The sequence below is a fragment of the Alexandromys fortis genome, unplaced genomic scaffold (genome assembly GCF_014885135.2).
Source record: "Alexandromys fortis isolate MF-2015 unplaced genomic scaffold, M_Fortis_MF-2015_v1.1 scaffold_412, whole genome shotgun sequence".
In the NCBI taxonomy this organism is placed as follows: Eukaryota; Metazoa; Chordata; class Mammalia; order Rodentia; family Cricetidae; genus Alexandromys; species Alexandromys fortis.
Genome location: NW_026068285.1, coordinates 101,719 through 171,165, shown reverse-complemented (window position 1 = coordinate 171,165; position 69,447 = coordinate 101,719). Strand labels below are relative to the sequence as shown.

The following is a 69,447-nucleotide window of genomic DNA, read 5'->3' as shown; positions in this document are numbered from 1 at the left end:
TTCTGCTTCAGTACCTATGCACATCCTTGTGTAGTGTTTGCAGATACTCATATGGCTTACTCCTTTTACAGTACTGCATTAGATTATGATCTACCATTTTCTTCCTCGTTTTTCCTGGCCATTTTATCTAAAATACTGTCCACACTCAATCATTTCCACATCACTTTTTGTAGTATCTTCATTACACATATTTGCAAACTATTGATCAACTAGTAAGTGGGAGTTGAGAATAATAGATACAATTAAAGTTGCCTAGAGCAGTTGTTTTCCATGTTAGCTGTATACAAAAGCTAGAAATTTTTGAAAATAAAGATGTCTAGGCTCTACTCCAAACATACCTGAATGAAGCCTGGGCGTTTTTAAAAGCACCCAAAGTAATTAGTTTGGGGAAGACAGATTTTAGGACAACTCAGACATTTAAAAGATGAGTAGAAGAGGATCCTGAAACTAAGAAATAACTTGTGGCCAATGCAATCTAAGGGAAGAAGGATTTTTTTTTCTCACATCTTGTGGTCTCTAGTTTCATAACCTATACCAATACTCCCACTTACATACAGTAAGCACCTTGTGAACTAGTGCTTTCATGTGAGAAAGAACATGATTTTTGTCCATCTGAGTTAATATAATACTGGGAAGAGTTAATTTCAAGAAGTGAAAGCTGCTGTGTGTGGCAATACATTTAATCCTAGCACTTGGGAGGCTGAAGCAGGAGGATCTTAAGTTCAGAGCCAACCAGGGCTACATAAAATAAAAGATCCTGTCAAAAGATGATAGATGATAGTTCAGCCATGAAGATCACTTGCTGCTTTTTCAGAGAACCCAAGTTCAGTTCCTACTAACCACCTCACATGGCTTACAACTACCTCTTTACTCCAGCTTCAAGGGATCTGATGCCCTTTTCTGTTCTCCGCAGATATCCCTACACACTGGTATTCACTTACACAAAATAAAAAATAGGAGCTGGAGAGATGGCTCAGAGGTTAAGAGCACTGAGTGCTCTTCCAGAGGTCCTGTGTTCAGTTCCCAGCAACCACCTGATGGTTTACAACCATGTGTAATGAGATCTGGTGCCCTCTTCTGGCCTGCAGGCATATATGCAGGCAGAATGCTGTATACATAATAAATCTTTGTTATTTTAAAGTAAGTAAATTAACACTCTAGGTTATATGCTCTCTCCACCCATTGTTTTTTAGACAGGGTCTTTGCTATGTAGCTCAAGTTAGCCTGAACTCTTCTCTTTTCCTTAGCCTTCTAAGTGCTGGGTTTATAGGCATATATCTCAACACATTAGGGCTTCTTTTTTTCTGAGAACAGTCTTTCTGTGTAACTTCAGTGATTTGGAACTTAGAGATCCTCCTGCCTCTGCCTACTGAGTGCTGGGTTTAAAGGTGTGTGCCACTGTGCGCTGGTGGATATTTTTTTTTATAGTTGTCCTGTGCATCCCTGATACCTTCTCACTGGAAGCTAATAATAGCCCTTCTGCATACCAATTCTTGTCTACTAAATGTGTGCAGACACTGTTAGGAACTACTGCCTCAGTAAAAGTTTTGGAAGAGAATTGAATTCTGAGTACAAAGTAAAATAATTATAGAGAGTATGGTTTCTCTCTTCTGGAAATAGAAGCACTTCCTAGTCTCTCTCCTGCCAAAGACAGGAAAGATTCTTTCCTTGGCCATTCTTGGGGTTTTGGATGAATAAGATTGTAATTCTTATTTCCCTGGGTTTCAACAGCCTACAGACAAAAACATTGCATTATTCACGGTATTGTGGTTTGTTTTGGGGGGGGGGGGGTAGGTTTTGAGACAGGGTTTCTCTGTAGCTTTTGGTGCCGGTCCTGGAACTAGCTCTTGTAGAACAGGCTGGCCTCGAACTCACAGAGATCTGCCTGCCTCTGCCTCCCGAGTGCTGGGATTAAAGGCGTGCACCACCACCGCCGGCTATTCACGATATTGTTTAAGCTTTCAACTTGTGTAAAACCCTGCCCAGATCCCTAACCGCCCCTCTTTTTTCCATATTTATGGTGCCTGAGGAGACATGTTTTATTACTCAACCAAATAACCAGTCTCTACATGGTAATATCTCATTCCTAATTTCACTAATCCTCAGCAGAAGACTTGATAGCACTGAGCAAAAATGACTTCACACAGCACCTACCATCTATCTGGGTCTGTCACCAGTGTCACAACCTCCCATTACCTCCTCTCAGAGTCCCAAGATGCCCACTCAACCATCAGATTCTATTAGAACTGATTCTAGGACAACTTCCAAATGTAACACACCCCTCTAACAAATCTTGGAAATGGGATCTCTGCATGCCCCCTAACAGTAAATAAAGGGTATCTACAAGCCCCACTTCTTCAAACATTCTCATCTCTACTTATCTGAAATGTTTTGATTTAGCACTTGCCAGAGCTCTCAGATGTTGATCATTTATTCTTTATATTGTCACCACTGTAGTGCACTTTAGGAAAAAAAAAATCAGTGTTTCTCTGCTGAGCTGTGGTGATACTCGCCTTTCATCCTAGCATTCAGCAGGTAGAGCAGGCACTTCTCTGAGTTTGAGGCCAACCTGGCCTGCAGAGTGAGTTCCAGGACAGCTAAGGCTACACAGAGAAACCCTGTCTCCAAAACCAAAACAAAACAAGTGTTTCTCCAAAGGTCCCACACTCCACACTACCTTCAACTTCCTCATTTCTTCTCTCCCTTCTTCCCTTTCACCATTTTTTTTCTGGCTGTATATAGCTCAGACTAGCATTAAACTCACTATATAAGGCTATAGACAAAGCTCAATGGTTAAAAGCCTTGTTGCCCTTGCAGAGGACTTGGGTTTGGTTAAATCTTAAAACAACTTACTGTGTAGAACAGGCTGACCTCAAACTTCAAATTCTTTTGCTAGCCTCCCAAATGCTGGGATTATGGATTTGTACTACCACACCTTGCAACCTTTTAATAATGGTTGTAGTTTGTTGAGATTGTTGGAGTAGGTTTGGTTAACAAAGGGAAATCCAAATGTCAGTAGAAATAAGAGGAAAAAAAAAAACTAAGGCAATTTTACAAAGTTAATGGGGTCTTTTAAAGAGAATGACTACGAGGTAGGCAGCCGAGAGTTGGATTGGCTCTGACTAAAGCTGAACAGCAGTACTAAGTCTGGGTGGGATACATAGCTAGATGTCTCTCTCTCTCTCTCTCTCTCTCTCTCTCTCTCTCTCTCTCTCTCTCTCTCTCTCTCTCTCTTTTTAAGGCTCAGCATCTAAGGGTACTTTTTGTCAAGGCTGACAAATTGAGTTGGATGCCTGGGACCCACAAGGTATATGGAGAAAACTGACCTTTCCAGTTATGCTGTGGTGTATGGATTCATATACATACATATATAGGTACTCATGAGTGAATGAATAAATGAAATTTAAAAGTTAAAATTCTCACCATTTTAGATTTAGATTGGGGCAAAGTTAGTAAGAAAATGAAGCAAACTTCCCAGTATTTTCTCCGTATTTTCTTTGGCAGCTCACTAGTTTTGTTGCCAGATTCTGGGCACTAACAAGGGACTTGATTTAGGGAAGTGTCCTACTTTTTCCTTGTTTGTTTTTTATTTTTTGTCAGCTTGATACAATCTTAGTCTCCTGGAAAGAGAAAACTTCACTTAAGGCATTACAGATCTGATTGGCCTGTGGGCCTGTCTGTGGGAGGATTGTATTCCAGATTGATACAGGAGAGCCAGTTCCACTGTGAGTGGGGTCATCCCATGGAGGTAGAAGAAAGCTAGCTAAGCATAAACCTGCAGGTAGTGTTCATGCCTTCAAGCTCCTGCCTTTAAATTCCTGCTCTGACTTCCCTCAGTGGTGGACTGTGATCTGGAATAATAAGCCAAATAAATCCTTTCTTCCTGAGTTGTTTCTGGTAATGGTAGTTGCCACCGCAGCAGAATGAAGCTAGAACAAGAGGAAAACTAGCCACAGAGAAAGAACTTTTGGCTCTGTCCTTCCTCCTTTGCTCGGATGAAATGAAATATGGCTGCCTAGAAAAAACACCCAGCCATGGGAAGGAGGATGTTCCAGGGCAGTCTGCGGAGTGAACAGCCATAGTATTTCCAAAGCTAGCCAAAGTGACAAGTATTTATTCATGAAAGAGAAAACAAGAGTTATCAGGAAACCATCCTGAAGAGACTAGGAATTAGGCCCAAAAAGCAAACCTATTTTGAGGCCTCACCAAGTTCCGGAGTTGTTCCCTGATTTTTGGCTCCCAAGGCCCTGTGGGCTGTGGCCTTTGCTTTCTTGGTTTGGAGAAATAGAATGAGAAAGCAGGCGCCTCTTGCTTTTCACCTTCTTTGTTGCAGGACTTTGCTATGAACAAGGGGCTCAACTTAGCACGTCGAAAGTCTTTGATACACAAGTCATCTATGGCCTCGGGCTCCTTCCGGAACCTTGTAGGCTCTATCTTCCCAGTTTTAGGTACATCATACACGAAGAAAACCTTGTTCTGCAGCTTTTTTTGGATCCAGGGGTTGCTTGCGGCCCAAACAAGTAATGTCTCTTGTATCTGCATGGAAATAAAGACCTTGAGGCTGGCTCACTTTGGGCTGGGACTGGGAAAGGAGGTAGAACCTGAGAGGAGATTCTAGATATGGTTACTGTGACCCCAAGGAATCAAATCAAGCAACAGTGTCTGAGGACTTTTGCCCAATTCCCATCATTGACTGTGAGGAATGTCTTACACTCTTCTTCACAGACTGGGTCTCTTCTGCATCCAGCATATCCAGCAGCAAGTGGAACACCTGTGGGTTACGGGTCCCCAGGGCACCCTGGGCAGAGAAAATGAATCTGCCTAAGTAGCCAGCTCCAGGAAAGTAAGATGCCTCGTCCTCTTTCCCATTTTACTCACTTTGAGTTGACACTATGGCCTACAGAGAGATTTGGTTTCCCTTGCCTTGGCCTTTGGGGATTTGTTCCCACTTATCAAGACCTTTTCTCTAATACCTAATCGCATCCTTCATATCCATCTATCATTTACCCTACTGATTCCAAGGCTTGAATCTTCAATAGAACTAGAATTCCAAAGTAAATAACCTTCCCGAACCACACAGTTCTTTCTTATCTTCACTAACTGCAAAGTCATTTACTCCCTCACCATCATCAAGACGCCTCAAAAATGGATTCAGGAAAAAAAAAATAGCACTGCTTACCAAAGAGATGATTGCCTCCTGGCGGTCACTGGTATCTGGGCTCATCAGTTGCCTGTGTAGAAGGGAGTATGTTGTTCAGTTACAAGAAAGGGAGAGGGAGGCTGCTTATGGCTCAGGCCCAGAGGGAGAGGGCATGGTGGTGAGTGCTGCTAACTTTATTCCCCTCTCGCTTCTCAAATCAGAGAAGCTGGGAGACAGATACTATAGTTCACCAGGAAACACTAAAATGATTAAGGTTTGATCCTCACCACAACTCTTGGCCTTCTGAAAAGTTCCTTGGGGTTATAATATAGTTTAATTGCAACCCTGTGTGGTATTACTAGCCTTTTTTTTTTAATTTTTTTTAAATAACAGATAGAAGTCTAGAGTCAGAATGACTTGCCCAGAAGTAAGATTTTCAGCCAACCCCCGCTGTTGCCTTCTGGCCCTATCTAGTCCAACTCACGCCTCCATCAGTTTCATTATTAAAGGCTTCATCTTGAGAACTTCTGCTGTTTCAGACACAGCCTGCCTCATTGCCTGCAGAGTGGGACAACAGAAAGAGGGAAGGCACGGATGTACCATCATATACCTTTACTACACACTTAGTTTTTGTTACAAAAACTGTCTTGAGCAACTGAATAGGTGAAGAACAAGCAGACAGGCAGTTACAGTCCTCTGAAAGGTGCACACATACATAGGATTTCCTTATTCAGTCTTGGGTTCTGGGGTGTTTTCCGGCAGGAAGTGATACCTCAGCTTGTTGAAGAATGGCGGGTGGTGGGGAGACAGTTGAGTTGCTGAGGTGGTCAGACCAGGGCTTTTCAGAATTGCACTCAGAATTACACTGGTAGAGGAGGGCCAGTCAGGATCTAGCCACCCTAAGCACAGCCCGCATGTGGCCCGAGAAGTAAAGCTGGAGAGGCTCCGAGTAGGGTGGTGCACACTGTAATCTCAGCACTTGCGAGGCAGAGGGAGGAGGAGTGTGAGTTTCAGGCCAGCTACAATGGGTCTTCAAAGAATCAAAGCCTGAGACACAGCTCAGTAGCAGAGCACTTGCCTACTGTACACAGGGGCCTGGGTTTGGTCCTTCGCACTGTAGAGGGAGGAAACTAAAGAGCTAAGTAAGTAGGGCTTAAGATGGTACCCAAAGTAAGCCATCCTGAGGGTACTGGAAGCCACGGGGAAGTTTTATGAAGAGTCAAGACAATCTACATTTTATTTATTTATTTTTGGTTTTTCGAGACAGGGTTTCTCTGTGGCTTTGGACAATCTACATTTTAGAACGATGTGGACATGCTTCAGTTCTGTAGAGTTAAATGCAATGGAAGTGAGAAAGGCAAGATTGAGTCTGGTGGTTTGGTAAAGCTCCCCTAGGAGGTGCTGTTTGGACCATCCTTGCTTATCACGTTGCATGTTGCCCACAGGGTCTCCAGGCTTGCTCTGTGGCTGAGACTGACTGCCTTTGAATTCCTGACTGCTTCTACTTTCCAAGTGCTAGGATTATAAGCATGTACTACTACACTGGGCTTAGAATAGTCTGGAAGGAGCAATAGCATTTTCATAGGAAGAAAGAAGAAATGAATAGCAGGAAGCAGTTTGGGTAGCATTTTTGTGCTGAGGAACTTCTTGACCAGAAATGGTTGATTAAGAACATGGACTACATGAGAGGCATAGGGTAAAACCAGTGTGATACGAGAGTCTGGAGTTGGTCGGGAAATCAGCATCTCAAGAGAATAAAGAGGAGAGATTTAGGCCTGAGAACTGTGGTCTTACTAGGAAGGGTTCATTGTGTATCTTCCTCTTGAGCAGGTCAAATGTGAGCTCCTCCAGTCCCTGTGCCTGGATCCTTTCCAGTCCAATGGTCTTGAGCATCTGGGTAGCTTCAAAGCGGTCCTAAGGAAAGGGACAGGGAGGTGTGAAGGAAAGTTGGTGCCTTCTCCAACCCTCTTCTGTAAGTGCTAAGGCAAGTAGCCTAGAGCTTACGTCAATGACGTCAGAGTGTAGCTGTTCCAGAATGGCCCTGGTGACTGCAGCTGAGTGAACTTTCATCATCTTGACCAGCATCCTAAGTGCCTGTGAAGGATGGGATGGGGCAGGGTATATGGTGTACCCAGAGGTGTGCTGATAGCCAAGCAGACTTTAGGGCTAGCCTAAAACTCAATGGGGAATAGGGAGAGGGTGCTTCTTTCTGCCTTTCGGCCTTTTGAATAAGAGTACAAGTGGATGTGTGCACATATAGATAAATGAACATTCATACCAAATATATGTATGTACACTTATTTGTCCATATATCCCCACAGTCATGTATTTACATATTCATAAACACACAGGGAACTGTGCTGTGTGCCCAGATGAAACTTGTTTTCTTTGGGATGTGATGGTAGGACCATACTGCACCCAAGTCAACACTGGCCACTGTTTGCCAAGCACTTCCCAGGGATCCTGGCTTCCTGCCTCTCATACCTTCATCCTCTGAGGCATGGGCCCTTGGCACAGACACAGCAGCAAGAACTCTCGGACCATGCTGTTTCTGGGCCTCAGGAAACCCAAGCACAGGGCTGCCTCTAAGGACACTTCGTTCAGCGACTTGTCTATCAGCTCCTGCAGCACAGACACCAGCTCTTCCTCATTTTCAACTTTAGGTCTCTTAAAGGGAAACAATATGTAAAATGAGCAGCAGGAGGCGCCATGACTTCAGCAGGCAGTCACCTTTTAATGTAATTTTTTTTTTCCTTTTTTGAGCTAAGAACTCATTTTATAGATGACCCCAAATCCAGGGCCTTGTTGCCTCAGTCTCACAGGAGCTAAGATGTCAGGCACATGCTGCCATCCCTGGCTCAGGCTTCATGTTTTCTAAAATGTTGCTTTCGACCATTTTTCTCTAAACTAAGCCTCAGGCCATCACATGATTTTTGTGCTCTTTCCCTTACTTTTTGCTGTCTATTCTTTCCTTAGTCATATATTTTTTCCCCTTCGAGACAGGGTTTCTCCATTTTGCCCTGGACTCACACTGTAGACCAGGCTGGCCTCAAACTCCTGTTAGAGTGAACATTTTGAAATGAAAACTACATTTTGGTGAAGACCTCTGAAAGTTCCTTATACAGAGTAAGAGCCCGGGTACTTAAGCCCACGAAGCCACATACATTCTAGTCTGTGAACTTCTTGAACTAGACCTTCATTTCCTGTTGCTTTCTCTTTCCTGATTCCACTCTAACAGCATTGCCTTTTCTGGCTGATCCTTGACCATGCCCGTCATGGTCCCCACCTTTGCCCTGGGTAGTCTTTCTGCTGGAACACCCTCTCTTAGGTGTCTGGAAAGCATCTTCGTGTCTTGCTCAATTGGACCTTCTATGTCTACCATGTCTAAATTACAGTCCATCCTCATCCTTACTTGGCAATCTTGGTGCTACTTACCTCCTCCCACCACATTTGTACCACTAACAAAAATATATACTTCTGCATATTAAATTATTTAATTATTTAATTTTTGTGTGAGTCCCACAACCAAGGCAGGATGCTTTGCCTTTTTGGTTTTTTGATAACCCTAAGGGACCAACAGTGCCTGGCACATGGTAACTGTTTAATATGTATTTGCTGAATAAATGGATGAGTAATGGATTCTTTTTTACACGAAGCACTGTTTGAAGTAGAGGATGAAGGCTCTAAAGAGACCTCCAATAAGTGAGAGCCGTATCAGTGGACTCCCTTAGTGTCTTTGTCTTTTTGACTGAGATTTTGCTTCAATGGGTTGCTTTAGAGGTGATGATAACGATTGTGCCCATTTAAAGAGCACAGACATGCTGGTTTCTTATAGAATCTCACTTACTCTTTTCAGCTTTACAGAGCTTGTCTAACTGTGAGTTTATCAGCCTATACTTCTGTTCAACTTTAGAGGGAACTCCACAACGACAGTGTCTTCTATTAAATCTAAGAGTCAGGCTGCCTTCTTTCAGACTCAAGTCCGAGCTGAAATCACCAATTGCCTTGACCTTCTTTGCCCCAGTTACAGATTCTCTTCCCAGTCACCTTGCTGTTTGGCACAGCAGCCCAGGAGTTCAGAGCTACGCGTAGCCCCATCAGGGTCTCTCTCCTTTGTCCCTCATTTTGTCCCTTCAACTGTTTGATGAGAGCCTGGATCACAACTTTATTCAAGCAACCTGGATAGGGAGGGTGCTCAGGTCAGGTCAGGGCCTCAAGGATTGTTCTTCTCTGTAAGGACCCATTTAACTCCACTTTACTTTGAAGACAGGAGGTCCAAGTACTGGTTTCCAGGGGGTTGCCCATTCTCCCACTGTATCAGAGAGCTGGCGAAGCATGAACACAACTTGTAGAGCCTTCCCTGTCCTCTCTGCCCAACAGTACCTAGGGTAGTTCCCAGCCCCTGCAGAACACTAGGTCATACCCCCTTCCCTTTCACCCACACCCACAGAAGGAAGTGGCTGCACTTTTATACCTCCCACAAAGGGTGAGAACATACCTAGGATGGCCAGGGCTCTATAGGCCTCATCCTTCACTTTTGCTGAACCAGTTTGAGCCTGATTTAAGGAGGAAATAGTGAAAGCATACCATAAAGTGATGGATTGTCAAAGCTTTAAGGATTGTTTCAGTGTGACTTCTACAGAATAGAAACCAGAGAACTAGAGCAGCTTGTTCATGCTCACACAGAATACACTGACAGGATGGTGCCAGGAAGCAGCACCAAGCCAGGGAGATGGCTTCTGTGCACATTCTCTATGCTACCGGTATCTCATAGTCACTTGGCTTAGGCAAGCACTTGGATTCTCAGAGCTTCTATTTGTGAGATACTATTAACTCTTCTGAGAGCTCAGTAAGATTGTAGATGTGAGAGTGACTAGGCTCAGGCTGGGTGTGGTGACTCATGCCTGTAATTCCAACAGTTGGGGTCAGGAGGCAGGAGGATTGCCCATGGGTTCAAAACGTGGGCAACATAGTAAAAATCTATCTCAAAATAAACTAACAACAACAACAAAACCCCCAGCAAAACACACACACACACACACACACACACACACACACACACACATGACCTCTATCAATAATCATAGCAGGATGCTTAGCATAACACATGTAAGCCTGGAGTGATGTTTTAAGTCAGAGGATGAACTCAGTCCCAGTGTGGTGATAGAACTCAAAGGCCTGGTATATGCTAGGCAAGGCTTTATTACTGATCTACCTCCTCAGTCCTTAGTGTTTCAAGACGGTCTTGCTATGCAACCCAGTCTGGTCTTGAACTCATGTAGCTCAAGCTCGTGGAACTTGCAGTTCTTCTGCCTCCACCTCCTGAGTGCTAGGACTACAGGCATGAGCTACTAAGCTCCAGCTCCAGTTCTTTTCTGGCTTTTTCAGTCCAAATTATTTTCATAAACAAGGAGGATCTTCAGATTCCCACTGTCCTCAAGCTAAAGTCTAAAGAGTCCAAAGGCACAAATGGGGACTTTGCACAATGGTGAACCTGACCTTTCCTGGTACTCTGGAAAGCCTTGTGTGCCCATGCTCCCACCCTCTACATACCCCTGGACTCCATGCAGCCCCAGAACTCACCACCTGCCACAGCGCTTCTATGACAAACTTGTTATTGATGCCCAGATGGCCTAAAGCCTGTAGGAAAGGAAAAAGACCTTGGGCACCAGCTCAAGAGTTATTGTCTTCTGGACACAGCTGAAATTTATACCTGGGGTGTCCCCGCCCCCTACCATCCACCTTTAGCTGGTTTTCCCTTTCTATCTCAGTTACCACCCCCGGAAGCTGCCCTCCCACCCCCTTGCTGCTTCTCACATAGGCTGCATAGCACTGTTCATCTTCTCTTGGAGATTTCAGGCTGTTTGTGAGTTCCTGCTCATCCAAGGAGGGCCCAGTTTGATGGAAGAAAAAAAGCAGAACTCCAAATTGAAAGCAGTCCAGCCAACCCCATCCCCATTCTCCCTTCCCTCCGTTTGGCAAAGGAGGACTCAGGGCTGAAGGGTAGTCTGAACCCAAGGTAAAAGTATCCACAGAAAAGGAGTGTCCACAGTCCTCATCCTACCACGGTCCTGACCTTTAATCTTTGGCACTTCAGGGGGTCCTTGGTGGGATCTAACGATCCAGTTCCCAACTTAGGTTTTAAAATCAACTTGCTGATGGAGACATGAAGGTTTTGTATTTGGGCACTGTCTTTGAAGTACCTGTGTGAGAAATTGCACAGAGAGCCATGGTCCCCTTCTTCCTCCCCTCCTATGTGTACCACGACCCCAGCTGTGCCACATAGCCTCAAGAGAAGAGACCAGAGAAGGACTCAATGATACTCACTTGATGGAGCTGCACTTCTAGAACCCCAAGATCCTTTCTATCTAGGACCTGATTTGTCCCACTCTTGGCCCACCCCATCCTGATTCTTCCTCTCTTTCCCTGGAGGAGCTGTATGGTGTGAAGAATATGGACTGGGAAAAGCACACCTTGGGAGCTTTCTCCTTCTCCAAAACACCTTCTGTGACTCCCGCTCCTTGCGTCGATCATCCAGGGTGGGCCAGTGTATGAAGAGCTCATTCTTCTTATTATGCAAGGCGGGAGTTGAGTCTGGCCTGCTCGCATGCACCCTCCAGCACTCCGGACTTGGGGGAAATGCCTCCTTTGGCAACTGGCAGGGAGAGAAAGTGGCAGAGCAGTCAGAGGCCATTACTAGGCCATTACTGGAGTGCTGGGGCCAGAGAAAGGGGATGGAAGGGAGGAAAAGGAAACATGAGACAAAGTCTGTAAGGCCTGGGCTATGCACACTTTAAGTCTAGGCTGGAGCCACAGTTAACATCTCCCCTGTTTATATGACTTGGAAAAGCTATTTTACTATCCCAAGACCTCAGTCTTCTCGGTAAAACAAGTCTAATTCCTTGTTCTGCTCCTCTCCCAAGATAGCTGTGAAGCCCAGAAGCACCCTAGATCTTGAAGCGATCTGTAACTTGATCTGGGTTCATGGTTTGGTTACTCGAGAATCTCAAAGCCTTTGAAAGGTCATGTGGGCAGGGAGGAGGCCTGGGGGAGGTATAAAGCTAGGGACAGGAGGTCACTGCTTATTCAGACAAGAGCACCTACCGTATGTTACATAGTTATCCACCTCCATGAATCTCATTGGTTCCTCGAGAAAACAGGCTTCCTTCAAGTACTGTCTTTACTGTGGGACAGCTTGGCTATGTGTGTTGCTGAGACTACATGTAGGGCCTTGTGCATGGAAGATCCCAAGCCCTTAACTGCGTGGTACAGTTCTGAATGTAGCAGAGGGGTTTGTGTAGGTCTGTGGTTTTCTGAGGATCTGGCCAAGATTCGGGCATCTCTCAAACTTTTCTATCTTTACAATGGATCTCTCTACACAACAGGGAACAATGGGTTTCAGCCAGGAGCTCTCAATTTAGTGACTGATAGTATTTTAAGTGTTTTCCAGTGATTGTCATGACTTCAAATCTTGGAATGTTGACTTCTATATTTAGAAAGCATAAATAAGGAACTTCAAAAGGATGACAGCTTAAATTTGGATTTCAGGTAATGAATAAAATATTTAGGACATTTATATGCTTTTAAAAATCGCATGCATTGCTTATGGATATTTAAAGTTGATTGTGCAGTCTGTTTTTTTTTTTTTTCTGGCAAACCCAAGTAAGGCTTGCTACATTAGCAAAATGATTCCTTTTAGCGAGCAGTCTGCATAGCCCAGGCCTTACAGACTTGGTCTCATTAGAAACTCTGTACAAGGGGCAGGCACTGTTGATGTATTAACGAGGAGACTCTGAAGGCTCACTCCGAGAAGGTCATTAACTGTTCCAAGATCACACAGCCTTAACGGCAGACCCCCCAGGTGAACGCCAGTAGTTCTGTGAGCTGGCTTGTACTGGGAGGGAGTTTGGTGCCCTTGGACACCGCTCCTAAGGTAACGAAAGTTACTTACCTTGTAACAGGACAAGGGCAGATGAACAGGAGCCATGGCCCTTCTGAATTCTGGCAAGAGCAGAAAGGAGATATGCGTGGTTCAGACGAGACAGGAGTTAAAAATGTGGGGTCAAGCTCTTTGTGGAGGTCCTCATTTGTTTACAGTTAGTAAATACTAGCACTAGGTATTTCCCCAAGACCCAGGGTGGCGCTTCCCTGTCAGCGCTATGCCTGCGAGCCTTCCAGAAAGGCTGCCAGGAGCTTCATTTCAACCAGACCCCGGAGCCTCCCATGTCATTGACATTTAAGGAACACAGCACTAGCAAGAGTGTCCTCAACCCTGGCTGCATATCAGAATTATTGGAATGATAGTTGAACACACCTAGGCCCTGTATCAGGCTGCTCTGCGTCTTATCTGTGGTAATAGAGCCTGGGCATTCTGGGCCAGCTCGCCTGAAGATCCTGTAGTCAGTTAAAGGTGAGGACTATTGCTCTCACTCACTCTCTCACTTGTGGAACCAGCGTTAAACTCGCCTGGAAGGCATGTGAAAGTCCAGAGTTCTGGCACTCCTTCCCCTAGTAGCTGATTCTCCAGGCTTTGATCTGATCATTCTGGGACATTTTGGGAAGAACTGGTCTAGCATTTGAGGCAAAACTCCTGGTGTGTTGTGATTTACAAAGGGAAACTCATATGGAAATACACACAGGCAGTATGGCTGCGAGGCACCCTGGGGGCTGGGGAGCAGATATTTCCTAGAGGAGATGATACAGACCAAGTCTTGCATGTAAGCAAGAGTTGGCCGGGTGGTGGTGGCGCACACCTTTAATCCCAGCACTCGGGAGCCAGAGACAGGCAAATTCCGGAGGCTGAGGCCAACCTGGTCTACAGAGCGAGTTCTAGGACAGCCAGGACTACACAGAGAAACCCTGTCTCAAAAATTAAAAACTAAAAAAAAAGTTAACCAGAAAAGTCGGGGGTAAGAACAGCGGACTTAGGGAAGACTTTATGCAAAGAACTGGCTGGGGTGTAAGAGTTGGTGCAGGGAGCAAGGCTCAGGATGGGAGAAGCTGGGGACACACAGCTGTCGCCACTTGAATAATCCAGTAAATCTGAGGAAACAGAGATTTACAGGAGTCACATGTTCAGAGGCCTGCCCTGGCCTTTCCTAAAGATTCGCTAAACCCAGCGTCTGAGATTGGGTCTAGATAGCTAGTTTTACTTTATCAGGCCCCGCCCCTGGCTCCATTCCTTCCTTTCCGGTCCTCACTTTTGTTCCGGTTTCGATATTCCAGCCATGGGTAGTTGAACATTGACTTGGGGATTTGGGCGAAATTGGACTGGTTTTCGTGGCCCATCCTCTTTGGTGTAGGGCAGAGGTGAACCAGGACAGCCAAAAAATTCAAGGGCGTGAAGCAAAGTGGGGCGCTGCTTGACGAGGCCCTTCCTTCCGCTGGCAAAGAGAAACCAGGGAGACACTGGACTTCTGGAGAGGGAAGCTTCCGAGAGCCGAGCAACCATGTTGCCTATGGAAACAGAACCCGGTTCCGTTGTTGAGCCCCACTTCTGGCCCCTGTTGGCCTGCTGACTGAACTGCTCGCCGAACTCCATTTCCCTCAGCAGGAAAGCGGCAAAGTCACATAAGTCTGCTCAGTGGCTTTGATGGGGCCCGGCGTGTGTTTGTGAACCACCAAGCCATGTGAGGGGCAGGAGTTGTTCACAGACTGACTTCAGGAAAATGATAGGGATAGAAAAACCTCATTTATTCGTACATCCCTCCTTGCTGGTAGAAGGCTGTGTGGTAAGGAGCTGCCGTTCGTGTCTCTTCTGTTTGCTTGTGTTGTTCGTTCTATCTACCTCGCGGCCTTTCCCCTCCCTTGCTACCTGACCCAGACCTTTGGAATCCGTGTCGGTGCTATGCCATTTCTGAAGGCTTTCCTCCCCAAGCTTCCTTCCCCACCTGACTCCACCCCGGTACCTAACAGTGCTGGCGTGCAGTAGGTCAACACACAGCAGGAAGCCTACTGTGTGTCTTCTTTTCTGTTGCTGTGGTTAAAATGCCCTGACAGAGGCAACTTACGGATGAAAGGGTTTGTTTTATTTCATGGTTCAGGGGGCAATCCATTATGGCAGCAGGCTGTCAGTCACAGTGAGAACAACTGTGCTTTTCATATTCTCTTCGTTCAGCCCGGGGCCTAGCCCTGTGGTGCTGCCCCCATTAAAGTAGATCTTCCTACTACTAATAAGCTGATTAAGAGGCTGGAGAGGTAGCTCATCAGCTAAGATCATTAGTGAAGACCTGGGTTTGGTTCCCAGCACCTACATGGCCACTTACGATGGTTTATAAGAACACACAAGGTGCACAGACATGCAGGTAAACACTCATACACATAAAATAAATATAATTTTTAAATTTATGCTCTAAAAAGAAAAAGGGAAATTCCTTCCAGGTATGCCAGTGGCTTGATTCCATACTCATTCAGGGTTTCTCTGTGTAACAGCTCCGGCTTTCCTAGAACTTGCTTTGTAGACCAGATTGGCCTGGAATTCATAGAGATCCACCTGCCTCTGCCTNTGTGGTTGCTGGGAATTGAACTCAGGACCTTTGGAAGAACAGGCAATGCTCTTAACCTCTGAGCCATCTCTCCAGCCCCCGAGACAAGGTTTCTTTATGAAGCCTTGACTGTCCTGGATCTCCCTCTGTAGACCAGGCTGGCCTCAAACTCATAGATCTGCCTGTCTCTGCCTTCCTAGCGCTGGGATCAAAGGTGTGCACCACTACTTTCTGGCCTGAATCAGAGTCTTACTTAAAAAAAATGCTGAAGAGGGCTTTACTGAGACAGTGGGAAGGTGTGATGATGTATATTTGATGACTATGTTTTAGAAAACAGTGTCAGTGTTAGTTTCCTGTGTTTTCACTCTGTGGTTGTATGAAATGTTCTTGTCACTAGTAGATGATACTGAAACCCTTCGCAGTGTAGTGGTTTTGCATATGCAGCTTTGAATGGCTCAGAAAAAAAATGTGTATACCAGAGAAGAGGGGAGAATTTTTAAAATTTATTTGTAAATTTTTGTGTTTAAAATTTTGTAAATTGAGCATGGGCAAACATAAAGGCCTTTGTATCAGATCTAGTGGGTTTAGAAACTTTTTAGCTTTGTTTTCCTTTTGTTTGTGGAGCTTTGGGCAGATTCTATGTTCCCATGAGTTTTACTGAGTGTTGAGGTGATGAGATGGCTCAGGGGTTAAAGATGTTGCCTGCACAAGCCTGTTTACCTGAGTTGACCCCGGGGCCCTCACGAGAAGATAAAAGGAGAAGGTGAAACCCACTCACATGTCCATTCCCCAATCCTCTGTGTGCGTGTGTGTGTGTGTGTGTGTGTGTGTGTGTGTGTGTCTGCCTGCCTGTCTGTCTGTTTTCCTATCTCTCACACAATTTAAAAATGAAAACATGGGCGGTGGTGGCACACGACTTTAATTCCAGCACCTAGGAGGCAGAGACATGAGAATCTCTGTAAGTTCGAGGCCAGCCTGGTCTACAGAGCTAGTTACAGGACAGGATCCAAAGCTACAGAGAAACCCTGTCTTGAAAAACCAAACCAAACCAAACCAAACAAACAAACAAAGGACTGGAGAGATGGCTCAGTGATTAAGGGCACTGGTCTCTCTTCTGGAGGACCCAGGTTCAATCCCCAGAACCCACATGGCAGCTCACAACTAACTGTCCTTAACTCCAGCTCCAGGGAATCTGCTGCTCTGTCCTGGCCTCCTTGGGCACCTCATATAGATCACACATACACACAAATAAAAATAAGATAAATCTTTATTACTCTTAAAAAAAATTTACGGGCTGGAGAGATGGCTCAGAGGTTAAGAGCATTGACTGTTCCTCCAGAGGTCCTGAGTTTAATCCCCAGCAACCACATGGTGGCTCACAACCATCTATAATGAGATCTGTCTGGTGCCCTCTTCTGGTACAAAGTCATACATGCAGGTAGAGCACTCATACATAAAATAAATAATTCAATAAATCTTTAAAAAATGAACACAGTTTTGTACTGTAAATGGATCTAATATTAGTGCCCTGTCTGTCTGTCTGTCTGTCTGTCTGTCTCACACACATAATTTAATAATGAAAACAGTTTTGACCTGTAAACAGATCTACTATTAGTGCCTACCCCTAAGGTTATAAAACGAAAGAGGGTGATGGATGTGAGGGGCCGAGCCAATGCTTGGCACATAGTGCTCAACTAATGTTATCTAAACTATGACTGCATCTGTTCCTATATGTGTTCACCTGAAGGGACACATGGGTGGGAAAGGTAAACTACCCCTACCCCCCATCCAGTGCTGGTACAGTTGGCACAGTTATCAAAAACCTTATCTAAAATAATGTAGGCCTCAAGTCATCTTCTAGGGACAATGATAGTGTTAGAGGAGCCCACTGGAGATAAGGCATGGGTCAGGCATCAAAGCCTGAGGAAGCAGGGAGGTGTAATGGCCGGGGTCCAGATAAACCCTTGGAGACTTATAGGTAGTACGTCATGATACTTAGATTCCAACCCTAGTAGGTAAGTCACTGGCTACTTTACCAGCTTTGCCTATTTATGCTTAATTTCCAGAGGGTGTTGGCTCCCAGCCTTGCTAACTGCACAGATCATACGTTTGATGATGTTATCAGGTGTGTGCCTCGATCTCTGCATGCTTAATACTTGTAGGGAAGAGGCTTCCTTAGGAAAAAAGAAAACCAGAAACCAGCCGTGGTCCTTGTATCAGAAATTTTAATGAAATGCTGATTTCTTGGGTTTGCTGCGCAGAGCCTGTGAGGGCCCGAGACATGAACATTTGTGTATGGGGTCTCCATTTTCCTTCTTTGCTTGAGAGATCCACAGGCTTCTTTCCTGGTCCCCAAACCAAGCTGAGAAGCCTTCAGCTCAAAGTCTGGAGACTTGCTGTTGTCATGGGCAGGGCCTCAGTAGACCTCCCAGGCTCTAGGGGAGGATACTGCTATAATCTCTAGATATGGAAGCATCTCTGCCCTCCCAGGAATGAGTGGGAGTATGGGGCTGATGAGTACCATCCCCAAGCTGGTCAGGACTACAGCAAGCAAGGACAGGTAAGATATACAGGATCAGGCTCTAGAAACCCTCTATTCTACTTCATCTCCAAATAGTTGATGTATTCTTGAACCCACTTCTTCTTTGGATTGGCGCACACTTGACGGTTCTTACGGGTGACAAAGCTGTAGGAGAGAGGAAGAGGTTAACAGCGGGGCAGCTTTTTGTGTACGGAGACTGAAAAGCATATAGGGAAATGGTTGTGGGAGGTGGGTAGGGCTTTGTTGTAGCTCAGGGCGGTTTTCTTCCTTTTAGGAGACATTTCTTCTTCTGTTGGAACTAAAGGCTTCCAGCTACAGCCAGAGTTTCAATCACGTTAATTCCCTACAAACACACAAATCTAGAACTCAGCATGGAGTAGACCAAGCATTGGCCTTTTCTTGGCCCTTTCCCTTGCTCTAGGCCTTATGCTGAGTGCTGAGTTTAAAGAAGTTGGGTATTGATTGTACTTAAATCAGAACCCGAGTTGAGGAAGAGGGAGCCCTAGGACTTGCTAGTGGCTCTTCTTGTCACTCTCAGCCTGTAGCTGGGGAGTCAGAGGACCAGGATAACAACGCCGCAGTCAGACTTTCTTGGGCTTCCATTTCCTCCTCCTCCTTTATGTGGTATGTGATACCAAAGAGCAAGTCATCTTGGGTAAGTCTTCCTTTCCTTCCCTCCTCCATTTTTGGGGCCCTTTGCTCATCTGATTTCCCTTTCTACCTTCCTCATAAGAGCAGGTGTCGTCAAGGACACTGCCCCCTTGAGTTCTCTTCCCTCCAGCTCTGGCCCCAGGCCTGGCATATAGTTGATGCTTGATGTACATTTATTAAATGAGTGAGTGGATGGATGATTGCATTCATTTCTAACACACACCCACCAGACCATTTAGATAACGACAATAGCAGGTTGATCATTCTCTATACCCATTTTGTGCCAGGGGATGGTCTAAGGACCCTGCCTCTTTCCTCAGAGGATTAGCTGAGCTGGATTGGGTGTGAACTATGGAAACTTTGGGGTCTTAACTGGAGAAGGATGGTGGAGTGGATCTTCTCCAGGATGTTTCAGCTTGTGCTCACACCAAAGTTTGCATCCTAGGAACTGTGTCTGTCAGGGTAGGCAGGATCCTCTAAGGCACTGGTTCTCAACCTCCCTAATTCTGCAACCCTTTAATACAGTTCCTCATGCTGTAGTGACCCCAACCGTAAGATTATTTCCATTGCTACTTCAGAACTGCAATGCTGCTACTGTTATGAGTCATAATGTAAATATTTTTGACATAGAGGTTTGGCAGAGGGGTCGCAACGGGCAGATTGAGAAGCAGTGCCGGAAGGATACTGTGTCCAGTTCTTTTTATGTTACAGCTGGGGACTGAGCTGGAGGTGAGAAGCCATGGATCCCTGAGGAGCCTAGAGGGTGGGTGGGGATGATAAGGGGCACTCTCTGAGAAAGGTCGTGACAGGGCTATAGTCAGAGCACGGCAGGCAGGAGTGGGGTGGGGTGGTCAGGGCTTCTGTACCCCAAAGGGGAACCCATAGGGCTGAGACTCACACGACTGCGGAGTTGGAGCACTTGCTGCTGGTGTAGAAATACTCCTTGACATGGGCACGAGGCAGCGTGAGGGAGAGGTAGGAGAAGCAGCAGGGAGTGGTGTCCGCGCCATCTGGGGGAAGGAAGAGAGGAAGAGGAAGGAGAGCCTTTTCTTAAAGGTCAGTTGCACTGGACACTGGGCTGGGCCCTCGGCATGATTTATCTGAAAGCAGCGTCTGTTGTCATCTATCCTGGCGGAAATGGAGGCTCAAAGGGCACAGTTGCCACACTGGAGATTTCAACAGCAGCCCGAAAGGATCTGTTCAAACCCTACATGGTCCCTGAGCCAAGCTTGTGCATTTTCCTCTGTCCCATCACCTGCGGGGCACCTTCTCTGCTCTGGACCCTCTGCCTTGTTCTTCAGCTCCCCTAGTGGATTCCAAGCTTGGTTTCTTTGGGGTGTAGAATGCAATCTAGGTAAGCATCCGAAGACTATAACTTATGATCCTATATGGGACCTGAAAGTGCCTATCACACTCGCTGTAGTGAAGGGCTCTGAGCAGAGAAGCTCTCAGTGGTCAGTCAATTCAAGATGTCACACAGCGGCACAGTTGTCACCTCGCAGCAGAGCTGTGGGGCTTATCTTCCCAGCCAGATAGGGCTGCTTGGGATACCGGTTTCCACACTCCAGCAGTGTGCACCCTTAGACAAGAATCTGTCTCCCTGGGCCTCTGTTTCCCATCGTAAGTCAAGAACAGCCACTGCAAGCCTAGTTGTAATAAACAGGTTGGCACAAGTAAAGGAATCTGCATGATGCCTGACCTGTATAGGCACTTAGTTCCTCTCTCTCTCTCTCTCTCTCTCTCTCTCTCTCTCTCTCTCTCTCTCTCTCTCTGCCCCATTTCTTTTCTATCTATGAAACAAGAGACTATCACACCTCACACACCGCGGGCACTTTAAAAAGTATTAGACATTTCTTAGAAACCATTCTGGTGACAGATACAAGTGAGTCATTTTCCAAGGTCAGCCTGAGCTACCCTGCCTCACCAGTCCACACTTTAGGGTGCCTGCAGAGTTCATAGTGTAGACTGTGGAGACACAGACAAGTCCATTGTCGGGGAAGCATCCTGCCATAATGTGGCTTAGCGACCTAACAGGGATGACAAGATGATAAGGATGACGAGGGGCGGAGGCAGCATACATGCTTTGACTGGGGTGGCAGGATGGGGTGAGCATCTAGACAGAGTGTGAATGGTGGTGGTCAGAGCCCTGGACTTACACGGAGAGGCGGATGCAGGAGCGCAGAGGGTGGCAGCAGTGAGGATGACGGCGAGGGCAACTGCGGAGATCTTCATGGTACCCAGGGCAGAGGCTGCGGGAGATGCCTTCGTTGTCTCAGGATCCTCTGCAGGGATGCTCTGCAGCTCAGGCAGACCTTTTATAGACGCCAGGGTAGCAGAGGAAGTGCCCCCTCCCTCGGGTTGGGGGAGTTTTCACAGTAGACACCAGACACTAGCTGCTGTCACAGTGAAATCCACAGAATGGAAACGAAAACTGAAATCTCCTCCAGAAGTGTATGACTCTGCCTCTACTGCCCTCCGGTCCAGGGATGACTATCGGTTTCCTCCCCGGCCTCCCCCACATCACCCTTCCTCTGCGGCACCCTCAGATCTCTCTGCACAAGCAGGTCCTCCCCAGACAGCAGGGAGCTGCTGCCTTAAGGCAGATGGGGGTCAGTTAAGTTAAGGTCAAGACCTATTGATCTTCACTTGGCAACTTCCCAAGTTCTTCCTACTTTCTCCGTGGAAGGGTGTTTGTCATGCGTGCACTATATCAGAAACAGAACACACTTGCGCCGTTCTACAGCGTCAGACTTTATTGATAATACATTAACAAGGGATAGTGGGTTTGCTGACAGCAATTTGTCAAGTAATCCTGATTCCCTTGATAACCAGGTAGATATAGAGGTATTTACTGAATGATCTGAGGGTTAATATTAGTAGTTAAAACAGGAATAAAAGAGCCTGTGTCTTGTCTGTCCATCTATTTATCTATAATATCAATCTATTTATCATCTATATATCTACCTAGGTGCTAAGGGAACTGATAGGGCTTCAGAAGAGTCTCTATGGGATTAAAGATTAAAACTGTTGAGATCTGCTGGAGGTACCTACTGCAGAATCAAACTTCAGGGTCGCATGTCAGAGCCAAACCTCAGAGTCCAGTCCCAGCTAGAGGAGCAAAGTGGAAGAACATGGATGCTGTAGCAGTGAAAGGGAGGACTGGGTCCAGATGGACAGTGGACCAGCAAATGGATTGTAGGTCCAGGAGGATGAACTAGCGGATGGTAATTCCAGTAGGCTGTGCCACGGTGGGAATGGATCTGAGCTCAGGTTCTGGGCAATCTGGAATTCTGTCTGTTGGCTCTTTGACACATGTACCATGTGGTCAGATGACAGGTGGGTGGAGGCTGTTACCATCATGTTAAGCGGTATGGAGCCACCTGTCCTGTGTCTCACTTTGCTCCTTTGTCTATAAGTATAACTAAATATTAAAGAATAGGGACTCCTTGAACCACAGGGTTAGATCTGCAGACTTATTCATCCTGGAATACTGCAGCTCTGTGTACACGGGCCACTGTCCTTCCATGCCCCCACCTCCCTGCCCCGTATAACCGCAGATCTGTTTCTTGTTTTTTTAAGACTGTGTATTTTCATGAAGCCCTGCAGCATTGTTTCCCCTGTTAGCTCTCTATTGCTTATTAGTGACTTCGAGCAACTTGTTATTTCCTTTGGTCCTGCCTCTTCCTCTATGAACTGAGAAACAGCACAAAATCTATGTTGGTTAATCAAACCATTTAAGATAAGATGATTTTTCTTTTGACTATTTTTTAGAGACCTGAACAGATACACTTGTGGGCTTCTGAGTCCTTTTGCCAGCTCTTATCAACGCTGACACCCATGGTGTGTGTTTACACAAGCCTTTCTGGTAGCCCACAGTCCTCCAGCCATGCGCTACTCATCCCCTAGCCTGGTCTAGTATTTGTTTTGCTTTCTTTCTTTCATTGGACTCTTCCCAAGCTGAGCTGGCTCTTGGCCCAGTCAGACTGATGTTATGAAGCCAGTTGCAGCCAAGGAAAATGAAATCCCATTTCACATGAATCCCAGAGCTTTAGTCAGACAAGGGGTTTCCCCAGGTCTATGTGGGGCAGCGCTGGCTCTTCTGGCCACTCCTATTAATGTGCCTGAAGCAGGGAAAGTCCAGTTTCTAGGCATCTGGCTCCCAGGAAAGCCAGAAGCAAAGGGTTTTAGTTTTTTTGCCCCAAGGGTTTTAGTTTCCCCATATGTAAATTGGAGTGTGCTTCTTGATTGGATTCCTTTCTCCTTCCTTTCATCTGAGACAGCAAGCTGCTGGCTCCCACCCTCTGCTTCCAGAGGGTCCTGTTGGACAAGGCACTTCAGTAGCTATTACCCCTGTTTCTAAAGCCGGCTCCTCAACCACATTCAAGCTCGAGGTTTCCAGCCTAGCCCCGGCAGCTCTTCTCACCTTCACCACACAGGCTCTGAGCACGCACTTGCTTTCTGCAGCTGGAGACCACATGCGGTGTGTTTGCTGATGAGCATGTGTGTGTGTGTGTGTGTGTGTGTGTGTGTGTGTGTCAGAGAGGAGCCCCCACGAGGGTCAGAGGAGCGAGGGTGGTGGGAGCATGTGTTCTTTCAAAATTGCTCATCAACAGATAACTTTAGGCCTCCTCTGCCATGAGAAGAGTGCATTTTCATTGTTTTCTTCTGCACGTCGCTTCGAGGATTCCCTTTTTTTGTTTCATACCTCTGGTGAAAATTTTTATTCTAACTCTTTAGGAATGCTTACTGCCAGAGTGCGGGCCCCTCGGTTCTGCTGCCCCTCCCCTCCAGAAGGAAGTCCGATTGGAGCAAGGCAGACTTGAATTTGAAATCAGATAGCCCTGGCTGTCTCTGTGCCATTTGTTAAATCTACTGTTTGGTTTCTCTTATGGAACCTGGGCTGTGAACGGGTACCCAGTCCTAGGAGACCCAGGAGGACCAATGGAGGCAATCAGGCAGTGACCATTGCTGGCTCTCAGAAGATACATACTTAAAATCCAGTTCCCAAACTTCCACGCCCCAGCACTTCTTTCCTTCCGTTCTCCCCAGGAAAGAGTTCGTGTCAGCTGAGACTTTGGAGGCAGAAAGTGATGCCCCATCAACTCCAAGTGTCAGGCTAGATCCTTGAATAAACTCCAGGTCTCAGGCTGGACTCGTGAGAGATTATTCTATCTAGGGAGATATCAGTCCTGAATACTCTGCCTCTGCCTACCTTGCCTCTTCTCCCTTCCTGGCTGCCCCGCCCCCACAGGCTGCCCCACCTCCATAGGCTGCCCCACCCCCACAGGCTGATTTTGACAGACGGGCTTATGAAGACAGTGACAAAAGTCCCCAGATTCTGTCCCCCCCCCCCTTTTTTTTTTGATCTGGCCCAGGAAAATCCCTGGTTCCCTATGACTTTCTTCCGGTCTCATAGGTGGGAGTCTCCAATTCCAGGTTATTCTATGCTGCCTCCCCTTCTGCCACTGCCCACCCCATCAGCACCAAAGCCTCAGAATCTTCTCCCCTCAGAACCTCCCTAGGTCTGTAGTATTAGGGATGCTTGGGTGGGTAGGGAAGTCCCCTTGGGGAATTTCGTTAAGTTGGAGTTTGGAAATTCTACATCTTAGTCATACTTCCTAACGTGTGCTTTGGATGTGGAGTGAGCAAGGGACCCGGATGTAGGAGGCCTAGAGTCTAGTCCCAACCATGTGCTAGACCTAGCTGTGAGAAGCTGTGAGATTTGGCAAGGCTTTTGTGAATCTTGGTTTCTTCAGCAGAGAAATAGAGGGGTAACAGTATCGTCTTGAGGCCCTCTCCTTCTCATTTAAAAAATAAAATAGTAGGTGATTTCTCGTGCACTGGAGAGAGAACTGGATGCCCATTTCCCTGAAAGTCAGCATATAGTATTCCTCCTGTGGGTAAGGCTGGAAGGTTTTTTTTTTTTTTTTTCCCTTCATTTTCCGGATCCTGGAGACTCACAGTACCACCCAGCTCACGTAGTTCCTTCTGTGGGCAGTTCTGTGGTCCATTTACCCTCCGTACCACCCTGTCACTCACCCACTTCAGCCTCCACCCGTCCAACCTTTCATCTATGCAGTGGAGACATCTCCTGTCTGTTAACATGCCTTGTTCACAGGATAAAGCAGCATTTGCTGACTCAGTCTAGAAGGTGATGTGTTGGGGGTGATGTGGAGCAGCTGATAGAAAGGTCAGAACATAGGAGATGCGGTGTGGAAGGGGGCAGGTGGCAGAGTGTTGTCTCTCAACTGGATCCACGTGGTTCTTGTAACACCGAGGATTTCCGTTCTAGGGGAGGAAGTACTAGCATTGTGATTGGCTTGCTGGGAGGAGGCACCTGCTCTTTAGGACCATTGAGAACAAATGCGGTGGGGAGGAGGGGTGATGCCGTGCAGGAGTGTCAGGGTATCACCAGACTGAAGCATGTTTGCCATGTAGAAAAACTAAACAAATAAACGGACCAATCCCCTGCTTGCTCACATCCCTGTCTCCATTCACTCTCCTCCTTCTGTGTTCTTAGCCAAAAACTGCACCTTTACAGAGTGCCCATTGTGCTCCAAACAATGAGCTAAGCACTTAGACATGGTATGTTTGCTTTCTGTTTCTGTGATAAACACCACAACCAAAGCGACTTGGGGAGAAGATGGTTTATTTCATCCTACAGCTTACAGACCATTGCGAAAGGGGTTCAGGGCAGGAACTCAGGGCAGGAACCAAAACCCAGACGGCAGAGGAGTGTTGCTTACTGGCCTGCTCTCTCCAGCTCAGGACTACTGGTCTGAGGGTGTCATACCACCCCTAGGCCTCCAGTGAGGAAGATCTAAAATCTCCTCATAAGGGAGTCATCAACAGTTACAACAGAGATGAGGACACAGGGATCTATACACTGGTATCTGTGTACTTGGAAGGCGTGCCGGAAAGCCCACTGCTAGAGACAGAGCCACTTCCTTCTAGGTATGGGACATTAAGAGGTGAACATGTCAGAGCCCCAGAAGGTTGCTTATCATGGGGAAGCCCAGAAAACAGCTGGGATTCAGCACACGGGGGACAAGGTGTACCTCACTTCCCACATCCGTGGAATGGGAAACATGAACATAATTGTTTCCTTGGCTGCCTTCAAACACTGCTGTGGAGGTGAAGTGAGCTGATGGCTGTGGAGTCACTTTCCAAGTGGCAAAAGGGGAAACTGAGTCCCATAGTTCCATGCATCCCAGAGTGGCTCCTGTGTTGCTGGCGATTTCTACACTGCCCACCACCCACTGGTGACACTGGAGAGGGTTTGTAAAGTGGTTTTGATCCTTTGGTAGGAGGCAGAGAGCAGTCAGTACTAACCACCTCAGAGAAAGTGGATGAGCAAGGCTCTGGGGCCTAAGGTGGGTTGGGAATGGCGGCTGGATAAGGATGTAGGCGTGGGCCTGGGCTTGGTTTCTGGTGGATTCAGAGGGCCTCAATGATCTGAACTCTGAGCCCTTTGGGAGTCTGCAATTATTTCAGCTCATCGTAGGAAGGAGCTGGGTTCTCCAAGCTGTAGCCAGGTCACCCCAGGAGCTGACGTCAACGGGCCTGTGATGAAGCATCTGCGAAGGAATTCACCAAGATAGAAGGAGGCAAAAGTAGTTTGTAGACACAGTGTGGGGCATCAGGCAAAGCAACGGAGAGAAGCTCCTGGCACAGATGGAGTCCAAGGGGTAGTTTTTATTTTAATTAAAAAATTTGTAAATGTACAGCTTCACTGTGTAGTCCTGGCTTGGACTTGGAACTTGCTATATAGAGCAGGCTAGTCTCAGACTCAGGCTGCCGCTGCCTCCCAACTGCTGGGTTTAAAGTCAAGCACCACTATGCCTGGCTGCTTTTACGGCCAGGGTTGTTCTACAACAGCAGTTAGGGAGTATTACAATCTTCCATTGTCCTGGAACAGTTGTAGCTGGAGCCCATCATGATCAACCATTAACCAGAGCCTGGGGTTGAGACAATGGTAACCTTGACCTGAGTCCAAAATGGGTCAGTATCCCCACGAGTTCTAAAACGACATTCACGCTTGGCAGGTAGGGTTGGCGATAGGTAATGTTCTAAGGGGGTAATGCCTGCTCAAACACTACTGGCCTTGCTCCGAGACAGACTGCTCCAGTAGCAAAGGTAGTCTCATTCTAAGACTAACCGGCTCCCTGCAGCAGTCAGTCCCAGAACAACACTGAGGTCACTGTTTAAGGTGGGAGGGCATAGATTCTTAGAGGAATTCTCCGTGGATTTGCGGGACGCAAGGCTATGACTTCGTAAGACAGGTCACCTCTTTGAACTTCAGCTCTCTCATCTTGCTGTGAAATTGACAGCTAGCTCATGGGCAGCGGCCTGGCAATGGCTCTGACTTACCTTCACTTACTCTCTGATGAGTTTCTGGGCTAAGCACAAGCCTGCCTGGCCCTACTCCACTAATCTCAAACAGCTATCCATCTTTTTTCATAGGAAAAGCATTTCCTTGGCCTTCCTTCATTGATGGTGAGCTGTGCATTGCTACAACATCTGTGGAATTTGGCACAATCTGCTAAAGAATTTGGAAAGAGCATATTGAATTAATAAGCACTTGGAATCCTACTTAACCTGACTTTCACGGAGTCATCTCTCATTTGTACTAATGCATCTACAACTTACTCTATGTAATATCGGGGTTTGTGTTAATGAAGAGTGAGTGGGCACAGCTGAATTGTCCATCATAAAGGGCTGATACATAAGCAACACCAGGACCCCCCGGCCTACACCAAGGTCTCCTGTTGGTTTGGAGGACATCTGCTTTCTTTAATAATTCTGGCAAAGACATTGTATGTTTCATCTTTGGTCCTTCCTGACAAGGTATGTAGCTACTTTCTGCCTACCTCGTGAACCCCGAGTGTGCTTTAGTAACAGATGAGATAAAAACAGGAAAATATGATTTCCTACCAAGAAATGGCAGAGCCTATCTTGTGATAAGGAGTCCTTTTCCACGGTCGACACCACACACATCATGTTTATCTGCATGTGAACTTGGCAGCCCGTGCTAGTCCCTGAGAGGGAGCATCCTGTACCCCAGAGGCACTTCTCCACTGCTCCCCAAGACCCTTCACCCTCCTGAAAAGATGCTGCTTTCCACGCAGTGGACCCAGCCGAGCCTCACAGCTGGGTGCATCAGCCTTCCTGTGCCTTCACAGCATAACCACACCCAAGGAAGACACACCGACACCAACACCTTTACTCTGTCGTTGCAGATAACCACAGCGCTGTGAGCTCACGAGCTCAATGACCGTGTCATGTACAGCAGACAGCATTGCACAACACCCCCCCACCGTCCTTTTCCCCCTCTTCTTCCGTGAGGCCCTTGGAGCCTTGCTGGGATGCTGTAGATGTTTCATTTAGAGCTGAGCACTCCACAGCCGTGGATTCTCAGCCATCTGACCAGTTATGAATGAGTCTTTGCATTAACCGTTGTCCACTGCAAAAGGTTTCTGACCAAGGCTGAGAACAGTACTGCTACGTAGATATAAACATATAAATATTTAGAAGGCAGTTTGCCAGCATGAGTATTCAGGAAAGCAACTGCAGTGGATTTCTTACTACAGTCTATGATCTCCCTAGCCATTAGAAAACCAAAAAATTAAATTTGTTTTTTATTTTTTTTTTGCATATGAGTGTTTTGCTTATATGCATGTCTGTGCACCACATGTATGGGTGGTGTCTGAGGAGGTCAGAAGAGGGCATATATAATCTCTCAGAACTGGAGTTATAGATGGTTGAGTTGTCGTGTGGATGCTAGGAATCAAGCCTTGGTCCTCTTCAAAAGCAAATACTCTTAACCATTGACCCACCTCTCCAGTCCTGCCGTAGGTGCTGGTGCTCTGTGGTACATGGGCCAGTGGAAGAAAGAGTCACTCCAGCATGTTTTACGGCTTCTGCAGCAGCAGCAGGGGAGTCAGCTTGTGATAAACTGATGCCTCGTGGCTGTGCAAAAGTCTTTAGTGTTACACAAGGGCACTTTCTGGCTAATCACTTTCTGCATACTAAAACAACCTATCTGGAGTTGTTTGAAGGACCTAGTACCTAAGCAGTTCTCAGCCGTATGAGACTGCCTGGGTCGCCAAAGATTCTGAAATCCTCCAAGGAAGAGCAACTCAGCAATCACTGACTTTCAACAAGAGGTTACTTCAAAGCCTCGGTGCCGCCAGTCTGGAATTCATGCCAGATACAATGGATCTGTCGACTCTTTCACTACACATAGGAGTTTGATCAGGTTTACAACATCGGGCATGAATTCCCTTTAGTGGAGTAAATCTAAGACCCAATCAGAAAGCTGTTGGTCACCCCTATAACACCATGCCACCATTGCACCAATGGGCACATCTTGCCGGGCAGGGTCAGTAGTGTATCATTCTGTGTTCAGTTTTGGATAAGACAATTGATGTCTTTTCTCCCACAGTGGATAGAAGTGCAAGTGAAAGCTAGCCAGTAGGAAGGAAGTTTCCAGATTACTTCTTTATTTCTCTGTGTTCCACAACCAACCTTTATAGTGTCTTTGGCAGTGGGATCTTGCAGGATCTTGCCATTTAGTAATAGTGGCTAGCCAAGAACATTGCCTGGGTTGTTTGGAGGGTCTGTGGGGCTTCCCTGATCCCATGCCCAGCATTAATAGACTTTGTCTTCTGGGGAAAGTGCTAGTGTTGATTATCCAGCACCCCACATCCCTTTTACTATCTATCTATCTATCTATCTATCTATCTATCTATCTATCTATCTATCTATCTATCTATCTATCAATTTTATTGTTTATTATGTACAGTGTTCCACCTGCATGTATGCCTGCAGGCCAGAAGAGGGCAGCACCAGATCTCATTACAGAGGGTTGCGAGCAACCAAGTGGTTGCTGGGAATTGAACACAGGACCTCTGGAAGAACAGCCAGTGCTCTTAACCTCTGAGCCATCTATCTCTCCAGCCCCTACAATCTACTTTTAATCATTGCTTTTTTTGTATGTTGCCCAGGGTTTTTTTCCCCCCCAAAGATGGACTTACTTCCTGTAGAGGTTGTTGAAAGGGACAAAATCTCAGGTTAAGTTTGTCATTCTAACGCAGCTAACCCTAGTGAGATTGGGTTTCTTTTTCTGTCCCTTGCCTTCTTAAGATGTGACTCCATCTGGCTTTGTGTGTGTCTAGAGATCACATCTGGGCACTAATCTTTCTGGTCAGTTGGGTTTGGCAAGAGTCCAGAGACAGCCACTCCCACTAGGACTGTGTGCTGGGCAGAGGCAGAGCAGCCCCCTTTCAGCTTCTTCTTAGTCCCTCAAAATATTCAGCAGAAGCCCAAACCATACAAAAGCTCCTTTCTACTTCTTGCTTTTTTTTTTTTTTTTTTTTTTTTTTTTTTTTTGTTTTTTTTTTTTTTTTTTTTTTTGATTTTTCGAGACAGGGATTCTCTATAGCTTGGGAGCCTGTCCTGGAACTAGCTCTTGTAGACCAGGCTGGCCTCGAACTCACAGAGATCCGCCTGCCTCTGCCTCCCGAGTGCTGGGATTAAAGGCGTGGGCCACCACCACCCGGCTACTTCTTGCTTTGGTGACTTGCATCTGCTGTTGTGTATAGCCTGCTTGGAAGCAAATTGAATAAAGCTTTGTTGGTGTTTTCCTGACAGTCTTTATCATATGAGTTCTTCTGGGCACAAAATAACAGTTTAGCTATTTGGCCGAGTTTAGTTTAGACCATTCGACCTGCGGTCAGTGAAGCGAATCCTTGTTGTTGTCTACTGAGGTTTTGTAGTCGCTGGGCTTCACGTGCTGAGTGACGGGACTGGGATTTGAACAGAGGTTAGTGTGATCCACGGCTGCTGTGCTGTGCCTCACTGCCTTATGGGAGCTAGCTCTCCAGCTTCCATCCTTGCCTATGCTGTGTTTTTCTACTTCTGTGTGTAACTCCACCTGAAAAGATACATGATCATTGAGAATGGAGCCTGACCTGGCATGGCAGGTCGCTTGGTATTTGCTTTCTTGAATGAGCAAAGCATGAGAGCTTGTTTTATATTTTTAATCCCTCAGGAAGGTCTGTGGTAGACTTCAGATGTAAGGGTGATTTTTCACATCTGTCTGTCTGTCTGTCTGTCTGTATTTACTTGCATATCACAGCAGGAGGTCAGAGGACAATCTGCAGGTAGTTGCTTCTCTCCAACCACGTGTGGGCTCTAGGGATCGATCTCAGCTTGTTAGGTTTGGGGGCAAGTGTCTTGATCCAGTGAGCCGTCTCCCTGGCTGGATCTTTGGTTTTTAGAGTAGCTGCTTCAAAGTCCTTCTCTGGTGATGCCATTATCTGGTTCACCTTAGAGCTGGCCTCTATTGCTTGAGGGTGGATCTCATTTCCCGGTGAGTCATTTTGGAATGTTTCTTGGACACTATGAATATTATGTTGTGGTAACTTGAGGTTCTGCTCTGCTACCCCTTTGAGTTTTCTGTCATTGTTTCAGCAGGCCACGAGCTTAGGTTCGAACCGCAAGCTGTCATGGATAGCAGCTCAGATCTTAGTTTCATTCTTTAGCTGCCAAATGGTTTTAGTCTAACCGAATTCGTATGGCTTAATGGTCAGCCAGAAACTTGCATTTGTACAAAGACTTTGGGATTCCCCTCTGTTGGCTTTTCCCCTTTCTGTGGTTCCCTTCTGTTCTCCCTGGTGACTGTTGTCCCAGCTGCCTTCCTCTGCTCCGTGGTCCAGAAACGCCACATAGTTTCTATTGGGTTTTAATGAGCCATATCCATCGTCAATGGCAGCTGCTGTTGACCTCATGTTACTAAATGATTTTAAAGATCACAACCTAGGTTCTGACCACCCTGACAAGCTCTCAAGACACCTGTTAAAGAGGCCAGTCATAGTGAAAAGCAGAGTGGCCACTGGGAAGAGATCAGTGACAACCCCCCTCCCCAGTCCTTTTTGTGTATGTGTGTGTGTGTGTGTGTGTGTGTGTGTGTGTGTGTGTTTTTGAGACAATATAATTTTGGCTGACTTGGAATTTGCTCTGTAGACCAGACCAGCTCTGAACTCAGAGATCTGTCTGCTTCTGCCTCCCTGAGTGCTGGGATTAAAATCGTTCATCACGACAACCAGCCCAAGTCCTTCTTTGGGGTACTGATATGTGGTTTAGGTTTGAGTAGAGGACAACAGGTATTGGTAAGTGAGCAGTCCTGCTCAAGGTGTGGTCTGTCCCATCATTGGCCATCATCAACTCCTGTCTGGCTTGCAAGGTGGCCTCACAATTTGTCAGAACTGGGAGAAAAATTTCTCCTCTAGTGGCACCAATCTTCGGATTTTCCTCCCCCACTCCCCTTCTCAGATGCCTGGGGAAATTCCAGTTCTTCAGGTTCATTATTTCAGAAATCTGATTGCCAAGAGGAGGATGTCCTAGTGCACTTCCTTGTTGCCGTAAATAGATGCACTGAGCAAAAGCAACCTGGGAGGAAGGGTTTTCTTTCGGTTTACAGGAACCCAGGCAGGAGTTTGAAGCAGAAGCCAATGTAGGACCGCTGCTAAATTGGTTTGCTCTTCGGCTTGCTCAGCTAACCTTTTACAGCCCAGGCCCATCTGCCTAGGGGTGGTGCTGACCACAGTGAGATGGGCCCTCCGATATCAATAAGCTGTCAAGAAAATGCCCTCCAGACAGGCCCAAAAACCAGTCTGCCTGAGACAATTCCTTAATTAAGGGTCCTTCTTCCCACATGGCTCTAGTTTGTGCCACGGTGACAAAAACTGGCATTGAGGAATACAAATCTCTCTTTAGAACATCTTTTACTCATTTGTTGTTCATTTGTTTGTTTTATTGACACAAGATTTCACTTTGTAGCTTTCTGTAGATTGTCCTTGCTTGGGCCTGGAGAGGTGGCTCAGTGGTTCCTAGCACCGACCGCTCTTCCAGAGGACTGGGCCTTGCTTCACAGCACCCACAGGGCAGCTCACAGCTCACACACCACTCACAGCCGTCTGAACTCCAGTTCCAGAGAATTCCCTTTTCTGGCCTCAGTGGTACACAGACAAACATGCAAGCAATGTAAGGGCCAAAGTTAAACCTGCAAGTCCCACTTGTCCAAGGACAGGTAGCTTCCTAGAATGCTGGAGGCTATATATAGGTAATAACAAACCATGTGTTTTCGACCCCCTAATCAATTTTTTGACTCAACTGCTCCGGATATGCTTGATTATATGTAGGCAGGAGTTATGTGGGTAGGAGATAAGTCAGGATGTATGCTTGCCCCTGATTGGACCGATGGGAAATATGGTGGCTTTATGGTTTTGTCTTTCTAAACCTCTGCACAATGTGACTCAGTGCCATTTTCTGGGAACCCAGCAATGGACTTGGTTATTATCCTAGCCAATGTTTAATTAAAGCTTGTTTCAAATTTGACTCAAAATCATGGTCATGGTCTTATTCTAGCCCAGTGGGATCAGCAACAAAGTACTCATATGCATAAAATAAATCTTTTTATTCTATTTTTATAATATTTTTATTTATTCTTTTAGAGTCTTAGACAATGCATTTTGATCATATTTGTTTCTCTCCCCAAGCTCCCCTCAGCTCTTCCCTCATCTCTCATGGAATCTGATTTCCATTGAGCAAATACTCCCAAGCGTGGGGCTAGAATAAGACCATTGTTAAAAGCATGACGAAATTAGTAGGAAACAAGGCTTCAAATTATTTAAAGTTAGCCCTTTAAAAATTATATTAAAAGTAGGTCAGCATTTGCCAAAGTGTATTCTCACATCATTTTCACTCCTGCAGGTAGACCAAACACACACACACACACACACACGCACACACACACACACACACACACGCACACGCACACACACAGGAATTGCTGTATGCCTGCTGCTCAGTTCTATTTTCAATGCCTCGCCAAAGTCCAACTGCTTCTGTATTTCAAGTTCTCAGTCATATTTTCAAAACTGCTCCTCAGGGTTTATTGCCCTTCCTTGTGGAGCAGTTAGTCAGGCATTTTAGGTGCTTGGGTCTCTGGGCTGGAAACCTAATCCAGGGGGATTGGTGAATCAGGACCTGAAATAGGGTTCTGCTAACATCGCGTTTCTTGGAGGGCCTCATCAGAGGGGACCAAGCTGTCCTCTCGCAGTCTTCCCCATTACTCCCACCCAGCTTCGTGACGTTTTATGGAAACTCGTGTGTGTATGCTAGTGTATGGCCTCTCTACTCACTCAAAGCCGAGCTCTGTGCAAACAGTCTGTAGTGTAGATCAAAAGCCTTAGTTCCCTGACCGGGAGAGAATGCAGGCAGAAGAAGGGAGATGTGCGTAAGAGGAGATGTCTTGGACTTACAGACACACCGGTGTTCTGTAATGAGTTCGCGAGCCCTTTGAAAAGAAACTAATTGCCATGGCTTTTAGCCACTGGGTGGCAGTATCTACCAATTTTCCCAGGATGAAGTTAGTCCAATTTCTCCAGGATTGGGTTGATCCTAAATTAGCTCCAAATCCTTTTATTTCCTCCGGGACACAATTTAAAATGCTTGTGGTGGCTCATCTAGACCCTGACCCCTGGCTTGCAGCCCAAATGGCTGTATAAAGACTACCATGACCCACCCCCAAGCTTTGTGTGAATCTCAAGATAGATGTTTAGTGAGCCTGCCAAATACCAAGGGCCTTGGGTAGGAGCAATGACAAATGAAAAGAAGCAGTTGGTCCCAACCAAGGGAACCGGGCAGCTGAGTTCAGCTGGCTCGAGCAGTGAGTGCCCTGAATGCAATGGATTCACTCCTCTCCTGTGCACTTAAGAATGGGGTCAGGTTATGCATTATCTTTACAAGAACTGAGAAAATTGTCTGTGCTTAGGGTCCAGAGGCAGATCCTTTTGTAGCCAGGCAGGGTCAGGTTCTGAGTGTGTGTTCAGAGCACCAGGCCGTGTGCTGTTCATGACAAGACTCCTTTTCCATCCACTTCTCTGTTGTCATAGACAATGCGGGGACCGGACACCACCCTGTGCCTCTGCCTTCCCTTACCAGTGAGTACCCTCTGATACGCAGCCTTTCCCTGGGAAGTGCCTGGGAGTATGGAATCTGCTGTGAGTGGGGCAGGGCACTGGGTGTTTCACTCCTGTGAGCTGGCACTATTCTCCATAAACCTACAACCGAGAGCGCCTCAGGCTCCATTGTACAGCAATGTCCCTGAAGTCGAGAGAGGCCGAGACCTTTACACATCAGTGTACACGCTTGCTCTACATTCTCACGTCTTTGAAACACTCCCTGGGCCTGGTGTGGTGCCACGAGCCTGCAATTCTAGCACTCAGAGGCTAATGAGGCAGGAGGATTACCAAGGCCAACCTGGGCTGAGTAGCAACTGCCTTTTTCAATAACCAAAACCAAACAAACATCCTCCCTCGAGCCCACGTCTGCTTCTCACTCTTGCTGAAGTTTTGCTTCATTTCATAAAAAACATCTTAGTGTTGTTTATAATGCTGGCCTAGCTTCCTCCCCACCCCTTCGGTTGGGCTTCTGCCAACACTGCCACTGAAACTTCTCTTATCAAGGTCCCTGGCCAGTTTGATTCACTCCAGTGACCATGTCTCTCTTCTTCCATAGGTCACGGTTCTGTGCCTTCTACCACCCACCCCTTGGCTCCCAGCCACACTCTCCTGAGACTCTTGTCTCCCTGGCCACTCACCACTCTGTTCTTGTGCTGGCCCTGCTCAGCACACGTTCAGATGCTCCTGGGTCTGTGACTCATGACACATCCTTCTCTGATGACACCCGCGGCTCCCAAACTTTATTTTTTTCCAACTTGACTCTTTCCTGGCCTTGCAGAAGCACAGAGTCCACTCTCTCCTCAACATAACTGCATGGCCATCGGCAAGCATTTTCAAATTAACACTGAGTTCCTAGCTACCATCAAAGGACTTCCCCATCATTTCTGTAAATGATACCAACACCCATCTGTTAAGTTGGGAGCGTAGACCCCAACCCCTTGCATCTATCCCAGCCCCCAGGCCTGAGAGTTGTATTGGTCTGGACTCCAAATCCCAGCACGCCAGGTCCTGACCCCCCTACCCCAGGGTATTTAAGTGAGCTCCCAAAGGAGGAACGCGCGGTCTATTTTCCTTCCTCCTGGTGGTCATGTTTGCGGCCTCCCAGTTCCCCCTAAAGGCCACCCAAGAGTGCAGGAATCCTATTAAACCTGGATATCTTTTAATTTGGCTTGCTTTGATTTGGCTTGATTGGGATTTTTGTGTTGGCAGAGAGCTCGTGTTAGGAAAAATTCCTAACACCACCACGCTGCTTAAACCCGTCTTTCTCAGTGTGTGTTTCCTGTTGTGCCCCTCAACCTTTTCTCTAATTTCCCACACTCTTTTTACACCACCTGTCCATCTTTGGTTCAAGTCACCATCCCCTCTAGCCTCGATTGCTACAGGAGTCTCCTAACTGGTCTCCAGGGTCCTCGTCAGTCCATCCCAGCATGGCAGTCAGTGCCGCTTTAGACATGTATGTCAGATGACATAGCAGTGGCCCTCCAGCATGCTGGAGATGAATTACTCATGCCTTACCCTTGCTCACGAAGCTCCACCACACCTCCTCTGTCCCTCAGCCCCCCGCAGCTGCTTTCCTCAAACTCTCCCTACTCACTGTATCCTAAGCACTAAGTTACTATTTCTGCCCCAGGACCTTTGCACTGGCTCCACCCTCTGCCAGGAAAGCTTTCTTCCCGCACTTCTCTCATAGATACTGCCCTCATCTCATTTAGCCCTTAGGTCAAAGATCATCTCTTCAGAAAGGCCTTCATAACCGCCCTCTTGTGAAGTACATCTCCCCGGTTCTGGAAGCCAAACCTTCCACACAGTGCCTGCCAGTCTTCAAGGACTTGCATCATAGGTCTCAGTTTCTAATTCCTTGCTCTGGGTGCTGCCCATCTCTCTCTCTCTCTCTCTCTCTCTCTCTCTCTCTCTCTCTCTCTCTCTCTCTCTCTCTCTCGTGTGTGCATTGGTGTAAAGGTGTCAGATCCCTTGGAACCGGAGTTACAGACAGTTGTGAACTGCCATGTGGGTGCTGGGAATTGAACCTGGGTCCCCTGGAAGAGCAGCCAATGCTCTGAACTGCTGAGTCATCCCTCTGGCCCTGCTGACTGTATCTCACGTGATGCTGTAAGAGTTCTCTCCCTTGTCCCCTTCCCCTAAACCTCTCCTGTCAAGTATGCCAGGGGTCAGAGAATTGATGCCCTCTGAGGGTCCCAGGCTCTTCTTACGGGAGCCTTAAAGTGCCAACCTTTAAGACTTCCTTTCAGGGTTCAATTAAAGATGCCATGATAAGCTAAAGGAGGGCTAAAAATCTGAGGATTAGAATCTGAGTGTTAAGAAGTCTGCTCACAACAGGTTCCATCTATCCATATTTCTTTCTTTCTTTCTTCTTCTTCTTCTTCTTCTTCTTCTTCTTCTTCTTCTTCTTCTTCTTCTTCTTCTTCTTCTTCTTCTTCTTCTTCTTCTTCTTCTTCTTCTTCTTTCTTCTTCTTTCTCATTTCTGTCTGTCTCATTTCTCCCTGTTCCAAAAATTTCCAGTCATATGTATTCCTTAAATCAGCAATTCCCCAGCCCTCCAGGTCCCAGACATAGAATTCTTTTGCCCCATATAAGGGTTTTCACACACACACACACACACACACACACACACACACACACCCGAGGCTGTCAGCTCAAAGGTGCATGCCTGGTGAACTCCTTAATGGAGAAAGCTAGTTAAGAAAGGAATTAAATCATCGGGAATTCTAGCGAGGAAGGCTAGTGCACTATGCCACATTTTTAGGTGGTTAGTAAAGAGCTAAAATGTTTGTTTTCAGTGTGCTGCTTTTTCCCTCTCCCAGCATGCATAGAATCAGGTAACCAAGCAACCTACACAAACAGTCAGAGAGAAGCCAGGGCTCTTGATAAGACAGCACATACACCAGATGCTACAGTTTCTACAGGCCTACGGGTCTGGAGTACGTACCTAAGCAGTAGAGACAGGGGTGGGGAGGGGGTGGGTGTTGTTCCTTGGAAACTACAGCTCCCAGACTCCTCCTGGAGTACGAACGCCTTGGCGCTGGCGCGCCCAGGTGAGGGTCATTCCTCCCAGATAACCTTGCGCCCCCCCCCCCCCCCCCCCNCATCCCATCCCTTATTGTGTTTCCCTCTCCCCATTAAAGTGCACCCACGTGGGAGCCGCGTGTCTCGTCTTCTTCTTTGTGCGTGTCTCGCCTATTTTGTGTTTGTCCACACACCCACGCCGCCGTTTTTTAAAGGAATAATAGTGGGAGGAGCCAGGACTCTAAATTATCAGTTCCTGGGTGCGTTGTTATCAGCTGTTCTGGCCCTGGGGTGAAACCAGAGCAGCAGCTTTGTCAAGTAGTAAATCTGTGTCCTTGGAGATCTGTGAATATCTTAAATGGTATGCTCTTGGCTTAACCTTAAGCACTGACCAACTGTCTGCTGATAAAGAGAAGGCAGCAACAGAGAAAAATCTACAGCAAAGGACAGTCACTCATTCACAAAGCAATAACGCCCAAAAGCCTTGCTTCTTGGTTTAAAAATCTTCACTAAAGGCCTTGGCTGTGTTAAGTCCCTCGTGAAAAGGCAGCTGAGCAATTACTGTATAATGTTGCAGCTTGCAGCACTCCTCTCTGCAGTCTCTCGTTTCTTCCCTTGATCTCTTCACTCCTCCCCTTAGATCCCAGTGGCTGGCCGGCTTCTTCTCTTAGTCCACTCAGGAATCCTTCTTCAGTCTCTGTCCTAGTCTATACCCACATCTTGGGAGGGGAGTTTCTTGCCTTAGGTGTGGTTGCCAATGTATTTTCTTGATAGGGTTAGTTCTGCCTGTGGGTCTTGTTTTAGTTTTTAAGAGGACAGCTGTGCTTTTAATTACTTGCTTGTAATGCTTATTCCAGACCCTGTGAGGGTCCTAGCACCTTTGTGATGCTTGTTCCAGACTCCATGAGGGTCACAGCACCTCTGTAATACTTATTCCAGACTCCATGAGGGTCACAGTGCCTTTGTGATGCTTGTTCCAGACCCTTTGAGGGTCCCAGCCCCTCTGTGATGCTTCAATTCCAGACCCAGTGAGGGTTACAGCATCTCTGTGACACTTGCTCCAGACTCCATGAGGGTCACAGTGCCTTTGTGATGCTTGTTCCAGATCCTGTGAGGGTCACAGCACTTGTGATGCTTATTCCAGACTCCATGAGGGTACCAAAGCCTTTGTGATGCTTGTTCCAGACCCTTTGAGGGTCCCAGCGCCTCTGTGATGCTTCAGTTCCAGACCCAGTGAGGGTCACAGCGCCTCTTGATGCTTCAGTTCCATTTTCAGATGAGAAAACCAGGCTCTGAGAGTTTAAGGCTGTTGCTGATAAGTGCTGCACTTTGGGGAGAATTAAAAATATTTTTCCCCTGTATTTTGCGTATTGCTTCGTCAAAGCCTTTTAGCAGACATTGGAAAATAGCTGAGTGGAGGCCAAGTCCCAGGCAGCCCACACCATGGGCCAGAAGACTTCAGGCACAAGCTCAAGTGTCCCTTCCTTTAGTCAGATGACCCCAGTCTGCTCCATACTTAGGTGAGGCTCAGGTTTGCATTTATTCAAGATTTCTTTTGCTTAAAATATGCTTCCAGGAGCTGGAGAGATGGTTCAGTGGTTAAGAGCACTGGCTGCTCTTCCAAAAGTCTTGAGTTCAATCCCCAGCACCCACATGGTGGCTCACAACTGTCTATAATGGGATATGATGCCCTCTTCTGGTGTGTAGATGTACTTGCAGACAAAACACCTATATATGTATATATAAAGTACATAAATAAATAAATCTTAAATAAAATAAAATATGCTCTCAGAGTTGGGGGAGGATGGGGCTGATATGACCAAACAAATCGTATATATGTATGAAATTCTCGAAGAATGAATTTTTAAAAATGTCTACACTTCTAGTGTCAGATGTATAGTGGTGGTTTGAATAAGATGTCTCCCATAAGTCTCAGGCATTTGAATACTTGGTCCCCAGTTCTTGGCGTTGTTTGGGGAAGCTTAGAGGGTGTGGCCTTACAGGAGGCAGTGTGTCACTGGGGGTGGGGTTTGAGGTGCCAGAAGCCACACACTATTCCCCGTTAGTTCTCTCTATTTCTTGCTTGTGGTTCCAGATGTGAGCTCTCAGCTGCTACCCAGCCACCTCCACTAGGCCATTGCGGACCCTCTGGAACCATAAACTCCTGAATAAACTCTTCTTTCTACCGGTTGCATTAGCCATGGTGTGTGTGTGTGTGTGTGTGTGTGTGTGTTTAATCACAGCAACAGAAACGTGACTAATACATGTACCAGTGACTCACAGTGTGTCCTTGCTCAGGTTTCTGTCTTCTCAGGGTGGGTTCCTTTCACAGGAGAGAAAGCTCCCTCCTTACTGTTTCAGTTTCTTTTCTTGTTGATGACTGTGGTAGCTTTGAATGTAATTGGCCTCCATCAGCTCATAGGGAGGGTCACTATTAGGAGATGTGGCTTTATTGGAGTGGGTATGGCCTTGTTGGAGGAAGAGTGTCACCGTTGGAGCTGGTTTTGAGGTTTCCTATGCTCAGGATACCACCCAGTATATCAGTTGATTTCATGTTGCCTGCAAGATGTAGGACTCTCAGCTGTTCCTCCAGCACCATGTCAGCTTGCATGCCACCATGCTCTCCATGATGATGGTAGACTGAACCTCTGAAACTGCAAGACAGACCCATTTAAATGTGTTCCTTTAAAAGGGTTGCTGTGGTCATGGTGTCTCTTCACAGCCATAGAAACCCTAGCTAAGACACTGATAAAATATTCAGACAAAAGCAATTTATGAATGAAAGGCTTTGTGTTCACCAAGTTAAAGGTACAGTTAGTCCTGGCAGGGAAGTCAAGAATAGCAGGAGCCTGAAGCAGCTGCTCACAACACATCCGTTGTCAAGACCGAAGCAGCTGCTCACATCACATCCACCATCAGGACTGAAGCAGCTGCTCACATCACATCCACCATCAGGACCGAAGCAGCTGCTCACATCACATCCACCATCAGGGAGCAGAGACGGAAGAATGCATGCTGCTGCCCAGAGCCCTTCTCCATCTCTATGTGCCAGGACCCCTGCCTAAGGAATTGTATCCACCTGCAGTAAAGTCTTCCCACATCAAATAAACTAATCAAAAGAAACAAATGAAGCCCACAGATGTGCTCAGATGACTGTAGATTCTGTCAAGCTGACAATGAACAGTAACTGTCACCTGACCTGGAGTCTGTGCTCCAAAAGTAACACTGGAATAACAAGGCCTGTTTGGTGAGCACCAACTAAGTACTTTTTCACATGGCTTCTTACTCCTTTCTATACGGAGAGGTGGGTTATTATTGGTCCATTTTACAGATTAGGAAACCGGACCTTCGAAGGACTTAGTATATTTCTAAAGCCTTACAGAAAGTTGCAGAGCTGGGACTTGAATCTGGGTTTGCCTGTGTGACTTTAGAGCCAGTGACTTTAAATGATTTCTATTTATTTACTCTTCTGTTTTCATGTGTATAAGTGTTTTGCCTTCATCAATGTCTGCATACCACATGCATGCCTTTTGTCCACAGAGGCCAGAAGGGGGTATTGGATCCTCTGGGACTGGAGCTATCTCCTGGGTATTGACTTCACAACCTTGGTGTTCTTAATCACTGAGTCGCCTCTCCAGACCTTAGAAACAGTGATTATATTTTATTATTTTATTGTGTTTTTTTTTTTTTTTTGAGACAGGGTTTCTCTGTGTAGCCCTGGCTGGTTTAGAACTCACTCTGTAGACCAGGTGGCCTCAAACTCAAAGATCTACCTGTCTCTGCCTCCCAAGTGCTAGGATTAAAGGCATGTGCCACCACTGCCCTGCCCTGCTGAGACAGTGATTTTATTTATTTCTCATAAATTTATTTATTTTACATCTGGGCTTCAGTTTACCCTTGCTTTGCTCCTCTTATCCCCTCCTGTCACCTCTTTCTCTGCTCCCATCCCCCAGTCCACTACTCTGTCTCTGTTTAGGAAAGGACAGGTCTCCCACAAGTATCAATAAAACATGACATATCAAACTGAAGTAAGACTAAGCTTCTTCCTATGTATTAAGGCTGGGCAAGGTGACCAAGGATGGGGAGTAGAGTCCCAAAAGCTAGTATAAGAGTCAGAGATAGCCCCTGCTCCCACTGTTAGGAGTCCCACAAGAGGACCGAGTTACACACTGTAACGTATGCAGAGGGGTCAGTCCCATACAGGTTTCCTGGTTGTCAGTTCAGTCTCTGTGAGCCCCTATGAACCCAGGCTAGTCGATTCTGTGAGTTTCTTTATGGTATCCTTGACCCCTCTGACTCCTACTATTCCTTCTTGCCCTCTTCTGAAGGATTCCCTAATGTTTAGCTGTGGGTCTGCATCTGCTTTCATCAGTTGCTAGATGAGGCCTCTCTGATGAGAACTGGGTGAGGTACCTGCCTGGTCATAACTATTGCTAGGAGTCTTAGCTAGAGTCATCCTTGTAGACTCGTGGGAGAGTCCCTTGCACCAGGTCTTTACCTGAGTCTGAAATGCTCCCCCCTTTCCAGTAGTCTCTTTCAGTACTCTCTGCTGTGGGATAATCTTCTTGTACACTGTAAAGATTTGTCACTAGAATTGGTTTAATAAAATGCTGACAGGCTAGAAGCTGGACAGGAAGTTAGGTAGGAATGCCAAACTGAAAATGCTGGGAAGGAGAAGGGTGGGGTGAGGAGTCACAAACCAAACACAGAGGAAGCAAGATGAGAATGCCTACTGAGAAAAGGGTTCCAAGCCATGTGGCTAAACATAGATAAGAATTATGGGTTAATGTAAGTGTAAGAGCTAGTTAGCAATAAGCCTGAGCTACCAGTCAAGCATTTATAATCAATATAAGCCTCTGTATGATTGATTAATTGGGAATCAGCTTCTGGGTATTTGGGAACCATCAGTCTACAACTCTCCCACTTCATTGCCCCTCCACCTGATCCCTCAAGTTCCCATCCAATCCCACATGACAGAGGGCTGATTTTCAAAATATATAAAGAACTCAAGAAACAAAGATATCAACCAATAATCCAATTTAAAATTGGGGTACATATCTAAATAGAGAATTCTCAGTAGAAGAATCCCAAATGACTGAGAAACACTTAAGAAACACAACATCCTCAGCCATCAGGGAAATGCAAGCTATGTTCACAGCAGAGTTATTCGTAATAGCCAGAACCTGGAAACAACCTACATGTCCCTCAGCTGAGGAGTGAATGAAGAAATGTGTGGTGCATTTACACAATGGAGCGCTACTGAGCTCGTAAATCAAGGACACCTGGAGATTTGAAGGCAAATGGATGGAACTAGAAAAAAAAATCCATCCTGAGTGAGGTAACCCAGACCCATAAAGACAAACATGGTATGTACTCACTCATAAGGGGATATTAGCTGTAAAATAAAGGATAACCATGTTACAGTCTACAGACCCAGAGAGGCGGGGTAAGATGGAGGTCCCAAGGGGAAACTCATGGATCTCCCTGGAAAGGAGAATAGAGAAAATCTACTGGGTGGCTAGGAGACAGGGATTTAAAATCATGTCCCCTGAGTCCAGCTCAGTCTTTTGGCAGTAGTTAATCGTGTGTGTCTTTTTTTGTTTTTGTTTTTCGAGACAGGGTTTCTCCGTGGCTTTGGAGCCTGTCCTGGAACTAGCTCTGTAGACCAGGCTGGTCTCGAACTCACAGAGATCCGCCTGCCTCTGCCTCCCTAGTGCTGGGATTAAAGGCGTGCGCCACCACCGCCCGGCTCCTGTGTGTCTTATATGGACTCTCCTCAGAAGAAAATCTGTGTTCACCTGGCCTCTCTGAAGGCCATTAACATTTGGAGATATCCTTGGGATACCTGGTTGTCCACCCCAAATCTTCATGGTGGCAGAGAGAGGACATTTGACCAGAAAATGTTCTTTATATTATCCAGAATTACTTTCTTACCTTCGTTCTGTGCCAGTTTATCACTCTTGTTTTATGTGTGAACTTTACTTACTTGGGGGCCAATCCTTTCTGTCACGCGAGAGTAGAAAAAAAACTACAAATATAGTTTTTCTGTTCTACTCCCTGCCAGCTGGCCTCCTGTGTTCCACAAAGCTGGTCACTGTGTAAGATACTTGCAGATAGGTTTATGTAGGTGGGGTCTTTAGGGTGGGTAGGGCTTAAATAGCCCTATTATAGGAAAGAAGAAGTGTGTGAGTTAAAAAGACAAGGAATACCTCTTCAAAACAAACATAACCGACCAAAGTCCTTCTGGCCTAGGAGTTTCTAGCAAGCTTTATATTCTGTGCTGGGTGGGGATTTGCCTTTATGTACAGTATCGACGAGGTCTCCATTGTCATATCTAACTTCGAATGACAATGCCATTTCAGTTCCAATCTGCCAGTCATGGCCCCGTGTTTCCCGTTTTCAGTTCCATCATGTTCTGCAGCACTTTGAACCTCAGTTCCCTGAGTTTGGCCATGGTACTGGCTAAGGACCCCGGTACCTTTTGCTGTTTGGGTGTATACTCTCATACTGTTTTGACACCTGTGTTGATCTGGCCTCTGCCACTTCTCCCTCATCCCTTGTCTAACTCTGTGAATAAATAGCCAGGTATGACTATATGGTGATGATGTTGGTGATTGTGTAACTGTCAGGCTGTGGCTGGAGACAGAGGCTGGAAGATACATACCTCTAATCCTTGAGGTCTGATAGAGCGTAGGGCAGCGATCGATAAATTCCTACTTAGGACAAGGTGTAGAAGCTCACATCTCAGGGAGGGACAAAAGTAGTCAGTGCTGGTCCCTGGCTGGGGGTTAAGGGTATTACAGGGTTTCTGCCCCAGTGAGGACAGAGCCCTAGGTGTTTCAACATAGAACTTTGGGCCATTGCCAAACCAGCGTTCCATCCCTGATAGGTTCTTCTTCTCTAAGGTTCCAGACAAAGCTACTCTATGGCTAAGTCAGGAAGCAAGAAAAGACCGTAGGGGGACCCATTCCCTAAGCTCAGGAAGCGCTCTAACTAAGGACTTGTCTGCAGAGAACCCAAGCCAGCCTAAACTCACGGACTTCAAATGCCTGACTTTGAACCCCAGTTTCACTGACCATTAAATTATTAAAGCAAAGGCTTTGCTTCTGAGCCTAGGTCACCCCAGCTGCCGTTGTAAAGATTAAGTGGGCTGATAGTCATAAACCATTAGGAATAGTGACTGGTACACACCGCAGCCATGACAGAAGAATCCTCTTCTCCTGAGCAGCACACCTTTCTTCATTCTGTGGTGTGTCTGGGAACTAGAGGGCCTACTTCAGGGTTTAAACGAGCATTTCCTGGGCCTGATTAATGAGAACAGGTAGCTGGGCATGGTGGTGCACATCTTTAGTTCCAGCATTTGGGAGACAGGCAGGTGGATCTCTGTGAGTTTGTAGGCCAGCCTGGTCTACATGGCAAGAAGTTCTGGGACAGCCAGGGATATACAGTGAGATATTGTCTCCAAACAAACAAACAAACAAACAAGCAACAGCAACACAGCCAAACAGAATATGAGAGTAAGAAACCTGAGTGTGACTCTACCAGAGAAGACTGTTTCCCTCCCCCAGAGTTCAGGCTGTTATAGCAGAGTGCAGCGCTCTTCCTGCACACAGAAAGACACAGCTGGGCAGGTCTGCCACATCCTTTCAGAGCCCTGCTTGTGAGACGTTCACACTCTTAGTCATAGGTAACAGGTTTTTAATCTCCTGAGGGGATAAAGGAACCCAGGGCAGGAAACTCTAGTCGGGAGAACTCTATACTTACAGAATGAATGAAACAAGAAAGAAATTTCAGGATATAAAAATATAATTCAAAAAAGGGATAGAAAAGGAAAATCAAATGGAAACAATGCTGTAGATGAAAAGTTCAATAATTCAAAGAGCTCATCGGAAAGCTTTGTCAACAGACAAGATCATACAGAGGGCGGGAGAGCAAAAGTAGAAAATGGATTATTCGGTCAAAGTTAATGACAATTTCTTTTAATGTAAGAATGGAGCATGTGAGACCTTTGGGACATCATAGAAAAGAACTAATCTATGGATTATGGGCACTGGAGAATGAGAAGAATTCCGTGTCAGGGGCGAGGAAACATTTTTGGTAAAAGTGTAAAAGAAAATCTCCCAAATTCCTGGTAACCAACTAGAGAGAAACCTGTCCAGGTACAAGAGACAAACAAAACACCAAGTAGACCAGCAGAGAAGAGAAAACCCCACATCAAATCACAGTCAAAACACTAAAGATACAAAACAAGAAAGCGTCTTGAAAGTCACAAAAGAGAATTGATACAGAAGCACAGAAGACCCTGGCTAGCAAAAAAAGCATAATGCTGGGGTTATTGCTATTTTCAACTCTGTAGTATAGCAATAAAAATGGCTCTGTACTGGCACAAAAACAGATAAGCAGATCAATGAAATTAAATAGAAGACCCAGATACAGGCTCATAGGACTACAGATAACATGTTGGTTATATATATATNATACATATATATATATATATATGCCAAAAACACACATTGGAGAGAGGACAGCATCTTCAACAAATGGCACCGGGAAAGCTGATAACTGCTTATAGGAGAATGAGACTAAGTCCTCATCCCTCACCATGCAAAAAACCAACTCCAAATGGTTCAAAGACTTTAACACAGACGATGAGACTGCTAGAGAAAATATGGGATACACTTCAGGATAAAGGGATAGGTAAGGACTTTCTGGTTAGGGCTCTAGTTGCTCAGGGAATAAGGCCAGTTATTGACAAGTGGGACCCCATGAAAGTCCTGGCTTTGACCGCTAGCGTTGTATACACACGTGTGGTGGCACATGCCTGTCATCCCAGCACTAGGAAGGTGGAGGTAGGAGGCTCAGGAGTTCAAGATTGTTTCGCCTTTCCATGGCTTGGCTTCCCTCTTACTACCAAGCCAGCTGGTTTGCTCTTTTGCTGCCACTGGTATTCTTTCCCTGAAGGCAGAACCAGTGGACTAGGGAAGAGCGGCCCTCCAGGAAATTTACGAGCTCCTAGCACCAGTTTGGTAGGCTTAATAGTGTGACAATGGAATCCTACCAAAAACAATCCACAGACTCAATGCAATTCCCATTAAGATTCAAAGGCAGTTCACTATAGGACTTGAAAATAACAATCTTAAAATTCGTAAGGAAACACAGATAACCCATCAGCCCCGAACAATAGAAATATTGTTGATGGGATTATTGTTTACAGAGCCGTGGTAATAAAACTAGCTGGTGTAAAAACACACTGATGGATTGAATAGCACTGAAAAACCATCAAACAAGGACTACCTCCAAAGACTTTTAGATCAGTCTAATGGTTCCGCCAGTGGTGTAATGTACATCTTTGATATGAAGTCTACATTAGAATAAGCTGTGTTCTCCGAAATTTAAAAATTGTATCATGATGTCTTTTGCTTTGAAGAAAATAGACAAAGTTATGGAGTTCCTCCTGTTCCTTACCCCCCCACCTGCTGGGGATTCAAGGAGAGGGAGTGAGATACTTCCTCCCCAACAGCCCAATTTCAACCCATGTTCCTATGAAACTGAAGAAGAAGAGGCAGACCTGTGGCTGCATGGAAGATCTTTATTAGGGGGTTTGGCTGAACTAGGGGTGGCGGGAAGATCAGCAGGGACGGGCATGCGTATGGGCAAAGGCCGGATGGATTTCATCGTGGTGGAGTGGATTCAGTTTGACTTAAGCCGACGTCAGAACCAGACACATTCTCAAACCCCACAGACCACTCTCCTACTTCATCCACTTAACAATCTGCTGGGAAGCTATGCAGGAAAACCCAAGAGTTCTGAGGCCATCATGATGGCTACAGCTCAAGGTGGCGCTAGTCACAGCGCAGGTGAATTCATAAAGATACTGCAAACACTACTAACTAAAGGGCAGAATAGGGCAACAGATCCCCTGGAATTGGACTTGCAGTTAGTTTGAGCTGCCATGTAAGTGGGAATTGAACCCAGGTCCTCTGGAAGAGAAGTCAGCAATCTGAAACCACTGAGCCATCTCGCCAGCCCTTGCCCTCTTATCTTAACCACACGCAATGTGTAGTCACTGAGGTCAGCTTCAGGGCTTTCATGCACTTCTCCGTTTTCAGATCCCTGGGGTTGGCACAGATAACTTCCCCCTTAGTGACAAAGCTAGCTGTGTTGCTTTAAACCAGAACAGAAAAGCAAATCTTTTGTCTATTAATAAAAACGAACGTTTAGCACTCCTTAGGTGGTCACTGTGGAAGAGAGAAGAGAAGTGGCTGGCCGGCCGTACATGCCCTCCTTCTCAAGCACATGCTGTTGTTCGCAGGTCTGTGGTCATGAGTTTGGCCTCAGGACTTTTATGCATTTCTGAACTTTCAGATCTCTGGGGTTGGCACAGACCCAGTTCCCCTTCTTGTTGACAAAGCTAGACAAAAAGGAGAAGAACGATTACAAGCAGAAGTCTCTAGTAAATAGAAAAGGGAAGCCCCGTCCTCTGGACCCTCTGATTGCCCCCTCAACAGTCTATTCTTTCCAGGAGGTGGCTCAGACCACCTCCTCTCTGAGGTCTTCTCTAGGCCTGTGAGGTTCTCTAATGGCTCACGGAGTGACTCGAGCAGCCTCCTTCTCTGCACCCTGAAGTATTCCCCGTGACACCTGGCAGTATCCAAGGATGGGACTTTCCTGGATACCGACTAAGTCTTTCAATATCCCGGAGGCTGCTTTGTTCCTAATACAACGTGAGTGAGTTGGACACTTACATGATGCCTGGCTTGATACAGCTACCACTGGTTGGGAAATAATATACAAATTTTGAACACTTGATCCTCGAGGCATAGGAGAAGCAGCAGTCGGAAGAATCTTCAAAGCCTGTAGGAAGAGAAAGGGCCACATAAGGGCCAGTTCTTTGCTCTCAAGAGTTCTGGCGGTGTGTGTGTGTGTGTGTGTGTGTGTGTGTGTGTGTGTGTGTGTGTGTGTGCAGGACTTGGGATGCTTTCTCCTCATCCTGCACTTGTCCTCTCCCTTCACACCCTCTAATGGGCCTACAGCAGACTGCAGTAGGCCTGGGAGCATGTCCACAGATGGGAAGCCGTGCACAGTCACCAGTGGCAGCTTCTGCCCCAAGTGGGCAGACCGGGTGCTTAGAGAAGGGAACACTGATGGAATATTCATGGCCCGTCCTCGTCCTCCTGGGGATGCTGCTAGAAATTCCTTAGCTTCCCTGGTGATCTCTGAAGAGCATCCTCAACCCCCTCGTGACCTCGTTCTGTTCTCTCATCAGGGAGAAGGACACTCTGGCACAGACCGGCCACCATCTGGTGCTTCTCAAAGCATGCTGTACTGAAATATTTACCTAGGTGAAGTACTTGAGCTGCAAGTCCTGGCTCTGCCTTCAGGACTTCTCTCTCTGCTGCTGGAAGAAAGAGAGCGCAGAGAGCAACATCATTGTCTCAGCATCTCCACTCACCCACCCCCTGTTCTCACCAAGGCAGATACGCCCCAGTGCTTGACCTTCCTCACACCTCTGGGCTTTAAGGTCTGTCTCTAGCCCATTAGGCCCCTTTGGTGACATGAGATTTTTCTGGATCGTTTGGAAACATTCTGCTGACCATGAAGCGCTCCAAGTTAAGTGCGAATGTAACGTGACGACATTAATGAGGTCTCTAAGCAAGTGGCACACCCACAGTTCTTGGTACGTTTTTCTGAAATCTTCAGGAATTTGCAAACTGCACATTTCCCCTCAACTCCTTTGGGGGCACAAGGTCCCCTGAAGTGAAATGAGGCTCCTAAGAGTCTAAGTTTATAAAAATGTCTGGTTAGGGTATGCTCTACAGAAATCATCAGGGATGTTAACGTGACATCCAGAAATGTATCACTTCTTAAAATCCAGAAGATACGCATCCTCAAATGTATCTAAGGCCAAAGGTTGTTGCTAAAGGATTGGGAATTTGCATTGTGCTAAGAAAAGGCAACTAATCCTTTACATCATGTCTTCAATAGTTTCATATGAATTATGTGTAGCAAGGTGTTTTTTAAAACATGCTTGATGTGATGTGGGTGGGCTTCCAAAGTAAATCTTAAATAGCATTGCCTTTTCCTAAATACTCCAATACCAATCCACCTCTTCATTTTACCCTTTACTTCTTGTGTAGTCTTAAGTTACTGAATGCTTCTCTGTCTCAGTTTCCTCATTTGTAAGATGAGCACAGCTGTAATAATATACAAGGCTATGCGAAACTGCTCGTCTTCGAGCTTCTTCCTTCCCCTTCCCACAAGAATGGTAAATTTCCATTTGTCCTACCCCTCGGGGATGCTGGAGGAGGACTGAATCAGCACCTGTGAGACAGAACAGCAGCTGCGCGGCACATAGGGAGTGCTAAAATTCTTGTGAGACAAATAGAATGTCTAGATGACTCTACTAAGTGTATTGTTTTCTGATCTTGTGTATTCTGAGGTTAGCTAACTCCTTAACAAAGGCTTCCAACCGACTCATTCTGAGTTCGACCCCTGCCTTCATCTCACCCTCGAAAGCCATGCTGGCATGTCCCTTGCCCTAACGCTGCTTAACTTAGGTCCTGGGCAATTAGACACCATCCATATATTCAAAATCTGCCAGACTTCTTCAGATTAGGAAGTCTCAACTATACCCTGCACTGTGCCCCTTTTCCCAGTATCTCCAATACAGAACCTGAAATGAGTTTCTCTGTTTCTATTGCTTATACCTCCCGACCCAAGCCCAGATTTCTCCTTAGCTCCATGGGGTATGATGCACCTCTCTTCTTGGAAAAGTTAAGGAATACTTAACTTTTACAAGACCTCTCTGTGTTGAGTCCTAGCCACCACCATAAATGAAAATATCAAAGCTTCAAATGAGACAGTGACTATGGGTGACCATTTGCCTGGCTGGCCCCAATGCCTTAAAAAAAAAAAAAGTTGGTTTTATACTAACTAGTGTCGAACAGTTCGAGCATTACAGAAGTCTTGTCTGTTTTCACAAACTTACAACTTAACTATAGCTCTTTTGGGCCAGCTAAAACATTAGCTAACATTATCTTAAGCTATCAAATAATTGTAGCTATGAAAAGGGAAATAATTGTTTCTCCAAATGGAAGCAAATCATTGATCGACCAGGATCCACTGCAGTGGTTCTCAACCTTCCTAACACTGGGACCTTTAATACAGTTCCTCATGGTGTAGTGACCCTCTTCCCCCACCACAAAGTTATTTGCGTTGCTACTTCATAACTGTGTTTCGATACTGTTATGAATCATAATGTAAATGTCTGATGTACAGGCTATCTGATACCCACAGGTTGAGAACCACTGATCCAGAGACTGCAGGCAGAGGCAGATCTGTAATTGGGTGCTGTTTCTAAATAAATGCCATTGCTCTGTCAAGGATAGAGATCATTCACAACAGGCAACGCTGGCCTTCTGGGGTCTCCTCCTCAGACTTCCAGTTACCATGGGACTCACCACATATGATCCCGGGGGCCTGGAATCCAAGAGCAGCTGCAAGAACGAGGAAGGAGAAGGCAGTAGTTAAAGGCTTCATCCTACAGGTGGACAGACCCAGCTGGCCTTCGGACTGCTCTCTGTTCCCTGCCCTGCCTCGCTATTTATAAATGTAAGATGATCCGGAAGTCCCGGGTTACAGCACATAATGCTGCTCTTTGACTACATAATACTCAGCATGCTACCTCCAAAAGAGGGAACGAGGCCCGGAGAACAATGGGAAGTAGAGGGCAAAGGTGACACGGGGCTTTCCAAACTGTTCCAATTGATTCAGTCAGAGAGAGTCAATATTTCCAGAGGGGTTTCTCCTCCCACGAGCTTCCTTCAATCCTTTAGCAGTGACCACAGGGTGGGAGTGGGGGATCCTTCCAGACCTCCAAGGAGGAGGAGACTGACTCATGCTTACTTCCAGTGGACCGAGACATACAGATTACACATGTAAACTTATCTGCCTTGCTAGTGATATATAAAGTTGATGTCCACACCTTCTTTCATTATTTTTCTTTAATTTCTAAAATATTTTACTTTATGTTCATGAGTATTTTGTTCACGTGTATGTATGTATATTACATACATACAGTGCCCATGGATGTCCGAAGAGGGCGTTAGATCCCCTGGAACTAGAATTAACATGCTTGTGAGCCACCATGAGGGTGCTGGAAACTGAATCTGGGTTTTCTGCAGGAGGAGCAAGTGCTCTTAACCACCGAGCCTACTCTTCAGCCCCTTTAGATATGTTAATATCGTTTAACTTAAGAAGGGAAAAAAATCTCCTTAGATCATCTATGAGGAGAAACATCCAAGCCTGAATGTGGTGGTGCTCACCTTTAATTTCAGCCCTTGGGAGCCAGAGGCAGGTCTGTCTATGTTAGATTGAGACCAGCCTGGTCTACAAAGTGAGTTATTTAATCTCCATGAGTTCATATATGTTTGCTCTTTATTTGCAGTTTTATTCTGATGTGGCCCAGTAAAACAGGAAGAGAGGTCGAGAGGTCGAGAGGTCGAGAGGTCGAGAGGTCGAGAGGTCGAGAGGTCGAGAGAGAGAGAGAGAGAGAGAGAGAGAGCTCATCGGCTGAGAGTGGTTTTTGCTTTTGTAGAGGACCCAGGGCCTTCTGAGGGTCAGAAGCCTATTTCTATCATGGGATGGATTTTCTTTCTTCAACTACGATTGAACACTTTGTTGGCGATATTGGTCTGGGCTGGAGGTTAATGTCTTCAAAAACTTGAAGAACGCCACACCAAGCTCTTCTGTTTTTTAAAATTTGTGCTGAAAACTCTGTTATTCTGATGGGCCTGTCCTGATATGTGACATGATGTTTATCTCTTGCTGCTTCTTACACAGTCTTTGCTGCGAACAATAGTTGTTTAATTGTGACATGACAAGAGGAAGTTCAGGCCTGGTGTATTGGTGTTCTAGACACCTCCTCTGTCTGAATAGATGGTTCTGTGCCAGGATTTCATTGGAAATGTCTTCTGTGCATTTGGAAAGAGTTCTTTTTTTTCAGTTTATTTATATGATTTATATTTATATAGATTTTTCTTTTTTTATTAAAAATTTCCACCTCCTCCCCTCCTTCCACTTACTTCCCATCCCCCCACTCCCCCTCCTCCTCCCTCTCCAGTCCAAAGAGCAGTCAGGGTTCCCTACCCTATGGGAAGTCCAAGGTCTTCTCCCCTCCCCCCAGGTCCAGGAAGGTGGGCATCCAAACAGACTAGGCTCCCACAAAGCCCGTCCATGCAGAAGAATCAAAACCCAGTGCTATTGTCCTTGGCTTCTCCATCAGCCTCCACCATCAGCCACGTTCAGAGAGTCCGGTTTGATCCCATGCTCCATCAGTCCCAGTCCAGCTGGCCTTGGTGATCTCCCATTAGATCAGCTCACCATCTCAGTGGGTGGACTCAACCCTTGTGGTCCTGACTTCCTTGCTCATGTTCTTCCTCCTTCTGCTTCTCATTTGGACCTTGGGAGCTCAGTCCAGTGCTCCAATGTGGGTCTCTGTCTCTATCTCCATCCATCGCCAGATGAAGATTCTATGGTGATCTGCAAGATATTCATCAGTGTGGCTATAGGATAAGGCCAGTTCAGGCACCCTTTCCTCTGCTGCCCAAGGAACAGGCTGGGGACATCTCCTTTGACACCTGGGAACACCCTCTTTTACACCTGTGATTCTTGTATTTCATCGTCTCCCAGTGTCCCCTGTGGCTCGAAAGTCCAGCTCATATCTTTTTATCAATTCATCTTTGTCCTGTACCTTACCTTCAAGCTCGGATGTGCTGTCCTTCCGTTCTACTGATTTTATGGGTGAGGCTTTCTGTAGAACTTCTAATTTGACTCATTGCACTTTGCACTCCCAGTAGTTCACTGTAGTTTTCTTCAGGGTTCCTATGCCCTTGTTGAATTTCTCTTTCATATCATGCGTCATGCTGATATGAAACTGAGTAAGGTTCAGATGTTTGCGTTCTCTTGAGAGTCTCTTATTATGCATGGAGAAGGGAGAGGACCAGTTGAACTGTAGACTCTTGTATTTCCTATGGTTTGTGCTGGTATTAAGTCTGCACTGGACAGGAATGTGACATTCTGTACTGAGTCTGCACTGGACAGGTGTGTGACATCCTTCTGCACTGTCTTTTGCTTTTGCAGTTCCCACTCTTTGCAGAACAGAGGTTCTGTGGGCCTCCTAGGTTTCCTTCTGTGGTCTGGGCAGACTCTCTCATCCTCCTACGATTTTCCAGATTGTAACCCTGGCGTGGTTTATGCTTTATCTGGAGGGTGTTTCCCAAATGAGTTGGGAATGTGGAAGGAAACCACAACACTGAGGTTGGTTTAAGCGGAGGACCTGTCTTCATACTTTCAAGACCTCTTGAGTATGAATCACTCTGCTGGGGGAATGCCCCTGTGGGTATTGTGTCAGTTACTTTAACTGGCAACATGCCATAGCTCCGAGTCGCCGGGGACGAGGGTCTTAGTAAGGAATTATCTAGATAAGGTTGATCCTTGGGCTCGTGTATGGGGAATTGTCTTGGTTGTTATTGAAGGTGGGAAGACCCATCCTGTATGTGGATGGCAACATTTCAGGTGCTGGGCCCTGGACTGTGTAAGAGTAGAGGAAGCTGGATGAATACTATACAAGCAAGGAATGAACATGCATGCATTTATTTCTCTCTGTCCTTGGCTGTGGACGTGCACTCTTGGCGCAGTGACTCCCCTGCTGTGGTGGTGGACTGTGACTTGGCTCATAAGCTAAGACAGAACATTTCCTCCCCTGTGTCGCCTTCTGTCAGTATGTAGGTATCTTATATGCTTTTGGAACTTCAGAGGTCTTGGGCTTTATGGCAGTGAACAACAGCTGGCCCTAGGATTTGGTCTGCTCACCTGCTTCAGGCTCAGAACTTCAAACCCAGGATTATTCTCAGTTGATGGGATCTGTTCCTGGTCACCGAGGAAAGGGTTATTGCTCTTGTCTCAGCCGGAGCTAACTTGTGACCTGAATCTTCAATTCATCAGTGTCTAGGCCTCCATCCTTCCACAACCGAACAACTTTCCTCACCAGAGGTTGTGGCAAGCCAAGTTATGACTCCCCAACTGGTAGCTGTTCCCTAGTCTCGGGCCCCCAGAACAGCTCTGTTTTGAATAGTAGATTTTTATCTCAAGAGGGCACCTGGCTGCTGCCCTCCTACTCAGGTGGGTGAACAGATGGTGTTTCTCTCCACCACTGACCCATCCAAATGAGGAAATATTGTCTTAGGAAAACCTGCACCTGTCTCTGAGCCTCATGAGAGGTGCGGGCTTGTCCTGTGACTGGAAGCTGTCTTCTCCTCCCACTGGGGAACAGCATGACTTAGACTGCATTCATCAGTTACTTCTCTGCACGTGGGGGGTATTTCCTGCCCCCCATTCTTTCATTCCCTTCCATGGCTCTGAAGCGCCTCTTAGCTTTCTCTCTGGGTTAAAGAGTATTTTTTTTCTTACTCTGATTCTCCACTTGACTTGTTTAAATAGAGGTAGCTTCTAGTCATCCACTTTACTTGCAAATGTGTATTTCACCATAGAATAATCTAATATATTATAGCAATACAAAGACTGTAAGAGCAGTTAAAGGGAAGGCCTGGGTTCATGGCTGATGTTGCCTTTGTACCTCAGCTTCTCAGAGACCCCTAACATTCCTTAACCCCAGCAAACGGGCATAAAGCCCAAAGACATTTTAGCCAATTTAATGGCTCCCTCAATAGTGGGTGAAATACATCTTTGATATGAAGTCTACATTGGAATAAGCTGTGTTCTCAGAAATTTAAAAATTATAACAACGTGTCTTTGGTTTTGAAGAAAATACCCAAAGTTACATGATTTCCCTTGGAAATTCAAGGTGAGCGAGTGTGATATTTTCTCCCCAAACAGCCCAATTTCAGACTGGCCCCACAGTTCTGTGAATCTGCAGACAGACAGACAGACAGACAGACAGACAGACAGACAGACCTGTGGCTACATGGATACACTTTATTTTTGGGGGGTGAGGGTGATGCTTACTGCTCTAGGGTGGTAGAAAAACAGCTGGGCTCTCACAAAGTTGAATATGTATATGGGCTAGGGCAAAACTCTTTTCATATTGGCTTGATGGACCTGGCTTGTTAGTATCAGAGCCAGACACATTCCGAAGCCCCAGAGGCCACTCTAATCGTTTATCTTTTTATGATCTACAGAGGAACTATGCAAAAAAGTCCATATAAATGCTACATGAGCTGCTTTCAACCAGAAGAGCAGAATGAACGTTTTAAGCATCTATAAAAATAAATACTTAGAGCCTCCTAGATGGTCACTGGGGATGACAGAAAGAAGTGACTGGCAGTATAAGGCCTCTTCAAGCTATGGCAGTGCTCCTAGGTCCCGGGATTTGCATTAGCCGTCTTATGCACTCCCGAACTTCCTGATCAAGGGGATTGGCACAGACCCGGATCCCTCTCTTGGAGACAAATCTGGAGAAAAAGGGGGAGAAAGATTACAAACAGTGGTTTATAGTAAATAGGGAAGGGGAGCCCTATTCTCTGGACCCTCCAATTTTCTACTCGACAGTCTGTTTTTTTCAGGAGAAGGCTCAGCACCACCTCCCTCTGGGACTGTCTTTAGGCCTGAGATTCTCTAAGTAGACTTCTGCCTGCTGTCTCCTTCTATACACCTTGATCTCCTCCCCCTTACCTGGTGAGATCCAAGGATGGCCCTTTTCTGCAAGCCTACTCACTAGGTTATCTAAGAACCCAGAGACTCCCTTCCAGAAGGTGAGTTTGACACTTACATGATGCCTGGTTTGATGCATCCACCACTGGTTGGAAAATAATATACAAATCTTGAGCACAGGATCTCTGAGATGTAGACGTAGGAGAATCAGCAGTCTGGAGCATTTAGAATGCCTGTACGAGGACAAAGGCCCACTCTAGTGCCAAGTCATTACTCTCAAGAGTCCTGTGGGGTGGGGTGGGGAGCCCCATAGCTGGTGAGAAGGCCCAGAACTCGGGGCGTGCTTCTGCTCTAACAGCTGGACTCAGGACGCCCAGGCATATGTAGAGAAGTGAGTGAGTCCCCATGGCCATGCTACTCTTCCCAGAGATGCTCGCCGTCCTCAGGGCCCTCCCGTCCTGTTCTGTCAGTAGAGAGAGTGAAGCTGCGGTACGGTATCCACCCAATTCTTTAAAATATGCCGTGTCTGGTCACTTACTCTGATAAACTGCGTGAGGTTCAATGTGATGAATGTCCCTCTTTTCTCTTATTGCTGTTTGTAGAAGAAACAGACAGGGTGGGGAAACAATGTCATGGTTGGCAGCTTATATTGGCCCCTCCCTTCACCACATATTCCAATCCCAGGTTTTGGTGGCCTTGAAGTCTCAATTATACGGCCTCGGCCTTTGGGGTGCTAACAGTACCGTGTGCGCCACCGTGCCGTACTCCCCTTCTCCCATCCAAAGGCAGGCAGACTCTGTTGCTGGATCTCTGCTAACCTATCTGGGCTGAAAGTGTTTGCCCTAGGCTAGTGTGTCTTTTTGCTATGAGATTTCCCCCCTTCCCCGTGATCCTTCAAAAATATTTGAGAAGGGCTGGAGAGATGGATCAGTGGTTAAGAGCATTGCCTGCTCTTCCAAAGGTCCTGAGTTCAATTCCCGGCAACCACATGGTGGCTCACAACCATCTGTAATGAGGTCTGGTGTCCTCTTCTGGCCTGCAGACATACACACAGACAGGATATTGTGTACATACATATATTAATTAATTAAAAAATATTTGAGAAATAAAAACTTTCTGTGGATTCTGAAATACTAAAAAGCAGCTGCAAATCTAACACAGGTAAGTTAACTGAGCATGTATTGTGTGATAGGCCATATGTGTCTACACATCTGGAATCCACAGGACTCTAGAAACAAGTTTTCTAGCAACCCATTTGGTGGTATGATGTCCTTTATAGTGTAGTGAAGGTTTTTTTTTCCCCTTTTTACTGTTTATTCCATTCGTATAAAGACACACATGTTATAGGAACACTGTTACTCTGTTTGATTACAGTATGTTTCCTAGATCAGCGCTAGGATAGGAAACAGGCAGGTATGTGTGTGTGTTGGGTGCACATGTATATGTGTATGTTCGTGTGTGTGTGAGGGGGTAGGGATATGGAGGAGTGAGTGTGTGTATGTGTGTGTGGGTAGACAAGTATATGTATATGTTCATGTGGGGGTGGGGGTATGGAGGAGTGAGTGTGAGGAGTGTGTGTATGCGTAGGGGTGTATGTGTGTGTGTGTGGGTGTGTGTGGGGAAGGATGTGATGTGGGTGTGCCTGTGGAGGTCAGAAGACAACTCATTTTGTGAAGTTAGTTCTCTTCTTCCACCTTTCTGAAGGATCTGGGAAACCTAACTCAGCTCACCAAGCTTGCAAGGCAGAAGTTTTACTACTAAACCATCTTGCCAGTCCCATTTAAATATATATGTATATAACTATATCTATATAATTGTATATTTTAAATATACAATTTAAAAATATTTAAAAATATTTTTGTGTGTCTATTATTTTTTTGTTTTTACATTCCAACTGAAGTTTCCCCTCCCTCCTCTCCTCCCAGTCCTTCCCCCACTCCCCTCTGTCCACTCCTTCCCTGTTTCTCTTTAGTCATTTATATAATTTTTAGTGTCCATTTGAATGGTATCAAGCACAGTCAAACTAGTGTGTAACTAGCACCCCATCCACGCATAACTTCTCCAGCCAGTAAAACTGAAATTCAGAACCCATTGAATATTACCTCCCACCTTTCCCCCCTCAGCTTAGCAATTATCACTTTACTTCCTCTGTGTGGTCTCTTTTTGAAAGGCAGGGTGTTGCTGTGTCTGTCAGACTGACCTCGGGTTCATGGTCCTCCCACCTTACAGGCTCACACCAGCACCACCACGCACCTCTTTTGTCTTTACAAATCTACTTTAAGTAACGCCTGTGACTGGAACCAGGCGGTGCCGGCCCTTCGCGACTGGCGTCTCCCACTCTCCAGAGCCATCGTCCTTCAGCGTTCACCCGTTGTGCCGCCCACACCAGAACGCCCTACCCTCTGGACCCTGAGGAATACTCCCCTGCACAAGTGTGCCTGTCACATTTCGTCTGTTGATGAGTAGGCAGTGTCTCTCCTTCTGTGTGGTGCAAATAATTGTGCTAGGAATGTGAGGGGGTCAAAGTCTTCCCATGTATCTACTTTGAAAGTTTTTGGTCAATACCCAGAAGTGAAATTGTTGTGTTATATTAACTTATCAAAACTCCGCATTGCAAAATTCATGTCTTGCCAAAGATTATGGATAAAGCATTGTAAACCTGCCTTGTGATCTGAGGCAAATGCAGCTCAACCAGCCCTCCCTTCCTCCTCCCTCCCTCCCCCGCATTGCAAAATTCATGTCTTGCCAAAGATTATGGATAAAGCATTGTAAACCTGCCTTGTGATCTGAGGCAAATGCAGCTCAACCAGCCCTCCCTTCCTCCNCTCCCTCCCTCCCTCCCTCCCTCCCTTCTTTCCCTCCTTCCTTTTTCTCCCTGTCTCCCTCTCTCACTGCTGTCTTCTGTCCTTCTCCCTCCCTTCCTTTCTCTCCTTCCCTCCCTTCTTCTTTCCCCTTCCCTTTCTCCCTCCTTCTTTCCCTCTTTTCTAATTTGAAGTTAGGTTATCACAGCTGAAAAGATAGTTTTAAAAGTTAATATTTTAGATGGGTGTGGTGGCACACACCTTTAATCACTAGCACTAGGGAGGCAGAGGCAGGCGGATCTCAATGAGTTCCAAGGCCAGCCTGTCTATAGAGCGTTCCAGGACACCCAAGGCTATACAGAAAAACCCTATCTTGAACCCCACTCACCAAAAAAAGTTGATATTTAGTGTCTGGAGAGATGCCTCAGTAGTTAAAGCACTTGTTGCTTTTACAGAGGACCAGTGTACAGTTCTCAGCCTGCATGTTACGTGGCTCATACTGTATGTAACAGCTTCTTACGGTTTCCAAAGGCATCTGCACACATGTGCACATGCCCACACTCATTCTCACACACATACATGAGAATAAAACAAATCTAATTGAAAAATTGGTATTCACTTTTTATATCAAAGCATACATTAATGATTTTAGCAATAAGGATTAAGCTATCAACTCATCGAGCAATTGTTTCCCAGTGTCCTTTGCACATCCCTTTTATAGAGCTGGTCTACCATATTTGGAGCTTTCACATCCAGAGCCAACCATGAACATTCTTCCTGAAATATAATTGAAGCACTCAAGACTCCTCCTTGCCCTCATCCCCTAAGCAACAATATAATGAGTACTCACTGGCATTTAAGTGGTTTTAAGTCTTACAAATGTCTAGAGTTTTTAATGCACAGATGAGTATATGTATGGGTTAAAAATGGACAGGAAATATGTGGATTTTGATATTCACATGGGGTCAAGGAATTATGCCCCCAGGACACCAAGAGATGGTGAAGTCAGCTTGGCTTGCATAAAGGAGGCATGTGGATACGTTGTAACATGCTTCACCTATTGTAGGTGGAGCTTACAAAACCCAGAAAAGATCAAAATGACCATGTCATTCTATACCCATTCCAGGATAGCTCCTGCTCCAAGTTTACCGCTTCCTAGCCTTTAATCTTAAAGCTATGACTTCCACAGTTCTGTTTTCTCATTTATAAAATGGCAGCAATCACAGTAATTGAGAAAGATATTTAAACTCGCCGGGCAGTGGTGGTGCACGCCTTTAATCCCAGCACTTGGGAGGCAGAGGCAGGCAGATCTCTGTGAATATGAGGCCAGCCTGGTCTATAAGAGCTAGTTCCAGGACAGGCTCCAATGCTAGAGAAACTCTGTCTAGAAAAACCTATATATAAAATCATTAGTGTTCTGCTGTTTTCCCCCACGAAAAAGGCAAATTTCCATTGTTGAATATGACGCTTACCCCACAGGCTTTTAGAAGGAATCAATGTGCTAGAAGCCCTACGACAGAACAGCAGCTGTCCCGCACGTAAGAATGCTGGCTATGCATTTGTCAAATATAAGATAGCATGGTTAAAGGAACTTGGATAGAGGTGATCACCTGCTCATCCCACGTCTCCAAAATGATTGTTTTTGGAGGTGGTGTCTGATGCTTTATCATGTAAGTCTGCTTCTCCTCAGACTTAGAATTTTTTCCCAGTTCTTTGGAGCTAACACAATCCTGTGTCAGCTAAAAGAAATGTATCAGGCATAACTGTTTCCCCAAATGGGACCCAGCATCCGTGTCCAGTTTTCTCCAGGGTCTAAAGGCTGCAGACAGAGGCAGGTCTGTAACCCGATGCCGTTTCTTAGTAACTCCCATCACCGTGTCAAGGATGGAAAGCAGTTCCAGGAGGGCAGTGGTCCCTCCTCTGGCTCCGCTCCAGTTCTGCAGTTCCCGTAGGTTCCTACTGGGTGAGAGGGTTCAGTGAACTTACCAGGTGTGATCCCAGCCTGGGATCCAAGGACAGCCACAAGGATAAAGAAGGAAACAGCTCTCAAGTTCCTCATCCTCCTGGAAGGAAGGCTCAGCTTGCCTGAGGGTTTCTGCTCACTGCGCTGTGCCACACTGGCCTGCCCTGGTATTTATATGCCAGGAGGATCAGGAAGTCCCAGGGCAGCGCTCAGAATGCTGTTCCTGGCTATATAATACTCATCAGGCTAGCTCTGAAAGGGGGAACAAGAGTGAAAACGCAACAGGAAGTGGAGGACCAAGAATACAAGAGGAAGTGGGCACAAAGGTCACGGTGGGCTAGAAAGACAGGGAAAACAAAGGGGATATGGCCTGCTTGTGGCAGAATTAGGGTAGGAGCCAGCCTGGAAGGGAGTGTGGAGAAACGTGGTCACTTGGGATCTTTTCCACTCAGAACATGTGACGCATGTTACAGGCTGAGAGGCAAGAATTCCAGCATAGCTAACAACCAAAAAGTTGCCTATAGAGACAACATTCCTTGTATACAGAGATCTTTTCAATAAGGATGCTACCATAGCCAGGAATTATGCTGTTTATATATTTATTAAATAGCAATGACCTATGTTCAATAATAGTTGACGTTTAAGGATGGCTTAATTCCTTTCCCGGGTGTGAGTGTGGAATTTTCCTGAGAATCTTAGAAATAAGGCTATAAATTTCATTATAGTGAAAATGTAACTTAACTTCCTTGTGGGAACCTCATGATTTAGGCATTACCATATCAGCTGTAATCCTACCCAATACACCTCAAAAATCGTTCTCTAATCTTATTTACCAAGAAAGAGAAAACAGCTCTTAGCAGCCCTTGGCTCAAACAAAAGCTCCCCTTGGCTGGTACAGGTAACGTGGAGCTGTGTGCCCAGTTCACACCCTACTGCCTAGTGCTACTGACATCCTTCCTGGTGACCACAAAGGGACCGGCTTCGAAGCAGTGTTGGTGAATTTACTTGATGACCACTTAGCTGCTCCGCTCTGGCCTTTTGTCCCACACGCTGCTCTCACTTCTTTCTCTCTGTTTCTGGCCAGAGACTCCCACAGTGTTTGATGAGTGACCCTTGCCTTGAAGATAGGAATCTCCTTGGAGCTCTCCATACCAATCTCCTGGGTCAGATGGAACTATCACGGGGGTCCAAAAGGACACCACCATAAGGGCTGTTCTACCAATAACTTACACCACTCTTGGGCCTCCAGCAGAGCCATTGGAGACCCTGTTGGTGTGAATTAACTATGGTGTGACACCCAGAGTTTCAAACCTCATTAAACAACACGTACTGTGTCAGAAACACACCAGGAAAGGCTGTTTCTGTGGGTGACACCCTCTAGTCCCTTTCCTTGTTCCTAAGTTCTTCCTATTAGTCCTCCCAGCTGTTCCTATTTTGCTTGTTTTCTGTGAGCCTAGTCACCTCAGGTATAGGGAGCTCGGCAATCTCCTCACCAGCCTTCAAAACTCTCTTCTGCTGAAGTTTCTGATCCCATTATAATTCCAGTGTCTTGCCAGAAAATGTTCCAAGGCTTGTAGAACTTGCCAGTGCCCAAACAGGCAAATTTAGACTCCATGTTTCTCATTTCCTGAGAAGGCTTAAACCCCATCTGTTGACTGTAACCGTCTCTTTTAAACTACTGCAGAGACACAGTTCCAAGAAGGTCTGCAGGGAAGCCCGGGAAGAAATCACTCACCTGAATTTAGTCAGTTAACGACTGTGAAGCAGGTCCTTCGATTGTCCAGTCCAGGCTCATTGCCTTTGGATTCACAAGCAAGCAAAAGGAACAGAGTTCGGCCTTAGTGTAAGTTAAAAAGTGGGGGAATATGGCTCAAAACAACATTTCAGTAAATTTTAGTCTTTGAAGTTATCATTTCTCCCACTGTGGCTCAGCATTTAGAACAATAAAAGAAACATTAAACTCTGCACGGGCCTCATCTTTTAGCTTTCACTGGCTGTCTGAACAATCCCTGAAAATAGCCTAAGCTCTGCACCTTTGAGATGTATTTTTCCAGCTTTTGTTATCAAGGGTTGTACAAGTGGAGGCACAGACTCCAGACTAAAGAGGAAAGAATCAGATCATGAATGTAACGTAACTACAGCCCAGCAGGCGATAATCATAAATGGAAGCTGTGAACTATGCGGTCTGTTTTTCTGTGCAGCTAATCATCTGTGCTTGTGTTTATATATTGTTGACATGGCACCAAATGTCTTAGAGGATAAACGTAAGATTTCACGTAAACAGAAATGTTCAATTAGGCCAGGCTCTTTTTGGCTCGTAGTGTGGCAGGAGTTTTGGAACACATGTCCTGGCCTTGGCAGCCCCGGCAGGTTTAGCTTGGTTGCTGTTTACCATTCACCAGTTAAAGGGATGGGTTATGGTGACAGTCAGAAAGGGGAACTAACCCCGAGGCTCGGTGTCACCTGGGCTCATCTGGGCACTGACGTGAACTTTAGGCTTAAGTGGAGAAGGGATTAAAACAATAGACAAAAAGGTTTGTGTAACTGGGCTGTCTCAGTCAAGCTGTGATCTTGTTGATCTTCCTCCTTTCTGGTCCTACACTGTGGCTAAAATAGCTCTGTATTGCCTGGAGGGACAGCTGGCTTTCAGGGGATAATTGCCCATGCTCCGGGGTGTGGCCCACTTTCACAGGTGATTGCTCTCATCTGGAGTCGGGACTGTTGGGCTTTATTCTTCCTGGAACCCAAGGCTTTGACAATCACTTCTCTTTGTGCTTTCAGTCCTCCTTGAGTGGTTAGTGTGCTCACCTGCTCACCTGTGAGGTAAGTAGGTCACGGGAAGAAAAGAAGACAGAGACCTCAAAGGAAGGCCTTGTCCCGCTGGGGGCTACATTCTGGGCCCAACTATTGAAAGACTTTATCAGTCTTGGCACCTCAAAAGACAGTCATTAACTGTCTTACTCACGTGTCCTCTGGGGAGAAGAATCAAAATCCCACAGTCTAAAAATGCCTTATGGCCCCTGCGTTCTTTCTCTCTAACAACCCAGGATTAAGTGAAATCACCACCTTTCGCTAACCTAGGAGAGAGGACAAGAGCATTCCAGGGGAAAGGTTGACAAGCAGATTTCACTCAAATACTCCCCTGTCAAGGGCACAAGTATCTTTTGACGTAGGCTGGTGGCTCTTCACACTGGGTACAGCCCTACCCCACCAAGGAGAGAAGAGCTGAAAGACTAGCAAGGAATCATCCCGAGTCTCCACACTCTCAAATGTATCTTGAAGGTAAGGCTGCTTATACTTGGAAATGTTCAAAGAAACTTAAAAACTCTTTTCAGACAAGAGAAAAAGACATCTTAGCCTCTTCCATGCAAAGGTCAGCCCCATTTGTAAGGGCAGCCTCACGGTACACTGTTGGGCCCCACTTGCTTCTTTCTCTCTCAGGTACCCTTGATGCCCACTTGGTGACAGCAGGTGATGGCAGTCTTACACAATCAACCCCACCATAGGGTTTCCTCTTGTAATGGTCTCTGTATATAGCCACCAGGATGCTTTTCTCCCCACCCCCAGCCCATGGAGTCCCGTTCCTAAACTTAGAAGTTCAGCTGATGCAGCCAGCGGTGCTGCAAGACCTGATGTCCTTGCTGCTCTGACAGGCGCCCAGGTGGAGCACGTGCCATTCTTATACAGCTGTGCATGGACACAGGGTGATGGGGACAGTGTGTCCTCAGTCCTCTGAGAGTCACACACCCATTAAGGCCCTGTTATTCTTGGCGCTAAATTTGGGAGCAGGTATAACAATCTCTTATTGTTTATATGGCTTGATATCTGGCTAATACCCTGTCTTCCAGATTCCCTTGGAAGGACGATCCAGATCTGCAAGTCCAATCCTTTGTGCATTTCCTTCCTCTTTAGATCACACCTGCTGAGACTGTAAAAAAAATTGTGTGTGTGTGAACGTGAGGGTGCCCACAGAGCTCAGAAGGGAGCATTGTGTCTCCTGGAGCTGGAGTCGCAGGTGGTTAAGAACCATCTGATGTGAGTGCCAAGAGCCTAGCTTCTTTCCTTTGGAAGCGCAGCAAGCACTCTTAATTGCCAAGCCATCTCTCCAGCTCCCTGGCTGAGACTTTTGAACCCTTCACAGGCAGGTCCTACACCCCTGTCTACCAGTGAAGAAGCTAAGAAAATAGATCTTTCTCAGCAAGCTTTAAGATTAAAAGCTCATCATTTCATAAGGGGAAACTGAGGCTGGATAGATGAGGTTATTTAAGGAGAAATAGGAAAGGAACACCTCACTGTGAAGTCTGGTTGAGACTTTGCCAGTGAAGAGGCAAGGATTCCAGCGCCATTAGAATTTGCTATGAAGACTGCCTACATAGAGGCAATATTTCCTGTGTATGGGGATATTTCATATAAAAATGTGTCTTATATCCCCTGTGATTCACGGCTTTACCTTATCAGCTGTAATCCTACCAATGTACCCCAGAAACTGACCCATGGGCTCATTTAGTGGAAAAGGGGTTCCTTAGCAATGCTTCCATGTGTGACCTCAGAAGCTATCACAGTCAGGCATCTCACTACTCTAAGCCGTGCAAGCCTGACTCACTGGAGAAGTGCCTATCCACGTGTGTGTGTGTGTGTGTGTGTTTGTGAGTGTGTACTATCCTTCTCCTACAGGTCTATCCTCCCATTAACAACCAGGCTTAAATCGATGCTAAACATCTTTTTCTCCATAACTTTTAAAAAATTATATAATATATTTTGATCGTGTTTCCCCTCCCCACAACTCCTCCCAGATCATCTCCACCTCCCTATCCATCCAACTTTATGTTCTTTTTCTCCCTTTCAAAACAAGCAAGAAACAAAAAAGAAAAGAAACACAAAAACAAAACGCAAAACAAACAAGCAGAATATCAATAAGACAGAAAAAGCCAAAACAAAGCAAAATGAAACAAAAGTCTACAAAAATACCATTGAGTTTGTAAAACCTCTTTATAGACCATGTCTGCTTCGTGTTGACCCTTCCCAGAATCCTTCGCGGTATGGTCAAGCACGCCAGCCCCTCCTGACTGAGTTAACATCTGAAAACTCAGGCTGTGTCCCTGGTTCCCAGTCCCGTGGCTTCTGTGAAGATGTCTGGACTGCCTGTTTGAAGTTCCTCAAGTGTCTTAGTGGGTAAAGGCAGAGCAAGTGTTTTAAGGAGGGTTTCCTTCTCAGAGGTTCATTTAGCCTCTAAATCAGAGTAACTTTTTTCACTTCTTTTAGACTTGGCCGACTCCAAGTTCCCAGTGGCCACTATGCATGGCGAGCCCACCATGGGGAACGCTCTCATTTGTAGACCTGACGTGTGGCTCTTCTCACACTATCTGAGATTATAGTCTGTTTCTCCATTCGTCTCTATTCCCATATGACTCAGAAATAAATTTCGAATTGGCCTCCAAAAGCAGATCTAAAACTTTATTTTTTCTTGAAGGAAGAACCGTTTCTTCGTAACTGGGATGCCAGGAACCATCACTGCCTGTCACTTGCAGATGCCAGTCAACAGAGATAGGAACCTAATCTTTCAAACCGTGCTTTGTGGTTTTCAGATGGCTCAGCCACTGAGAGCACCCGCTGCTTTTGCTGAGGACTGGAGTTTGTTCTCAGCACCCACATTGTGGGGCTCACAACTGCCTGTGACTCCAGGTGATCTGACTCCCTTTTCTGGCCTCATGGGTACTGTGTACACGAGCATTCTCCCCCCACACACATACATACACATAAATTTTAAAAATAGTGTCTTATTCCAACAATCTGGAAAGACAGTGGATTAACACCCTAAAAAGTCCCAAAATATGTATTTTTTATTGCATCAATAATGTTACACTCCTCAGCACTGCCTCTTTCTCCCCCTGGCATAAGCCACCCTTGTCTGTCACCAGGATTATTGCAAAAGTCCCCAAACTTGTCTCCACCTCTTCTTCTTCCTCTATTATCAGCATTGTGGCCGCAGCAATTCTGTTAAAGTCATAGATCAAATGAATCCTGCAACGGACTTAAAAAACAAAACAAAACACCCATTTTTTTAAATTGATTTTTATTGAGCTCTACATTTTCCTATGCCCCCCTCCCTGCCTCTCCCCTCCCCCTTTCAACCCTCTCCCGAGATCCCCATGCTCCCAATTTACTCAGGAGACTTGTCTTTTTCTACTTCCCATGTAGATTAGATCTATGTATGTCTCTCTTAGTGTCTTCATTGTTGTCTAAGTTCTCTGGGATTGTGGTTTGTAGGCTGGTTTTCTTTGCTTTATGTTTAAAAACCACCTATGAGTGAGTACATGTGATAATTGTCTTTCTGTGTCTGGATTACCTCACTCAAAATAATGTTTTCTAGCTCCATCCATTTTCCTGAAAAATTCAAGCTGTCATTTTTTTCTGAAGTGTAGTACTCCATTGTGTAAATGTACCACATTTTTCTTATCCATTCTTCAATTGAGGGGCATTTAGGTTGTTTCCAGGTTCTGGCTATGACAAACAAAGCTGCTATGAACATGGTTGAGCACATGTCCTTGTGGCACAATTGAGCATCCTTTGGATATATACCCAGAAGTGGTATTACTGGGTCTTGAGGAAGGTTGTTTCCTAATTTTCTGAGAAATCGCCACACTGACATCCAAAGGGGTTGTACCAGTTTGCACTCCCACCAGCAATGCAGAAGTGTTCTCTTTTCCCCAGAACCTCTCCAGAATAAGCTGTCATCAGTGTTTTTTATCTTGGCCATTCTTACAGGTGTAAGATGGAATCTCAGAGTTGCAAAACACCCATTATTGTACAGCCCAGTCCTTATGATAAGCTAATGTCCCTAGCCATCCCTGTTTGGTCTGTTTCGACAGCCTGTTACCTTTTTCTGCCCTCACAGTGTCCTGACCATGCAGTCTGCTCCAGTCTGTGGCTTTCCATTGTCCCTGGCTATATTGCTTGATTTTTTTCTCAAATATCCTCAGTCATTGCCTGTTTATCTGCTTGTCTCAACATTGTTTTAGTAAGTCATTACTTAGCCAAGTCACCTAAAATAGAGCTCTCCTACTCAGATACTTATTTTTCCTAAATATTTAATATTATCTAAAATGCTACTTATTTTACTTCTGAGGCATTTAATGCCTGCCCTCTGCGGTTCTCCTGGCTCTCTGTACTCTGGGTATCCCTGAAAACAGCACAATAACTATTAGGTGCACTTAGTTTATGTGGGAAGTATTTCAGGGAGCAGGGATGGAGGACTGGACCAGTTAGAGGGATTTGTGCCAGGCTGACCTTGGACTGATAGCCTCCTGATCAGCCATCCAAGTGCCGGGACTATATTCACGTGCCACCACGCCTAGCTGGATTTTTGAAAAGAGGACTGTGAAGTTTCACCTGGGAGAGTGAAGGGAACACACTTGTCACCTGCTTTTTGCCCGTGTGGCACTATGAAAGCATAGCTCCAGGGGCTAGAGAGGTGGCTCTATGGGAAAGAGCACACTGCCTTTGCAGGGGAGCCCTGCTTGATTCCCGGCATCCATGTTGTGCACACACAATTAAAAATAAAGCAGATACTTTAAAAAACTTAAGACGTGCCCACAAATTCTTAGACACAACTTGTATTGAGCAATAGAGTTAGTGTCTTTCCCCTCGAAACCGAGAAGACTTATGCCCTGTTTAATCATCAGAGCATGTCACATGGCCTCTGAGGCTCGTTCATAGAAAGCCCTGGAACTTCAGCCTCTGTCCCTGGAATTCTCGATCTTGCTGCATTCACCTACTAGGTGAGAGGGTTGCCTAGCATGAAGAAGTCACTTGCTTGGTAGATGGTAGTTCTAAGTGAACGTGGCCTTCAAGTCATCTTAGTCTATGCTCTAACATTGGGAGTGGGGAAGACACTGGATCTACAGGTCCAGCATTTCGATGATGAGCCTAAGGTGGCTAATGAGTACTTGACTGGTGTAGCCTTGATCAGATGTCACTGAGAGTGTGAACTACGTACGCACGGGGTATCAAAGATTTAGTACCTCACATAAAATGCAAAATATCTCAGTAATTTCATACATTGTTCATAAACTGAAGCGGTGATATTTTGAATACACTACGATAATACAATGTTATTAAGATGAATTTAATCTGTTTCCTTTAACT

The 69,447-nt window shown here is 46.0% G+C and overlaps 3 protein-coding genes and 2 long non-coding RNA genes across 7 annotated transcripts; 1 reads left to right on the top strand and 4 right to left on the bottom strand.

Moving 5' to 3' along the window:
• Nucleotides 1-4,170: 4,170 nt before the first annotated feature.
• On the bottom strand, nt 4,171-14,869 carry Heatr9 (HEAT repeat containing 9). Its single transcript, XM_050132247.1, has 15 exons — nt 14,341-14,869; nt 13,092-13,141; nt 11,614-11,795; nt 11,217-11,343; nt 10,958-11,014; nt 10,724-10,780; nt 9,639-9,696; nt 9,188-9,318; nt 7,625-7,807; nt 7,145-7,234; nt 6,935-7,054; nt 5,625-5,698; nt 5,180-5,231; nt 4,712-4,798; nt 4,171-4,536 (listed from the first exon to the last, which is right to left on the bottom strand). The coding sequence occupies exons 1-15, from the start codon at nt 14,426-14,428 to the stop codon at nt 4,171-4,173; spliced, it is 1,722 nt and encodes a 573-aa protein (XP_049988204.1). The 5' UTR covers nt 14,429-14,869.
• Nucleotides 14,870-17,832: 2,963 nt separating this feature from the next.
• Nucleotides 17,833-21,229, bottom strand: Ccl5 (C-C motif chemokine ligand 5). The gene is made up of 3 exons (XM_050132242.1): nt 20,974-21,229; nt 19,716-19,827; nt 17,833-18,310 (listed from the first exon to the last, which is right to left on the bottom strand). Exons 1-3 carry the CDS (start codon nt 21,047-21,049, stop codon nt 18,223-18,225), a joined length of 276 nt encoding a protein of 91 aa, XP_049988199.1. The 5' UTR covers nt 21,050-21,229; the 3' UTR covers nt 17,833-18,222.
• A 26,209-nt stretch (nt 21,230-47,438) lies between these two features.
• LOC126494813 (C-C motif chemokine 9-like) lies at nt 47,439-51,548 on the bottom strand. 3 transcript variants are annotated; one of them, XM_050132240.1, is made up of 4 exons: nt 51,330-51,540; nt 49,208-49,264; nt 48,615-48,723; nt 47,439-48,280 (listed from the first exon to the last, which is right to left on the bottom strand). In XM_050132240.1, exons 1-4 carry the CDS (start codon nt 51,406-51,408, stop codon nt 48,190-48,192), a joined length of 336 nt encoding a protein of 111 aa, XP_049988197.1. In that variant the 5' UTR covers nt 51,409-51,540; the 3' UTR covers nt 47,439-48,189. The 3 variants fall into 3 exon arrangements, with proteins under 3 accessions (XP_049988197.1, XP_049988196.1, XP_049988198.1); XM_050132239.1 differs by having other exon boundaries at nt 49,208-49,267; nt 51,330-51,535; XM_050132241.1 differs by lacking the exon at nt 49,208-49,264 and having other exon boundaries at nt 51,330-51,548.
• Nucleotides 49,277-65,940, top strand: LOC126494816 (uncharacterized). The gene is made up of 3 exons (XR_007590074.1): nt 49,277-49,546; nt 62,987-63,145; nt 64,084-65,940. It is a non-coding gene; the product is annotated as an uncharacterized lncRNA (long non-coding RNA).
• Nucleotides 55,844-61,506, bottom strand: LOC126494815 (uncharacterized). The gene is made up of 4 exons (XR_007590073.1): nt 61,326-61,506; nt 57,077-57,130; nt 56,657-56,771; nt 55,844-56,339 (listed from the first exon to the last, which is right to left on the bottom strand). It is a non-coding gene; the product is annotated as an uncharacterized lncRNA (long non-coding RNA).
• Nucleotides 65,941-69,447: the final 3,507 nt, after the last annotated feature.

Excerpts from the sequence above, each read along its gene's own strand:
- Ccl5 (XM_050132242.1), bottom strand. The coding sequence starts at position 21,049 with ATGAAGATCTCCGCAGTTGCCCTCGCCGTCATCCTCACTGCTGCCACC. Across the intron at positions 19,828-20,973 it reads TCCTGCATCCGCCTCTCCGT|ATGGCGCGGACACCACTCCC; the intron begins GTAAGTCCAGGG and ends TCCTTCCCCCAG. Across the intron at positions 18,311-19,715 it reads TGCTCCAACTCCGCAGTCGT|CTTTGTCACCCGTAAGAACC; the intron begins GTGAGTCTCAGC and ends TCTCTCCTACAG.
- LOC126494813 (XM_050132239.1), bottom strand. The coding sequence starts at position 51,408 with ATGAAGCCTTTAACTACTGCCTTCTCCTTCCTCGTTCTTGCAGCTGCT. Across the intron at positions 49,268-51,329 it reads GGCCCCCGGGATCATATGTG|CAGCAGAGAGAGAAGTCCTG; the intron begins GTGAGTCCCATG and ends TCTTTCTTCCAG. Across the intron at positions 48,281-48,614 it reads TGTATCAAGCCAGGCATCAT|CTTTGTCAACAAGAAGGGGA; the intron begins GTAAGTGTCCAA and ends CTTTTTGTCTAG.
- Heatr9 (XM_050132247.1), bottom strand. The coding sequence starts at position 14,428 with ATGGGCCACGAAAACCAGTCCAATTTCGCCCAAATCCCCAAGTCAATG. Across the intron at positions 10,781-10,957 it reads AACAGTGCTATGCAGCCTAT|GCTTTAGGCCATCTGGGCAT; the intron begins GTGAGAAGCAGC and ends CCTTTCCTACAG. Across the intron at positions 7,808-9,187 it reads CTGCTGTGCCAAACAGCAAG|AGACCTAAAGTTGAAAATGA; the intron begins GTGACTGGGAAG and ends TTTCCCTTTAAG.